This window comes from Phaseolus vulgaris, chromosome 1 (genome assembly GCF_000499845.2).
Source record: "Phaseolus vulgaris cultivar G19833 chromosome 1, P. vulgaris v2.0, whole genome shotgun sequence".
In the NCBI taxonomy this organism is placed as follows: Eukaryota; Viridiplantae; Streptophyta; class Magnoliopsida; order Fabales; family Fabaceae; genus Phaseolus; species Phaseolus vulgaris.
The window spans coordinates 17651115-17723203 of record NC_023759.2 but is presented as its reverse complement, the minus strand read 5'-3'; the positions used below and the strand labels follow the sequence as shown (position 1 = coordinate 17723203).

At 34.4% G+C, this 72089-nt stretch overlaps 5 protein-coding genes and 1 pseudogene across 6 annotated transcripts; 2 read left to right on the top strand and 4 right to left on the bottom strand.

The window, feature by feature from the left end:
* Positions 1-15228: 15228 nt before the first annotated feature.
* On the bottom strand, positions 15229-19008 carry LOC137815621 (uncharacterized). Its single transcript, XM_068618733.1, has 6 exons — positions 18672-19008; positions 17128-17604; positions 16725-16841; positions 16391-16617; positions 15641-15977; positions 15229-15551 (listed from the first exon to the last, which is right to left on the bottom strand). Exons 1-6 carry the CDS (start codon positions 19006-19008, stop codon positions 15229-15231), a joined length of 1818 nt encoding a protein of 605 aa, XP_068474834.1.
* A 1860-nt stretch (positions 19009-20868) lies between these two features.
* LOC137813702 (uncharacterized) lies at positions 20869-22495 on the bottom strand. The gene is made up of 3 exons (XM_068616085.1): positions 22280-22495; positions 22073-22189; positions 20869-21168 (listed from the first exon to the last, which is right to left on the bottom strand). The coding sequence occupies exons 1-3, from the start codon at positions 22478-22480 to the stop codon at positions 21118-21120; spliced, it is 369 nt and encodes a 122-aa protein (XP_068472186.1). The 5' UTR covers positions 22481-22495; the 3' UTR covers positions 20869-21117.
* A 184-nt stretch (positions 22496-22679) lies between these two features.
* On the top strand, positions 22680-37644 carry LOC137813701 (uncharacterized). The gene is made up of 15 exons (XM_068616084.1): positions 22680-22869; positions 22954-23068; positions 23154-23265; positions 25337-25381; positions 25485-25552; positions 25644-25698; positions 25805-25884; positions 25979-26062; positions 27343-27456; positions 34304-34422; positions 34518-34635; positions 34884-35017; positions 35104-35257; positions 35348-35427; positions 37302-37644. The coding sequence occupies exons 1-15, from the start codon at positions 22697-22699 to the stop codon at positions 37390-37392; spliced, it is 1542 nt and encodes a 513-aa protein (XP_068472185.1). The 5' UTR covers positions 22680-22696; the 3' UTR covers positions 37393-37644.
* LOC137813700 (chloride channel protein CLC-b-like) lies at positions 37605-42666 on the bottom strand. Of its 2 annotated transcripts, none has more exons than XM_068616082.1 (6): positions 41955-42666; positions 41598-41798; positions 41330-41507; positions 39731-40263; positions 38029-39187; positions 37605-37866 (listed from the first exon to the last, which is right to left on the bottom strand). In XM_068616082.1, the coding sequence occupies exons 1-6, from the start codon at positions 42149-42151 to the stop codon at positions 37759-37761; spliced, it is 2376 nt and encodes a 791-aa protein (XP_068472183.1). In that variant the 5' UTR covers positions 42152-42666; the 3' UTR covers positions 37605-37758. The 2 variants fall into 2 exon arrangements, with proteins under 2 accessions (XP_068472183.1, XP_068472184.1); XM_068616083.1 differs by having other exon boundaries at positions 41598-41817; positions 41955-42495.
* Positions 42667-64143: 21477 nt separating this feature from the next.
* Positions 64144-66721, top strand: LOC137813699 (uncharacterized protein At4g15970-like; annotated as a pseudogene).
* A 1168-nt stretch (positions 66722-67889) lies between these two features.
* Positions 67890-70093, bottom strand: LOC137813698 (small ribosomal subunit protein bS21c-like). The gene is made up of 2 exons (XM_068616081.1): positions 69660-70093; positions 67890-68165 (listed from the first exon to the last, which is right to left on the bottom strand). Exons 1-2 carry the CDS (start codon positions 70049-70051, stop codon positions 68045-68047), a joined length of 513 nt encoding a protein of 170 aa, XP_068472182.1. The 5' UTR covers positions 70052-70093; the 3' UTR covers positions 67890-68044.
* Between the last annotated feature and the right edge of the window lie 1996 nt (positions 70094-72089).

The window sequence follows — 72089 nt, the reverse complement described above, 5'->3', positions numbered from 1 at the left end:
TGGGTAGGGGAACGAAAGACTTATAAGGCCTAAACGACATTCCATTTGGGTTCTCAAACATTCTGAATGACTTGATTGAACATGCTGAATTCAAACACATATTGAATTTAAAAAATATTGACATAAATCATCATCATCATCTAATTATGACATTAATCGAGAGGCGGAGAACTGAAATGCACACCTTTCATAAGCCACTCGACAGACAACAATCACCTTAAAAGATGTTGTCATTCAACTTGGGCTTCCAATTAATGGGGAACTTGTTACAGGTGTTAGTACTGGTGACTTGGTATCTGCCTGTGAGGAATTGTTGGGATTTGTGGCACCAAAAACTATGGTTCAAGGAGGCACAGTCAAGATATCTTGGTTGAATAGTTCTTTTTGGGACTTGGCACATGATGCAACTGACAATATTATTGTGCAACATACACATATTGACATTAATTGGAAGTGGATTGAAGCTAGACACATCAGGCAGACGAGTTCATTTGATGTATCTATTTGTTACTGGCTCACTTTAATAATGTATCAAACTTTAGTTGGGGGTCAACTTTGTTGGTGCGTTTATATCGTGCAGTTGATCACGATATTAAATATAATAAAAAAAAATATCAGAGGGTGCATGTTACTATTATAATGCTAGGCATGAGATTGAATGACATGCTTTTCACCGACTATTGACTCATTGAGTGCTGAGGACATAACTGTCGGGGTTTGTTTTCCACTTGTGAAGAGGTTACTATTTATTTTCTTGTTCTTAATGTTGTATGTTTAAAAACTTCGTATTAATTATGACATGACAAACATTGATCGCAGGTGGTCTCAGAATTTGCATCGATTAAACACAAATGCGATAAGTGTGGGCCAAATCCGGAAAACACTAGATTAGCTACAACCGAAACAAGATATCCTTTCATCCTTTATCAACTAAATTATTTCCAAGTAATCAACAAATTAATAATGTTATTTTCTATTGTTGACAATTTTTATGGACTCCATATCGACAACCTCAAATTAGTGGTCTAATTATAATTGATGTGTCAGTTGTAAGTCGGATAGTTGTACCTTTAATCTGTTTTGCAACTGTCGAGTTTCATCAAGCAGACCGAGTAATGCGACAATTCAGGTATCGACAACACATTCCACATGACCCATGCAACCTCGATGAAGTGTACAAAGAAGACATGTGTGGGAGAACAGATAGGTACTTGCCACAGTATCACTGGAGGTGGATAACAAATTTGAACAATTGACAAAACCATTTAATTCAAGGAGTATCATTCCACAAAAACGACCATTTGTGTGATGATTCAACTTACATGCAATGGTACATCACTCATACTATTCGCTACGTCTCACCTATAAAGACCACGTTTGAAGACAATGTAAGTTCAATCATTTCATATTGTCATTTTTTTAAAAAGTACATTAATTATTTTTTAAACAACAATACAACATGTCACCCGATAGTTAACCACACCATTCCAAAGTTCACCCTCTTCATGTTGGGTAATGTTGCACAATTTGGACAAGTAAAATTTCAATCGACCCCCAATCAACCACCACAAATATTCAGCTTTATTGAGCACCACCGCAACATATTTGCCCAATTTCCCTACCATCAAGTGACATCAACTTACACCAATTTTGCATCGCAGAGAAATATTTTTTCTCCATGTCCATCACAAATATTTGGTACTTCAACAATGACACCACCTTTCCATTTCGTTTAGTTCCTACCATGCATTATTATCCGTCCACAATGCCTTCACTGGGGTTTGATATTCCATCTGACAACAATGAAGGAAAAAAATAATGACGATGATAGCCCACCTCCATCAAGACGTCCACAGAGACAAAAAAAAAAACCTCATGTGGGACAAGATCTTATAGATAGTTCACTCATTTTTAACATACATTTGTAAATTGTTTATTTTTTAAATTAGGTTGTCATGTTTGTGTGTTTTATTAAATTTTCATATTCTTTTTAAACATGTTTTTTTGTTAACGTTTTCAGTTTTAATTTTCTAATTAAAGTTTTCAATTTATTTTTAGCATTTTACATTTAGACTTTTACCAAATTAATTCTTTATCATTTAGTTTGATCATTTTCTTGAAATTATTTGTTTATATTATTAAAATATTATATCATTAATTTTTTTTAAAAATTAAAATAATTTTAATATATTAAAGATAAAAAAATTATATATTTTTTTAATTATATATAATAAAAAAATATTTTTTTAAAAACCCATTAACTCAATCATTCTTTAATTATATAATAATAAAGTATTTTATAAAATCCTATTCAGCCATTCTTTAATTATATATAATAAAAGGAATATTTTATAAAACTATTTTTTAACTATATATAATAAAAAATAATTTTAAAAGCGTCCACTTGCTATACGGATTCATTTCAAAATCGAAATAGTATATACGATTTTGCATATTTTTTAATTCTTCATATTCTTTTATTTTAATTAAAAGCGATTGGCTAAATACGATTTTAAACGGAACTCGTATATTATACGAGTTCTTTTATTTTTGAAAACTCGAATATACATTTTGGTGATTTCCTTATAATTAAATCGTATAATCCATATACTATTTATCCATTTTCATAAAAGAAAATCTGCTCATTTCCTAAATTTTCATTTTAAATTACACTACACAGGAAAAAAAAATCTAAATATTGTCTCTTGAAATGATATCCTATTACATCTATGTACTGAAGTTATTATAAAAGATAAATATAATTAAATATTAAAAATCAAGATTCTTTGTAGTTTTTAAAAAGGAATTATAACATAAAAAGTATTTTGGAGAAGAAACCAATAAACTTAGCAATAAGTTAAAAAGTAATTTTAAGTATGTATTTTTTATTCAATTTTTGATAATTGTGGAAGTGAAGAACCAAACACTTGGCGAATATTGCAGTTGAGACTCCTTAACTTTCTATGAAGGTTAATACAGAAAATTATGGTTTCAAACCATGAAAGTCATCGTACTACTCAAGATTTTATGGATTTAGATGTGGCAAAAATATTGGGTCGCAAATGTGAGAAAACTTACCCATTCATAATTGATAGTTGTTGTTTAACCATTAAATTAAAAAATTCATAAAAAAAAAATAAAAAATTCATAAAAAAAATTAAAAAATTCAGACGTCCAAAAAGATAGTAGGATAGATAAGGTTATATAATGTCAGGTTGTCTTTCAACGGGAAAATATAAAAAATATTCAAAACAGTAGATGATGGAGGACCATTCTCATTTCTAAGCCATCATACACTTGGCTAAAATCAGGAAATTGATGCAACAACTCTAAAGACTTACCCATATTTGCTCATCGAATAATAAAGACAAAAAATTGAGTTACTAATGTTAAGGGTAGGTATTTGGAAAGAATCTACATTTATCAAAGCTTGGTTCCAAAGTATTATTAATTATGATATAAAAGATAAAAGAGGTTAAGAATATTAAAAAAAAAAACTCAAATTTAAGAAAGCTAAGCTCAAGAGATTTGAAATTGTTACAACTTACGCCTAATAATTTTAAAAACTCAAAATTAAAAATTAAGGATTTTCAAGAAAGGAAGACACCAAAAAGAAGCACCTAAATATTAACACAAAAATTAAATTACTAAAAGAGAAAAAGTAAGGTGGAGGAGTGGGTTGCGTTGTCAAAATGTTGTTTGACTTCTAAAGGTAAAAATTGAGTTTTTTTTAAGAACATAGGTGGTTATGGAGTTTTTGTGGTTACCGAGAATCACGATCTAGGAGTGTGCTACGGATTGATAAATTCAGAAGTGAAAATGTGATTTTTGGATACGGTAGTCCGTAAGGAAATCATTTTCCATAATCAATTTGTTAATAAATTGTTGATTATCGGATAGCTGGATCCGAAAGCTTATTTTTTGTTATAGATTGATGGATCTGGAAGCTTACTGAACTCACCAATCCAGAAAATTTATGGATTTTTCAATCTGAAAGGCTTACGAATTTCCCAATCTAGAAGATTTACAGATTTTGGATTTTGGAATGCAAAAAAACAAATGCGAATTTCCAATTCCATAAAATTACCGAACTGCATTGTCTAAAATACTAGATATGAACTGCGAAAACGATAATCCAAAAATAAAGTGGAACTATGGATCCGAAAACCAAAAAAATATTACTTACCTTTTTCTCCGAACAGGAGACCACTCAACCACCACCAACTCGTCAAGACACCATCAACCACCACCCACAGAAACGTCTTCATGTGCCAAGAGATGGAGTCTGTGGGTGCAGTCTGTAGACAAAGGAAGAAGAAAGAGTAGTGGGGATCTTATGTACATTTTTAAAAATAATAGAGATACTTTTGTCTTTGCATAATATTATGGGGATGCAGGAAGAAAAACATAGAGGTGTAGGAAGAAAATTTCAAAAACAAATTTCAAGGCTCCATAGAAACCAAATATTTTTTTCTGGCCCAAATTAAAACTGCGGCAGCACATTAGTTTTTGTTGTCACGTTTTTTTCCAATTCAATTCGGGCCCCACACCAAGAATCTCAAATTGCCAATAACTTGTGACCAAATTCACACGTTTTTGCTTCAACAATTCTCACCAATCATAAATCAATCTAGCTTCAAAGTCATGGGCCCCACCATGTGAATACAATTTTATTCAAAGCTGCTAACTGAAATATGGACCCCACTTTGACTTAATTTGAACAAAATTTATTTCACGTAGCTAAACACTGTACACACCAATTAAATACAAAATTACAAATTTTGGTCTCTTATCGATTCTTGCGGGTCCCACGGTAACTTTTCCACTTGCTGTTATTTTGTTTTAATCAAACCGTGACTCTGCTGCTCATCAATTCAACAATGTCCATGCAAATCAATGCAGCTTAACAAATGGAATTCAAGTTTCAGCAATATATCAAATACAAAAAAAATATTGTTTTGAATAGAAAATCTGCAATCAAACAGACGCAGGTTGATTATAACATAAAAAGTATTTTGGAGAAGAAACCAATAAACTTCGCAATAAGTTAAAAATACTTTTAAGTAAGTATATTTATTCAATTTTGATAATTGTGGAGAGTGAAGACCACACACTTGGCCAAGAAGGAAGAACCTACTTCACAAGCTAGTAATGTTAACCTCATTCTGCTGCTGTAGAGGGTATGGAAAATATTGTAGTTGAGACTCCTCAACTTTCTATGAAGGTTATGACAGAAAATTATGGATTTAGATGTGGCAAAAAATATTGGCTCACAAATTGGAGAAATTTTTCCATTAACTAATAATAGTTGTCGTTTAACATTTAAATTAAAAAGATTGTAAGTAGATTATCTAACGAGGTAATATATCGTCTAAGATGATAATAGATTATCTAACGAGGTGATATATCGTCTAAGATGATAATATAGATAAGGTCACATGACCTTAAGTCGTCTCTCAACAAATCCAATAACAAATCTAGTGAAATCAGTATTCAAACTTATCTGTAATTAATGAAAATTAACAATAACAAAAAGACAATTATGATTGCTAAACAGGAAAATATAAAAAATGATTACAAAACAGTAGAAAACGTAGTTGACTCTCTAGTTTATTCAACACAAATTTCTCATAAATAAGTATAAATCAAATTCAACATAATCTTATCAACAAAACAAATGTTTACTCATATATTTAATATCTCATTAGTCTCAAGCGTATACTTGTAAAACATTTATCTTCTATCTTTCTAACTAAACAAATAAGAGATTAATTACAATTAAGAAAACTAACAAAAATATCTTATTAAAGAAAAAAAAGTAAATTCTGAACATGTTTTTGAAAACAACTCCTTTGAAAAAAAAAACTCAATTTCAAAGAACCTAATCTTGCCAATTGACTCAGCCACCGTTGACTCCAAAGACAGATGGTGACTCCTCCTATCTCCTAGTGGTTTCCGCTCTCTCCTTGGGTAGCTGAGAGTGGATCCGTTGAAACAGAGGGGACCCTACCTGTTGATTGCACTCCGACGATCAAGTCGGTACTGGGCTAGAAACAATAAGTATGTAAAGCAATTTCACTCTTAGAAACGACGTACCTTTCTAGGGTTCTTACCACCTTTTATATAGATTGTGATTAGGTCAACTTCCCTGTCCCACAAGGATCTTTCCTTAAATAGAATTAGGGTTTCTAGTGAGGCATTTTGTGACGCGTTGCACAAGCTTAGTGCCGTCGCGACACAAGACTTGTCTCTTCTGGAGTGCAATATCTCTAATAGTATGGCCGCCAAGGCACCAACTCATGTACTAGCGCTGCGGCGTCATCTGCTCTGTGGGTGTCCTAATTATTCACGTGCCATGCATGCAGTCTTTCCCTAGAAACCCTAACCCCTACGGGCCTTAGCGCCTCCAGGGAACACTTGCTTGTGCCGTACCCAAATGTACTATACACACCCCATGCATGATCCTCTCGTGATTTAGGTCTTTCTTATACCTAGGTGTTAACTCATACTATTTGTGGGTCCCAACTTACGTGGTCCATTATTACTGTCGGATCACCGAGGTCCGATGTCAACATCTGATGTCGACCTTTTCTTCAGTCGAGGTCCAAGGTCTGGCCAGTACACAAGTCCCCCAGGCTTGAGCTGTAACTTGTTTTAGCGAAGAGGCTAAGTGATCGTCCACGGCGACACACGTGGCGCTAGAGTGATGGGATGTGAACAGTGCACCGAAGTGACGTTTCACCATACCTTTTTAATCAGTGTACACGTATCAGGATCAACGACTAAGACTCGTTGCCGCTTGCGCTTCTTCGTACATGTTAGACCCCTCAAAACTCCTACGCTCCTTCACTATTTCATTACTTCTCCTAATCATTTCTCAAGAATTCCTTGCTCTCAAACGCTCTCTCTTCTTCCCCAACCACTTCAACCCTTCGAAACCTAATTACTCAAAGGTATGTTTTTTACTTTATGATTGCCCCTGCTTTATGATTCCGATGCTCATAACATGCCATAACTGTTCTGGGACTGTTTATATTTTCTGCACTTTATGATTCATGCTCTTCGTTTTCGCGTCTCTTTGCTTTATGAATTTCTAAAACGCTCAAACTCTCCTTTCTGAACTCTGCCTTTTTCTCTCTTTTTTCCTTCTCCTTCCATTAGCTTTTCTCCTCGAGATGGCTCAAACGAAAACCACTCCAAACCCTCCTCCTTCCATCAACTACCAAACTCTATACCGTTGGGCTCCTGACAGCCTTATAGCCAAAACTTCAAAAATCACCTCCTTTAAGGAGATAGAGGCGTATAAGGAGAGCGAGTCCAATGAAAAATTCTACAGGAAGGAGCACGACAGGTTCGTGAAGGTCCTGCCTTGCAGGGAAGGCGTACCTGTGTGCGCTGATGACCACGCAGACCCAAAAAAACCTTTCTTCTTCGCGTACACCACTATCTTCAAAAGGCTCAAGCTCCACTTGCCATTCACGGGGTTCGAGCGCGCGCTTCTCACCGAGGTCAACGTGGCCCCTGCCCAGCTACATCCCAACAACTGGGCATTCGTTAGGGCCTTCTCTATACTCTACAGCCACTTTGGCCATACGCCATCAATGGATGTCTTCCTGTACTTCTTCGAAGCCAAGAACCCAGGGAAGAAACTGTGGATGAGCTTCAACGGGGCCGCTGGAAGAGTCTTGTTGTCGCTCTTCCAACAATCGTATAAGGGCTTCAAAGGGAAGTTTTTCAAGATATGTTGTAGCAAGTTCGACCCTACCTTGTTGGACGGGTTTCCCCTCTATTGGGTGGAGAAACCATGGCTCAAAAAACCAAGGTGCCTTGAGGACTTGGCCCCGCAAGAGCATGAGGTATGCGAGTTCTTCTCCAACTCGGGGGCAGTGTTTAGCACCGTGGAGCAGATCAAACTCGAGCACAACCCTAAGGCTCTCAAGGGCTACATTGGTACCCTCCCTTTCTTCCTTTGTTTCTGTTTTATGTTTTACTCTTGACTTGTGTGCTTTGTGGGTTTGGACTCTTATATGTTGTTGTCTTCTTATGCAAGTATGGTGCTCAATGCTGAGAAAAGGAGGCAGCTAGCTGAAGTGGCCCTTCAATGCAAGGCTACTCCTGGCCCTTCTGATGTCGATGCCTCTACTCCAACTGCTTCTGGCCCAGGCCCCTCTGCACTAGCCTTTATAGATCAAAGGCAGAAGGGGGTGGCTGAGGTCACTGCCTCTGAAGATGAGGACACTTGCTCAGGCTTCTTCTTTAAGAGGAAGAGGAAGGTTGATGTTGCGGTGCCTGCGAACTCAGCTTCGGATGATCGTGCCCCATCCTTCAGGGAACACGCCCCAAGCGTCTCTTCCCCTCGCGACCTCGTGGTACAAGAAGGTGGGGGGAGAGTGCCTCTGGGGGCAATCATGGCGCGCCTCCTGCTGACCTGCCCGCCTTCCTCCAACGAGCCCTTTTGTCCTTCCAAGATCAGGAAAGGATGGAGAGCATGGATGAAGACCCCTTACAAGAGCACGCAACCAAGTGCCTCGGGGACTCTCTCATTGCATCTAGTCTTACCATGACTAAGATGCAGAAGATGAAGGAGGCAGCTAACCAAGACGCCCTTCAGATCAAGGAGCTCAAACACCGTGAAATTGCCATCTAATTGGAGGCGAAAAATCTTCGCAAATCTGAGATAGCAGTTAAGAAACTCCTTTTCGAGAAGTCTCAGGAAGCCCTAAGAGCCCATGCCAAAGTCTTGTCCCTCTGCACTGAAATTATTGGCTTGACAGAGAAGGCGGAAGAGTCGCAGGAGAAGATGGCTAGGCTCGAGGATAAGTCATCTCAACAAGAAGAGCGAGTGGCCAAACTAGAAGAGGAGCTAGCTGGCAAGGATGAACTCTTCAAATAGACTAAGGAGGAGCTCACCAATGACGCTGCTGACGCCTATGTTGCTGGGTTTGAGGATGTCATGGCCTAGGTTGCCTGCATGCACTTTGGGTGGATCTTTCTCAAACTGGCTTGTCCAAGAAAATTGCTGGTGGGCAGTTGGTCAATGCTAAGGAGTGACTCCTTCTGTTGTAATTATTTGGCTGCTTGATAAACAATGGTCACTTGTAAATACACACACACACATATATATGTGTGTGTGTGTTTCTTATATATATCTGCTTTCTCTTGAATTGCTCCTTTTTGTTATTAGCTGCTTTGCCTGTCTTGCTTAGTCTTGCAACGCTTTAAGGCCTTTCTAACGTAGGTAGCACGCTTCTTTACTGCTCGCTTGACCTTAACTCTTCGTCGTCTTAGGGTAGAGGCGGTGCTTACTCGAACTCTTACTTCGCCCTATCCTTTGTCAAGCAAAGGTAATGGAAATGTTGCTCTCAACCTTGGCTCATAAGGGCAAGGGAGATCTTTAACTAGGAACCATATTGTTCTCGACCTTGTCTTACAAGACAAGGGAGAGGTTCACTTAGTTGGTCTAGACCTTTCCACATAGGGGTAAAGGAGATATATAACTGGGAACCATACTAACCTTGCCTTATGAGACAAGGAAGAGGTTCTTATTTCTGACCTCACCCTAGCCATACAGAGGCAGGGGAGGATTTGAACTGGTAACTATTCTGTTCTCAACCTTGACGTTCCCACACAAGAGGGAGACTCACTAAGAACTATACTATTCCTAGTCTTGGTGTTTCTAACCCAAGGGAGATGTTTACTTTGCTTACTGACCTCATCCTTGTTGTATAGAGGCAAGAGAGGATTTTAACTGGGAACCATCTCTCTCGACCTGGCGTTCCACACAAGAGGGAGGCTCACTAAGAACCATATTGTTCCCAGTCTTGGTGTTTCTAACCCAAGGGAGAGGTTCGCTTTGCTGACCTCATCCTTGCCGTATAGAGGCAAGGGAGGATTTTAACTGGTGAACCATACTGTTCTCAGCCTTGGTGAACTCACACAAGAGGGAGGCTCAATAAGAACCATAGTATTCCTGATCTTGGCATATCTAACCAAGGGAAAGGTTCGCTTTGTTGACCTCGTCCTTGCCGTATAGAGGCAAGGGAGGATTTTAACTGGTGAACCATACTGTTCTCAGCCTTAGTGAACTCACACAAGAAGGAGCCTCACTAAGAACCATACTATTCCCGATCTTGGTGTATCTAACCAAGGGAGAAGTTCATTTTACTTCACTGTACAATTGCAAAACATATCTTTAACTGAATAACTGAAATTTTATTGGGTGACCTCATTAAAAAACCTTGATAAGGGAAAAAGAGTGTCCCTTAAGTCTGTGTACAATGAAGTAACTTAACTGAAATAAAACTTAAGGTTGGTTGCGTTCCACGTACGAGGAATCGCTCCACCTTCTAAGGTCTTAAGCCTGTATGCTCCATTCCCAAGGGCCTCTGTCACACGGAAGGGACCAATCCACTTGGGAGACAACTTGTTTTCTAGTTGGTATGGGTGGGCCTTTCGCATCACCAGGTCGGCGACCTGGAACTACCGAGGTCTCAACTTGGAGTTGTATTTGTTCTCCACCCTGCTCTTCATGGCTTCAACCCTGATTCTTGCTTCCTCCCTGACTTCATCCAGCAGATCCAGGTTCACCTTTCTCTCTTTATTGGACTCTTCGGCCACGAAGTTATGAAAGCGTGGTGAACTCTTCTAAATCTCTACAGGAATCATCGCGTCCGAACCATACACCAAACTAAAAGGTGTTTCCTTGGTGGTGGACTGAGGAGTGGTGTGGTAAGCGCACACGATTCTAGGGACTTCTTCTGCCCAGGTTCCCTTGGCCTTCTCTAGTATTCTCTTTAGACCTTTGAGCATAACTCTATTGGCAGACTCGACCTGCCCATTTATCTTGGGGTGTTCGACTGACGCGAACACCTACTTTATCCCCAACTTTGTGCACAGTTTGCCCAAATATTGATTAGCAAACTGGGTGCCATTATCAGACACCAAGCGTTTTGGTATTCCAAAACAGCATACCATGTTCTTCCATACGAAGTGCTGGATCTTGTGGGCTGTGATTTGCGCCACTGACTCGGCCTCTATCCACTTCGTAAAGTACTCAATGGCAACCACAAGGTACTGTTGGGTCTATTAGTGTCTAAGTTCAAGAGGGGAGGGGTGAATTGAAGTTATAAAATTTTCGCAAACTCAAACTGTTTTACAGTTTGTCAGAGGAAAAAGAACATATTAATTTTAGAATGAACAGATTGATTCTTCAAAACACTTTAACACAAACAAAACATATCCAGATTACGATTGAGATCAAACAGTGAAAGATAGCAAAATCAGATTGGTTCACTTTTAACAGTTTTGAAGAACATAGAATATGCCAGAAGAACAATAAAAAATATTCAACACAAGGCTTCAAAGACAATGAATCTTTATCAAGGATTTAATGAAGAAAACTATTCGTCCTTAAACCAATTACAAACTTATATTCAAGAGCTTTGTTTATGATTGAAGAACTTTTCCAGATCAAGAAGAACAATTTTTATTAAGCCCAGAATTAACAAATTTAATTTCAAGTAAACAGATTTCGTTCTTGACAGATTAAACAAAAAACCAGAAACGAGTTCAGGGATGAGAAGATTTATGCAAGCACGCTTTATACTGGTTCACTTATAAAGAGCTACATCCAGTTTCACCTCACTCCAAGGTGAAATACACTAAAAACCAATTCCAAACAATTACAACACAACAGTTCTTGAAACCTACAAGAACAATACAACCCAAAGCTGAAAACCCCTATTTCGGCACACCTTGCACTCCAAGAAACCATATCAAAGAGGGATTAACACTTACACCTTTTACAACAAAGAATAAAGGAAAGATAACACCTGAAAGAAGATGCAAGAACTCAAAACCAGTAGTTCAATTGCTGCAGAACTACACCAACACCTTCATCTCGATCAAGGTTTTCCTAGAACGAGCACATTTAAAGATCACTTTGGAAAACCTTTCAAAAACTCTTTTCAATCCTTCTTCTCACTCAGAACATGTTTAATCTCTGTTAAAACCGTGATTTCTCAATAACCTTTCATGTGAGAAAGACCTTTCAATTTATAGAAAACAGTTTCTAACAACTTTTCAAAAACCAATTAAAAAGTTGTTATAAAAACAATAGGTTGATTTAAAAACAAACAGATTGTTTTTAAGGAAAACTGCCAGCTCAGCTTAACTGAAATAACTAACTGAACTGCATTTTGGGTGCCCTAACCAACTTTCGAAAAACCTTTCAGCAGGCCAAAAATAAACCTATTCTTTTATAGAGAAACAAATTTATTTTTTTGCAGTATCCTGATTTTTGAGAAAACTGTAAAAAGCTTTTTGAAAACCATTTGATCACTTTATGTGCTTGATCTTACTACCTTGATTAGGTATCTAGGATAGGTCATGTAGCAAAAGGCAACCTTAAACACACACTAGCCTAAATACAAGATCATCTGAAACACATTACAATCTTCAAAGCAAACTAGCTATTTTCTACATTAAACACACACTAAGACTAGGTGCAGAAGAAACTTCATCCATCTTCAACAGGTACTTCATTTGACGCACCGCTAAAGGGTGGTCCTAAAATATCGATCCCCCATATATGAAACAACCATGGGCTATGAACCGATCGTAACTCCTCTGGGGCGCATTGTGCCAGTCAGCGTGTCTTTGGCACTGCTCGCATCGCTGTGCGTGCCTCGTGCAATCTTCCCTCATGGTTGACCAGTAGTACCCTACGTGAATGGCTTTCAACAAGAGAGTTCGGCCGCCGATGTTACTCTCACATATCCCTTCATGGAGTTCTTTCATGATGCGCGTGCATTGTTCGCCACTTACGCAGGTCAAGATAGGATGGGTATACCCATGTCTAAACAAATTCCCATCCACAAGGGTATACCTGCTTGAATTTTTCTTGATTATTCTGTCCTCTGTGGACTCCAGCAGGAGTATCCCGTCCGCCAAGTAGTGTCTATAGGGTGTCATGCAGGTTTCGCCTTCTTCAACTAGGCAAACGTGCAATGACTCTCCCCCTGCTAAGGTGTATGTGCTTATTCTGGGCGTCTTCAATGTGTCTTGGGTCAACGACCGATGACTCCTCTTAACGCCCTCCAAGGTGCTTATCTGTTGGACCTTTGTTGTGTGAGTTGTGATGGTTCGAAGCATCCTCAGGGTCTCCTGTATGACTGTCCTCTGTCTATGGGTATACCCATGTTTGAACAAATTCCCATCCACAAGGGTAAATCTGCTCGAATTTTGGAAAAAAAAAACTCGATTTCAAAGAACATGTTCTCACCGGTTGACTCAGCCGCCGTTGAATCCAAAGGCAGATGGTGGCTCCTCCTATCTCCTGGTGGTTTCCGCTCTCTCCTTGGGTAGCTTAGAGTGGCTCCGTTGAAACAAAGAGGGCCTCACCTATTGATTGCACTCTGACGATCAAGTCAGTACTGGGCTAGAAACAATAAGTATGTAAAGCAATTTCAGTCTTAGAAACGGCGTACCTTTCTAGGGTTCTTACCACCCTTTATATAGGTTGTGATTAGGTCAACTTCCCTGTCCCACAAGGATCTTTCCTTAAGTGGAATTAGGGTTTCTGGTGAGGCATCTTGTGACGTGTTGCACAAGCTTAGCGCAACCGCAACACAAGACTTGCCTCTTCTGGAGTGCAATAACTCTAACAGTATGGCCGCCAAGGCACCAATTCATGTACCAGCGCTGCGACGTCATCTGCTCTGTGGTGCCTTAATTATTCATGTGTCATGCATGCAGTCTTTCCCTAGTAACCCTAACCCTTACGGGCCTTAGTGCCTCTAGGAAACACTTGCTTGTGTCGTACCCGAATGTACTATACACACCCCATGCATGATCCTCTAGTGATTTAGGTCTTTCTTATATCTGGGCGTTAACTCATGTTAACTCATACTATTTGTGGGGCCCAACTTACGTGGCCCATTATTACTATCAGATCACCGAGGTCCGATGTCAACGTCTGATGTCGACCTCTTCTTTAGCCGAGGTTCGAGGTCTGGCCAGTACAGAACCAATCATGGTGAAGAAGATTGTTGATAATATGTTCACGCCTTTTTATCCTTTTAAAGATCATTTTTGCAATAAAGTAGTGAAGGGCCAACCTAGCATGCTTGACTTGGGATTGTATGGTTGGTCCGCCATTTTTCAAAGGATTTTGCTATGATGGATGAGTTCGAATGAGACCTTAATACATATCACAATTAAAAATTCTCAAAGATTTTGCTATGATAGATGAGTTCAAAAGAGACCTTAATATATATTACAATTAAAAATTCTCAACAAAGTTTCAAAACAAAACAAAGTAATTAAGCCACAAAATAATAATAGTATATAAGTCTTTAATTCAGTCTAATAAGCGGCCAAATGACAGTACAAGTTTATAACTTAGTTTTAAATTCTCCAAGAACACAACATAAATCAAATCAATCATTTATTCCTCTTCGTTTCAATAAAATGCTAATACTATGTTATAAGTTACAAATACATAAAATAAACAAAATAATTAATTAAACAAGTTGGCAAGCAAACCCACCATCTTTGCCTGGGCACATTGGTGGATTATGCAAAACAAGCATAAACGGGCTGAATTCCCCACCTTCTCCCATTATTTCAATAATAGGCTGACATGCTGACAGAAGAAGAACGGGATCTAGGATTCCTTTGCTAAGGCCACCGAAGATAAGAGCTGAAGGGGAAATTCAATCGGGATTTCCGAACAGAGAAGAGAAACAAAATATAGAAGGGAAGAATATAGAGGTAAGAGAATGTGTGTATTATTGCTGATTTTAAAATTCTTTGATTATAATAGGTTTTATTTATAGGCAACGAAGCGGTGAAAGCGGTGAGTCACCGCACTGCTCACTTACATATAAAATTCACTTTATATGTAACAATACCCCTCCCATGAATACATTCTTGTCCTCAAGAATGAAATGAAGGGTATTTTCTTTTGAATTCATAGTAAAACTCCCATGTAGCATCTTCTGGAAAGTCATTCTTCCATTTCACAAGCACTTTGGTGGCTGCCATTCCCCTTCTTTTTATAGTCAAACTATCCAATATGGCTTCGGGCTATTTCTCCTACAACCTTTCCTTAGCTTGATAAGGCAACTCAGTAGAAACTATTGTATTTCCCACATACTTTTTTAGTTGAGATACGTGGAACACATTATGAATTTTTGAGTTTACAGAAAGTTCTAATTTGTAGGCAACTTATCCCACCTTGTCCAGAATTCGATAAGACCCAAAATATTTGGGGCTTAGTTTGGCATTAGGCCTAAAACTCACTGAGATTTGTCTGTAGGACTGCAACTTCACATAAACTTTATCACCAATCTCATATTTCCTTTCAGATATGTGCCTATCAGCCACTTGCTTCATTCTTTCTTGTGCCCTTTTCAAATGGAATTTGATTACTTTTAGCATTTCCTCCCTTTTTGCAAGACTTTTGTCCAACAGTTCAATATTAGATTCCCCAGGCAAATATGGCAAATGTATAGGGGGAGTTGTCCATACATAATCTCGTATGGTGTAGCCTTAGTAGCAGTATGATATGTTGTATTATACCACCACTCAGCCAGGGGTAGCCATTTCACCCAATTTTTTGGTGATTTAGCACACATACACCTCAAATAAGTCCCAAGACAACGATTCATTACTTCCATCTGTCCATCAGTTTGTGGATGGTAACTTGTAGACAACTGGATCTTAACCCCTTGCACCACCATCAGTTCTTGCCAAAATTGGCTCACAAAAACAGAATCTCTGTCACTAGTTATAGTATTTGGGAACCCATGCAATTTAAACACATTTTCTAAAAAAGATTGTGCTACTTCTTTTGCTGAGTAAGGATGAGATAAAGTCATAAAGTGAGCGACCTTGCTCATTTTGTCCATAACCACAAAAATCACTTGTTTGCCATAGGAATTAGGCAATCCTTCAATGAAATCCATAGTAATATGCTGCCAAATATTTCCAGGAATGGGCAAAGGCTGTAATAAACTTGGACTCACAACTATATCACTTTTATTTTGTTGGCATGTTGTGCAACGTTGTATAAAATGTTTTATATCTCCATTCAACCTTTTCCAGGAAACAACTGCTTTAACTCTCTTTATTGTTGCATTAACTCTCGAATGTGACTCTAATTGAAGAGTAATAAGGCTTTCACATTATCCAGTCTAGAAAGGGTATCAACTACAACATTGTCTTGCCCTTTTTTGTACTTTATTGAGAAGTCAAATTCCATCAATTTCACTAACCATTTTTGCTGAAAATTAGTTGTGCATCTCTGGTCTAGGATGTATTTTAGGCTGCAATGATATGTTTTGATAATAAAATGCCTATTTAATAGGTAATGCCTCCACCTCTGTACCGCAAAGACTACTCCCAATAATTCTTTTTCATAAGTTGAATAAGACTGTTGTTGCTTATTAAAAGCTTTGCTAATATAAGCAATAATATGACTTTCATGCAGTAAAACTGCCCCAATTCCGTATCCAGAAGCATTTACCTTGATAACAAATTTTTGTGAGAAGTTTGGAAGTGTCAGAACTGGTGTGCTACTCATTAATGTTTTCAGCTTGTTAAAAGCTTGTACAACTATGTCAGTTCATGTAAAATTGTCTCTTAACATATCAGTTAAGGGTTTAGTGATGACTCCATAGCCTTTAACAAATCGCCTATAATAACCAGCTAGCCCCAAAAACCCCTCAACTGCTTTAGGGTATGAGGTAAAGGCCAGTTGACAATGACTGCAATTTTATTAGGATCAGTAGAAACATCTTTCCCCGATATGATATGTCCCAAGTATTCCACACTATCCACTGCAAAATAACACTTAGATCTTTTAGCAAATAAAGAATTGAGTCTAAGGGTTACCAGGACTTGTCGCAGTTGTTGGAGATGTTCCTTCAAATTCTTACTATAAATGAGAATATGATCGAAGAAAACCAATAAAAGTTTCCTCAAAAATTGTTGAAATATTGTGTTCATGAGTCCCTAAAAAGTAGAAGGTGCATTCGTGAGGCTGAAGGGCATTAACAAGTATTCATAATGTCTTGAGTGTGTTCTGAATGCTGTTTTCCATATATCTGTAGGGTCCATTCTGACTTGATTGTACCCTCAAGTCAATTTTCGAAAAGATTGTGGAGCCTTTAAGTTCATCTAACAAATCATCAACTAAGGGAATAAGAAACTTGTTTTTCACTGTACCCTTATTTAACTCCCTGTAGTCCACGCATAACCGCCATGATCTATCTTTCTTTCCCACCAGAACTACTGGACTCGCACAGGGGCTACTGCTGTTTTGAATGATTCCAGACTTCAAATATTCCTGTATAAGCTTGTCAATAATGTCTTTTTGATTTTTAGCATACCTATATGCTCTCCTATTTAACGGGTCTACGCCTTGACTGGAGGTTATTTGGTGATCATGTCCTGTTCTGAATGGAGGTAAGTGAGTGAGTTCTTGAAACACATCTTGAAACTCATCCAGTAACTCTTCTATTTCAAGAGGTAATCTTGAGTGGACCACATGGGCGTGGGCATGGGTTGTTAAAGACTGTAATAAAGTTCCCGTTTCATCCCCTACTTGCATCAACAAGAGGTGCACTTCATCGACTAATGTTTTACAAAACTGATGTTGTTTAACAATTTTGACCTTATTTGTTGTCGCTCCTCTTAACACATGTCTCCTTCCGTGGACTTTAAAATCCATAGTAAGTTTATTAAAGTTCCAGATGATATCGCTTAGTTGTATGAGCCATTCTATGCCTAATACCAAGTCGCAACACCCCAAGGGGAGTAACAACATATATGCTGTAAAAGTTGTATGTTGAATAGTCCACTTGAAATTCTTGACCATAGAATAAATTGAGATTTTAGATCCATCCACCACCACAACATTCAAAGGCTGCATTTGTTCAATTGTACACCCATAGTTTTTAACAACTTGAACATCCAAGAAATTATGGGTACTACCACTGTCAATCAAAATGTGCGTTGGTTTTTTCTGATAATATCTCATAATTCTCATGGTTCAAAATCCTTACCCCCGTTAAAGCATTAACAGAAATTTGTGGTTCAGCCTACTGTGTTGGCTCCCTCTCCTCATCGATAATGTCCTCAACGGTAATGTCACCATGGAATAAGGTTCATCACAAAAATAGCATAGTCCTTTCGCTCTCCTCCCTGACATGTATGGCGGTGTAAGGTTTCTTTGAAATTTGGGCTTGGTATGTGAATTTGGTTGAGACCCCATTTGAGGCGTCGATGCAGGACCCAATACTCCTCTTTGATTCTTGTTAGAATTAAAGTTAGGATTAACAACCTCATACATCCTTGCAAGGGCAAAAGCCCGACTTACAGTTGGAGGCTGAAACATTCTGACAATCATTTGTACATCTTTCTTGAGACCACCAAGAAAACAACTTAAAACATAAGTATCGGAAAGATTCAATCTTGTAATAACTAAATCAAATTCTTCATGATACTCAGTCACAAAATGCCTTTGTTACACTCTCATGAGTTATGCCATAGGATCATCACATATATTGCCAAATTGCTCGATCAATCGTTTAGTAAAATCAGACCACGACAATAAAGAAGAATGGGAAAAGTCTTGGTTAAAGTCGTGTGCCACTGCAAAGTTTTACCTTCCAAATGAACAATAGTCAATTTCACTTTAATTTCATCTAGGGTATTATCAATCAAGAAGTAATTGTCGCATTGATGGATCCAAGGAATGACATTGTCTCCATTAAATCTAGGAAAGTCGATTCTGGCCAAGCGGGTACCGCAAACGTATGAAGAAGAATGACTTCCTGACTCTGGTGACATATTGAATCTTTTGGCATCAATACTTTGTTTCACCAAATCTTGGATGGTTTCTTTCAAACACGTACCTAATTCAATAAACCGAGAATCCATGCGTGTTGACAAACGTTCTTCCATGTCTTTCATGGCTTGAGCAAAACGTGTAGCATCGGCCATAGTCACAAGTCCTCCAGAAGAGCAAGCTGATACCAATTGATAGAAGAAGAACGAGATCTAGGATTCATTTGCTAAGGCCACCGAAGATAAGAGCTGAAGGGGAAACCCAATCGGGATTTCCGAACAGAGAAGAGAAACAAAATATAGAAGGTAAGAATATAGAGGTAAGAGAATGTGTGTATTATTGCTGATTTTAAAATTCTTTGATTACAATAGGTTTTATTTATAGGCAACGAACCGGTTAAAGCGGTGAGTCACCGCACCGCTCACTTGCATATAAAACTCACTTTATATGTAACACATGCATTGTTATTCCTAGTCCGAACAAAAAAACCAAGTTGGAGGACTTTCTAATTATTATACAAAGAATACAAATTTTCTAATTTTGATCAGTAAGCTTTCAAACGAAATTGATTTCACCATAAAAGGATTTATGTAACTTGAGTTGCGATCTATTATAGACGTTTATAGCATCTGAAATCCGGTTCCCTAAACATATGCAACCTTTACACAAGTTGTTGATGAAGGATCAGTTTCAAAAGGCAGGGAATTTCTAGATAAGTATATGCAAGTGGCAAAGAAAAACCCATATGGCCAAATTCATAGGGACACAGAAAATTCATAGTTACAAAATTGAATCCAGGGCGCAATTGCACACTGCAAAAATTCTCAGCAAATCTTTTTTTTCAACGAATACTGCAAGTGAATTAAGACACTACTCAATATCTGCATCTAGAACATAAGTTTGTGAGGTTCATCAAAGTGCAGAGCTTGGGTGGGGCTGCAATGGAATTAAAAAAGTAGCAGTTCTCAAGTAGTCTTCTTCACGCATTGTTTTCCAATTCAAAAGTAACTTTGGTGAAAGATAGCAGCATAATTGACCAGTACTTTTAGAAGCACTCATGGTTGTCATGGATATTTAGAAACAAAGCATCAACATTTGATGGCATTTTGTCTCGAAAAGATATTAGCTTTTGTTCCTCAACCAAATTATGAAGAGTAGAAAGTCAGAATATTCTAAAAATAAAAACCAACTATTGTACTATCCACTTTCCAAGCCAAATCCTTTCCCCAACATTTTAAGAATTAACAGGTAAATGGAAACGCAATACACTGGCTTTTTGTTTTTAATTTTTTTTTGAACTCTATTAACTTAAAGACTGATTCAGTTTTTCGCCTACTTGTAGATCAAGTGTAACAATTTAACAATCAATTATGTACGTATCAGTGCGTATTTTTATCAAGCATTTAAAATATAAGGATCAATCTACATTACAAGTATAACTTAAACGAACACAATCCTTGTACCTTCAAAGTGGGTAACAAGGACTATAACACGAACGAATTTGATGAGTTTGGATCTCTTCGGACTTATTGTGCAAGTTTGAGTTCAAACTCTTGTTGATTCCCTCTCTCCCATCCCGATGTGCGATCCACGTCCGACTGTTACAAGTTGCATGTTAACATTGGACAATGTTGACCGTTACCTTGATTAACATTACCCCTCTTCTTGCCTTGCACACCCTTTATATGCTAGTGTGTGGCCTTGTAGGTCAAGCTTGCTTATTCCATAAATCCATGTCTCTCCTCTCCTCTAAAAGCACATCTTCACACTTACTCTTCTCTTATCATGTGTTATTTTTCTTGTGTTGTTGCTAGTTCTATGATACTCGACATATCACTCAAGAAACTTTTGTTGTACCTAGAAGGGTTTCCGCAACATACCGCAAATGAGTCTTTGAGGAGAGTGCTCAACCACACCTCAACTAGAATGGTGATAATCCATTGGAACTATAACATCTGATACTAATAATTTGATTCTGTTTTGTTTAGATCCTTTTATTATATGAGAAAAAGAAATTATAATCAGTGAAGAACAATGCAAAAATAATGAGGGAAAGAGTAATGTTGTTACCCTACACAAAAGAAAGTAAATGGTCCACATATTTTTTTCCTTATTCCTAAGTGCAAGGATGTAGAATACACAGGGAGTTCAAATCTCAATAAGTACTGAAACCTCATGCTTTCTCGTTTGACTTTACGCATCTTCAGATATTGCAAAAGTTTCTATTCTGTCATACTTCATAGTTTATATGTTAATCACTCCAATCAACCACTTCCATCAAGTTGTCCAAGAGAAAGGAGGTGTGCCATGTATTGCTGTAAGAAGCCAAACACGTCATTTGTTAATTACATAAACACTGTATAGATCCAATAGAAATGGAACAATGTAACAAAATTAAACAAACACAGAAGCATGGTTGAAATTTTATGCTGTTAGGTTTTATCCAAAAAAAATAAAATAACAGTATTCTATTGAGGTTTGATAAATTAATTGGTCATAGCTTTCAGGAAGAGCAATTATGAAAAATATCTGTATCAGTTCGCCCATATCTGTTACTGCTTGATTATACAAGAGAACATGGAGAAAAACTCCTCCGGCCAAATGAAGGTCAGTCTACTTTGACTGAGAAAGTCATAATCCTGGGCATTAATACTTTGATATGAGAAATACAAGGATATTGTGTCTATCATCCTCCCTTTCTGGAAACCAGATTTGTCCTAACCAAGGTTTTAATTGCAGTCATAGTTCTATTGCAAATTGAAACTGCGGTCACAAATACTCCCAAAACCTTGATGTTGCAGTCAAAACTGTTATCAAATATCATTTTTAAAGCCTTGCCCCTAACCTATAACAGGTAAAAACTTCAGGATCTTCTAATATTCTCACATGCAGAAATTATCATATATCAGAAGCAAGTTTTTATGCAATTTTTCAAACAATTTCCTATCACAGACCTCCCTATCATTCAAGAGAAGACCACTATATGTCACTCACAAATAAGAAATCATTCCACTAGAAGACCACTATATGTCACTCACAAATCAGAAATCATTCCACTGTCCACCACTCACAAAGGGGAAGAACAATCCTATCCAATAGTTTCTCCCAACATTTATTTAAAAAAGCAAATCCCCAATTCACAAAGATTCTTCCTTGCAGCAGCATTGATGCAAAAGTTAAAGCACTTTGGCACAATAGGCATTCATGTATGCATCATACCGCATGATAAGCATATGGCGACTTCCCTTGACGGTCGAAATGTTTGGCCATGATGCAGAACTCAAACGGACCCCAGTCCTCAGCTTCGAAGCAGTTTCCAAGTGCAGCTTTGTACAACTGAAACAAAATTCAAACACCAAAATCGCACTTTCGGTAAAAATAAAATTCTCCAATTTCAAATTGATTGCATTATGCAAAAGAAAATACCTTGGTAGTGTCCGTTAAAAGCTCGGTACCAGCGGGGTAGGACGCGTAGAATTGATCGGCTCTAGAGTAACCAGCTCTTGTTGTATTGCTGACGTAAGCGTAGCTTATGAGCGTAGCGAAGCAGTAGAACCCAGTATACGATACTAATCTTCTGAACTTCTGAATCTTCACTATCTCTCTCAACTCCTCGTACAACCTCATCGCGATCACAAGTTTGTTATTCTCTGAAACAACCAAGGCAAATAATCAAACACATGGTGCGCGGAAGCTTGGGGATTCTATTGGGCCTCACCTTCAAGCCCAGTTACTCGGCTCCGGCCCACTTCCTGTAAAGCATCAAGATATTTTCGGAACTATAAGTTTAAATATAATTTTTAATTTTATTATCCATTCCCGCGTTGTTCCCCAAGCCAGAAAATGACCCTCCGTCTCGTGGCAGCACCACCGTCGTTCTCTCTCTTCACCTGCCGCGCCACCGCTTCCACCGCTTCCACCGCCCTCCCTCCGCCGACGCCGACGCCAACGCCAGCTTCTTCAACTCCACCGTCCCTGCCGTTAACGTGTGCACTTCACTGCCCGCACTTCCAATCGTACGGTCCTCAGTTACTCAATCTCATTTCATATTTTCCGTTTTAAAACTGCAATTTATTTATTTATATTATTGTTTTTCTCAGGTGTTCGGGGTGCACGCACGAGTTCAACCTCCACCGTCCGGTTATATTGGACGACGCCACCGATTTCTTTCGGAAACACGGCGTCTCCGACTTCACATTTGACACGTGTAAACTGGTTGGTTTTCTTCGGAATTCATAATGTCTTTTTAGTTTCTCTCTTTAAAAAAAATATTTTTAATTTAGTTTTGTTTTTGTTGTAGTGGGGTTGGAGGTGCCGTGCGAAATTGGCCGTGCGTGGCTCTTCAACGGAGCCTCTTATTGGGCTCTACGAGGAGGGTACTCATAACATAGTTGACATTCCACAATGCAAAGGTCCATAGTTCTTATATCTATTTAGTTATTCCATAGTGCAAAAAAACATAATTCATATGGCGTCTGGCCTCGTATAAGTAAGAAACCTAAGAAGCTATTTTACTCTAGTTTAAATGTTAGTTAATTTCATTTGATTTTCTCAATCTTATTAAAAAATGAACTTTCATTTTCTAAATTATCTTTCTTGCTAATCCATAACAGAACAGTGCATAGTTTATACTCAATTTACACTCAAATATAAGTTAAAATGGAAAACAAACTAATTTACACTCAAATATAAGTTAAAATGGAAAACAAACTAATTTACACTAATTAAAATTGTTAATTAACTTCACCTAAGTCTGATTTAAAAAGCGAACTTTCAATTTCTAAATTATCTTTCGTGCTAACTGATGGAAGATTTCAAATTATTGTTTCAAATGAAAATATTCTTTCTTTATTTTGAAAGCCATGTGATTGATGTTGCGTGAGTTAAAGGAGTTATTTGAAATTAGTTAATGGTTATTTGGATAATGATTTCATTAAAAAGGATGGAATCAATTAAAATTGACTTATATTTTGGAGCACCTTACTAAGAGACTATATGTATATTGTTATTCTTTGAGTGCCTTCACAAGATTCGATTCCATTTAGTCCAGATTTTCAAATGGAATAGAACATAAAATGAGTTTAAAACAAAATGGTACCTTTTAATTCCCATTGTTTGGTGTACTGACAAGATATGATTTTCTTATCCTATTGTCTTTTCTATCGTATTGGTTGAACGAATTTTTTCTACTTAGGTAGAGTTTAGTTAGAAGACAACATGATGAGATAGTTATAGTTGACTTCTCTCTCGCTCTCTCACTACCCACCCTCACTTCTATCATTGTCACCACCATTGTAGTTGTTGCCACTACCACCAACACCCTTGTTGTTGTCACCTCCCTCACCCGTGCCACTGTTGTTGCCACCACCCTTATATACATTGCTTTTACCATCATCATCATAATCATCATCATCTTTGTTGTAGCAACCATCATTTTCACTATCACCATTAGTTTCATCACCATCACCATGGTTACTTTAGCAATTATCACTACTCCATTGCTTCACCTCCATGTCATCATGATAGGAACTTGGTATTATAGGGTGCCCAAATCCCACATCGAGTCGTATGGGATGTGCGATGGAGTATTTACGTTTTTTAGTTCTGCCCCCTTAATAGATAGCTTTTGAGGGTGGGTTCTCCAAGTGCTTGGGTACTTATTACTTGGTATTAGAATTGGTTGTCAATTCCTCGAAAAGGACTACCTATGAAGGGTTTTGACCTGGGAGAGAGTTGAGTGAAGTGTCATCAGTCGACTAAGTCTTATAGAGTGAGAGTTGTTTGAGATATCAACTATTGGATGCTCAATGGAGTGTTTAAGTGTTTGGTTACCCTACTTAATAGTATTACCTTTGAGGGTGGGTTTCCTAAGTGATTGTGTACTTATCACATCTCTATTGCAGCAACTATCGCTACACCATCACGACTACCAGTTGCTACTTCTGTCATCGTCATTATCACCACCACCACAACCACCTTTATTGTTGCCACAACAACTACAACCTCCTCCACCATTGTTATCATTACTAGGAGTTTTGCCATTGTTGTTATGACTCCCACAACAACTATGTTATTATTACCATTGTTACCTCCACTCTCAACGTCACCACCATTAATGTTGCTATAATCTTGTTACTGATATTGTTGTAATTGTCACCGTTGTTGCCACCACTATCTCCTCTACCACTTCCATTATCACCATCACCACCAACACCATTATATAGGACTACTGCTTCTTATCCTGCACTTATATTATACTATTATGTTCTTATCTTACTCTTCTATTCTATCCTAAAATTGTTGGAAATAATGTTGATAGATAAAAAATTTTGGTCAAATTTGGTCTCTAGCATTTGTTATTTCTTTGGTTGTGTTTTGTGAGTGTAAAAGTAGTTTGCTTTCCTATTTATTTTTAATTGTTCTCCTTGGTTGAGGTGGAATTATGTCAATTAAGCCACTATATATATTGTCTTCTGCTTGCAGCTCATCATCCTAATATTAATGCTGCTGTGGAACTGCTTCGACAGGGTATTTCCCTGTTTTGTTATTACCACTATGTTTATTTTATTTAACTCTTCAATTTATTCATATAATTATGTTTTATGTGCTTTACCTCAATATCATCATCTAGGTATTACTGAATTAGGAGTTGGGCCATACATTGAGGATGAAGGTACTGGTGATTTGCGATATGTCCAGGTGCATAACAATAGAGTAGTTGATGAATTCAGTCCATGGTTGTAGTTTTCTGCATTCATGAAATTAACCACTAGTAAATGGTTGTTTGCAGATGGCGGTGACGACGCATAATACATCTCTTCCTGCAGCTGAAAGATATATGAATGGTTACTTCTTAGTTTCTATAACTCATTCATTATGCCAAGTTAATAGATATTTTTATTGTTAATGGAAATTAATAACAATTGCTTCATTTAATTTGTATGATTTAAGGAAAGGTTCAGATTACATTGGTTTGGAATTCTAGAAATGAAAATTCACCTGGTTCTGACAAACTGAATGCATTGGCAAATGTGAGCTTGTTGCTTCCTTTCTTTTTGCTTTTATAAGTTATCCTGCCTCTTCCCTTTTAATAATAGAAAGTGATAGTCCATATGATTGATACAGTTTCTATGGAAAAATGGTGGGCCACGGAGCAGGGTTCATTTAATTCACTCTGTGTGGGCCAACTTTCAGACTTCTACTAACAATGTAAGTTCAAATTATTCTTATAAAACAAATAAATGGTTTATATGTCTTTATAATGGAAACTAGTGTGCTGCCTGTGGTACAGGGAAGGTAGATGTTGTAGTTGCAGTAGGGAAGGAAGGAGGGTCCATATATAGTTCATGAACTGCTTCGTAACACTTATCATTTGATGCTGAAAATTTAAATTACAGATATTGTTGATTCCTAATGGTTATATCTTTGTATTTTTGGGGAACAAAGTACTGCTTTGCAAGTTTTCCCTTAACATTTCATGGTGGGCAAAAATATCACTTGCAAGCAGAGTCTTAAATATTACTTCTGTGGTTGTATATGTTGACTTTGAACTTAGGTTGCCTTAAGAAAATGATATCATATGAATCGGCAATCTTTGGAATGATTTGGATATTGCTTACTCTGGATGATGAAAATTCTGATGTGTATTTGGTAAAGCATTTCATCTAGATTATAGATGAAATTTTGATAAAATTATTTCATCTGTGTGCAAGACAGCATTTTTAATAGCTTTTCACTTATTTCAATAAGCTACTCATTAGTGTTTCAAAATAATCTCCCAGATGAAACTTATATTTTACCATCTTACCTCTTAAAATAGAAATAGAAATAGAAACCTCAATGTCCAAACTCTGTTTACTACAATTATTGGATTATTCTTTTACTGCTACACTTTTTTGGATTATTGATTTAATGTTATAGTTGTTTATTATTGTTTTAATTATTCTTTTTTTTAATAAAATATTTATTTTGTATTCAGAAATGATAACTATTTTAATTTATAATGAAGAATAAATTTTTACACAAATATTTCTTGAAATTTAATTTATATAAAAAATTAGATTATAAAAAATTAAAAATATAAATTTGTTATTATTGCAAATATGTAATTACCTAATATTAAGATTTGATTCAATAATTAATCATGTTCTTATTTTCCATTTTACTACTTTCAAGTATGTCATCAACTAGTTTTATCAAAAATTTTAGCCTTGCATTTCAGCTTTAGCTGTCTTTTGAGATTTCAGTTTCCTTTTCAGCTAATTTACCAAACATAACCTGTATTTGAGGGGAAATCTTTAGATTATGGAATTTAGAAACTTTATTTTCCATTTCAGTTCTTAAATAAAATAACTCTTTTTATCCAGGGTTCCTTGTATTCCAATCATGTTAACTTTTCTTGACAACTTATGATTACTTCATCATGAATAGTGCTGGGCATAATTTTTCTAAAAAAATCATACCTCTGAATTTCTTACTTGATGGCTCAGATAATTTTTGGGAATAGATGGAGACATCTTCTTGGAGAAAGAGATTTTTGGGAACATGTTGGTGGAATTGATGTATCCTTGGCACCTTCTTGTTTTGGCCAGGCAAACACACGGGTAAAGATTTTTAATTTAGTGGATCTTCATAATTTATACGGAATACTGCATATAATCCATCTTTTTGAACTAGTTACTATTGAAGCTTGTACACTGGATACATTTATTGTGTAAATAAATTAATCTTTATATATACATGCATATTTTTGGTATTGGCGTATCAAGATATATTTCCATATATCTAAACACTGTTATGTTTGGCATGTGTTACAGAGCAAGCCTTGGTGAAAAAGTAAGGTTGTTGCCTTGTGACATTATAGGTTCAAATCTTGGAAGCAACATGTGCAGGGTAGACTGTGTATCTATCCTCCCCAAAATCCATTAGGTGTACCGCCTTGCACTCTAACTCACCTTTTGATGCTTAGGATGTGTTTAAACAATTTCTTTTAGGATAGTTAAAAACATGTTTCGTTACTAGTGTCAGCCAATTTTCTTTCCAAGAACGTTATATTTAGGTCTCACCGTCTCATCTTAGTGTGTCAATGTGGGTATTATGATTTTCATGAGTGAGATGTGTGTTGGACACAGCAGGTTGTGTTTCTAGTGCTTGTACTTCGTAAGTAGTGAACTGAAAGGAAAATCACAAAATAAAAAACCTGGATTAAAAAATCCCTTAACAAAATCACCGGAAAGTTGTTGATGTAATCCTAGCTTGCATGACTTTGTATCTTTTGTTTTATATTTTTGGGGTGCGGAATTTGGTGGCTAAAATGAGTGAAAGAAACTGTGAACTATTGGTGTATGGAGATAATGAAGCTTAAGAGAGGTTAGGCCAACTCCTAAGAGGTCCATGCTAAAACACTTACAAATAAGGCTAGCAAAGAGTGAGCTAAGAGACTAATTGAGGCTGAAATTTGGCATCAATTCAATAGTCTATTCAAAACTCACTTACAAGAGGGCTAGCACTTGTATTTATAGTTGTATGGGTAGCCAAGGTGCAAACTTTAACTCTAAAAACTCTCCACTCATAGAAGGACAAGTGACTCTCTCTAATTGGAGCAAATCCTCTCAAATTAGAGGTTGACAAGTATCCTCCTCTAATTGGAGAGAATCCTCTCCATTCCCATGAAGACAAATGGTCTTTTAGCATTGGTGGGGATCCTCGCCATTGAGGGGATGACATGTGGACCTTCATGCCTTCCTTGCCATTCCATGCTTTCTATTTGCACTTTAGTAATTTATATGTGCACCCTATATGGTCTAGAGTTGCATTTTGTCCAAGGAGGCCCAATTGTAACAGTGGAAAGAAATAGATGAAATATATTTCTGAAATATCTTACAAATGTGATTACAGTCTCTATTTATAGACTGTTTTACAACCTAATTAAAGAAAGAAATAATAGGCAATGAAAGCCAGAAATAATGAGTGTTTAAAGCTGTACAAATCAAGTCACTAACAAATCTGTCCTAAAAAATATAAAATGGAATCTGCACTTAATTATAACATAATTCTCCTGATTATGCAACACTCTCCCTCAAGTTGGTGAATGTATATCTATCATTCCCAACTTGCAAGTAAGATCTTCGAATTGTTTTGTGGGAAGTCCCTTAGTAAACATATCTGCCAATTTGAGTCTTGAAGGGATGTACTCAGTGGCTATAAGACCATCATCCAACTTCTCTTTAATAAAGTGTCGGTCTATCTCTACGTGCTTTGTTCGATCATGTTGAACTGGATTGTGTGCAATACTGATAGCGGACTTATTATCACATGCCAAACCCATAGGAGCTTCATATTTTATTTTTAGGTCATCAAGTATGATCTTCATCCATAAGAGTTCACACACCCCTTGAGCCATGGCTCTAAATTCTGCCTCTGCACTTGATCTTGCAACTACATTTTGCTTCTTGCTCCTCCATGTCACCAGATTTCCACCCAAGAACATGCAGTAGCCTGTGGTGGATCTCCTATCAACAATCGATCCTGCATAGTCAGCATCAGTATATACTTTCATGGATAAGTTTTCCCCCTTTTTGAATAGCAATCCTTTTCCTGGAGAGGCTTTTAAGTACTGAATAATTTTATCTACTGCCTGCAAGTGTCTTTCTCTTGGATCATGCATAAATTGACTAACCACACTAACTGCATAGGCTATATCTGGCCTAGTGTGTGAAAGATAAATGAGTTTTCCCACAAGTCTTTGATATTGTATCTTCTCCACTTTTGGGTTTTCCTCATCATTCCCAATCCTATGATTTTGCTCTATTGGCACTCCAGTGGGCTTACAACCCAACTTACCAATCTCTTTGAGAAGATCAAGGATGTATTTCCTTTGAGAAATAAAGATGCCCTGTCTCGAGTAAGCAACCTCTATCCCAAGGAAGTACTTCAGCTTCCCAAGATCCTTCATTTCAAATTGAGCAGCTAGTCTCTCCCTCAAATTTTGTTTTTCAATCTCATCATCACCTGTAATAATCATATCATCTACATAGACCAAAAGTAGAGTGAGTTTACCATTCTGAGAATGTTTTATAAACAGAGTATGGTCACCTTGGCTTTGTCGGTACCCCAAAGATACCATAGCTTGAGTAAACCTTCCAAACGAAGCACGAGGTGATTGTTTAAGACCATATAGGGTCTTCTTAAGTCTGCACGCCTTATTCCCTTCATTAACAATACCATAACCAGGTGGAATCTCCATGTATACTTCTTCCTCCAAGCTTCCATGCAAGAAGGCATTTTTAACATCAAATTGATGCATTGCCCAACCAAAGTGTGCTGCCAGGGAGAGAATAATCCTGACGGTATTCATTTTTGCCACTGGAGCAAAAGTCTCCTCATAATCGATCCCAAAGGTTTGAGTGTACCCTTTTGCAACCAACCTTGCTTTATACCGATCCAGTGTGCCATCAGACTTATACTTAACTGTGTATATCCACCTACAACCCACTGCTTTCTTATCTTTTGGTCTCTCTACAATCTCCCAAGTCTCATTCCTTTCTAACGCGCTCATTTCTTCATTCATGGCTCGAATCTAGTTCTCATCTTTTAAGGCTTCTTGTACCGATGTAGGGATTTTGATAGAATCAATAGCTGAAAGAAAACTCTGGTGCTGCATAGAAAGTTTTTCTGTAGACACAAATTGGGATATAGGATATTTGTCACAAGATCTTTTTTCTTTTCTCAAGGCAATAGGTAAATCATTTAGGTTAGGTTCAAAAGCAGTATTTAAGGTGTCCTCAAGAGTCTCACTGGTATGAGTTCTTACCTCCGGTTCAGACAATTGAAGTTGCTGTTCGACCAGGACGGGTTCTTGTTGCCTTCGCTGATATTGTTTTCCAAAATATTTGTCTTCATTATTCTTCTCTGGTAATGATGTTGGTGCAGGGTCTTTGTCATCCTCCCTAAGAATGAAATCCTGCAACAAAGGAAAAGGTGGCAACTCAAGGTCCTCAGCTTCTTGAATACTCTCCCCCTGAAGTTGAGAACTAGGAAAGAAAGACTCTGTCTCATGGAAGGTGACATCTTTGGAAATATAAACTTTACGACTTTGAGGATGATAACATTTGTACCCCTTTTTGTTGGGGGCATAACCGATGAAGACACATTTGATGGCACGAGGATCTAACTTACCCCGATAAGGACTATGAACATGGACAAAAGCAGGACAACCAAAGACACGATTCTGAAGACTATTCAACATGGGAATAGAAGGATAGAATATGGTCATAACCTGAATAGGAGTAACACCCTCTAGAACCCGAGAGGGTAATCTATTAATCAAATAAGTGGCAGTCAGGACTGCTTCCCCCCAGTAAGATCTAGGAACAGATGTTTGGAAAAGTAAAGCTCGAGTAACCTCAAGGAGATGACGATTTTTCCTTTCAGCAACCCCATTTTGTTGAGGAGTGTCCACACAGGTTAATTCATGAACAACTCCATTTTCCTCAAGAAACTTGGAAAGGTTTTGGTTCACATATTCTCTTCCATTATCAGAACGCAATCTCTTAATTGGACTTTCAAATTGTGTTTGAATCATTCTGTAAAACTTTACAAACAAGTGAAAAACTTCAGACTTATCTTTCATGAGGAATATCCAAGTAACCCGAGTACAATCATCAATAAATGAAACAAACCATTTTGCACCCGAGATATTAGGAATAGGTGAAGGGCCCGATACATCTGAATGAATAAGATCAAAAGGTTTAGAACTTTTATTACCATTGGGAGGAAAAGTTGTCCGATGGTGTTTAGCAAACTGACAAACATCACAATGAAATGACTCAGCAGACACTTTTGTAAATAAAACAGGAAATAAGGACTTTAGGGTACTTAATGGAGGATGACCAAGACGTCTGTGTTGAAGCCATATCTGAGAGGATGACCAAGATTCACGACCTTGCTGAAGATTAGAAGTGTGTGCCTGTAGTCTAGCACCCTTTTTACTTTCTTCATGCTGTAAATAATATAACCCGCCCTGCTCTTTAGCAATTCCAATAGTGTTCCCCGTGGCAAGATCCTGAAAAACACAATGGGAAGGGAAAAATACCACTGCACAATTTAAATCTTGGGTAATCTTTTGAATAGACAAGAGGTTATTGGATAGTTTGGCAACGTGAAGCACATTTTTTAAAGGAAATGAAGGTTGAAGGTGAATGTTACCACGACCATTAATGGGGGTAGTGGAACCATTAGCAACAGTAATATATGGCTTACCGGATAAAGTAGTGTAGGATGAAAAAGAAGAGGAATGAGGTGTCATAGGCGGTTTCCGGCGAGCAGTGGCAGTTCCGGCGAGCGGTGCAGTTTCCGGCGAGCGAGGGCAGTGGTGGTCGGCGGTGGTTAATGGCAGTGGCAGTAACGGTCAATGGTGCAAGGTGGTGGTGGTGGTCAATGGAGAAAGGATAAGGAAAATAGAAAGTTGCAGCAATGAAGGCTGTCCAAAAAAAAAAATTGCAGCAATGAAGGTTATCAAGGAAAATGATTACAGCAATGAAGGCTGTCAAGGAAAATGATTACAGCAATGAAGGCTGTCAAGGAATATGATTACAGCAATGAAGGCTAAAAAAAAAATTGCGGAAGCAGAGTCTCCTAGATCAGGAGCTCTGATACCAAGTGGAAAGAAATAGATGAAATATATTTCTTAGATATCTTACAAATGTGATTACAGTCTCTATTTATAGACTTTTTTACAACCTAATTAAAGAAAGAAATAATAGGCAATGAAAGCCAGAAATAATGAGTGTTTAAAGCTGTACAAATCAAGTCACTAACAAATCTGTCCTAATAAATATAAAATGGAATCTGCACTTAATTATAACATAATTCTCCTGATTATGCAACAGTAACTCTAGCTGGACTCTTTCTTTTTCTATTTACATCCTACTCTAATTGGCTCAATACATGGCCCATGAAAATTGGCCCAAAACATGGCCTAAATACAAGCCAAAAATAAAACCTATACTACTCTATACAATATTTATAAAACTAGAGAAAAATGGAAGAGCACACAACAATTAATTCTCCTTGAGATGAGAGTCTTCCCAGGTCCTTCTTCTGCTTCCATACGTCCTTCCATGTGGTCCTCCATCAGTTGTCAAGTCTGACAGTTGCTAGAGAAGTTGTCATATAAGTCTAATAGTTACTGGGAAATTTGTCAGAAAAGTGGCTGGAAGAATCACTGGAGTTCTGATAGCCTTTGGAAAGGGTGACAGTAGCTGGAAAAGTCAGAAAATGTCAACAGCCCAGTCAAATTTAGTGTGGAAGAGGCAAAGTGATGCAAACCAGACTTGGTTCCATTCTTTTGTTTTTGATTTGTCTTTGGATGGAGATGCAAGATGACTTGTGGAAGCTGTGAAGAACTGAAATTCTAGTGGAAGAATGAAATGAAAACAGTGGTTTAAGAAATCTAGAAGAGGTGGTGAGGCCAACTTCTAGAGGTGCTTAGGTTAGTCACACTAAGATGTGCTAACATGGAGTGAACTTTGACAAGTAGAAACGTCTCAAAATTTGGACAGCAATTCTATACTCAATTCAAAGTAAAATACATGAGCTGAACACATTTATTTATATTGCTGTTCAGCCCAAAAGAGAGCCAAAATTCAAAAATTCAAATTAAAAAATAAACCCTAGATTTAGAAGAGCCTATGAGAGAATGCCATGTGGTGAGTCACACTCTCCATGCTCTCCCATGTGAAAGTGTGGGCCTTCTTTGTATGTGCAGCTGATTGGTGTGCTACTTTGCTCCTCCAAGACCAGCCTAGGGTTTCCTTTGGGCCAATGGAAGCCCAATTGAAACCCTAGGTAAGTTTAAAACCCTAATCCTAGCCCTAGTTTATCCTCGGTCAAAATACAAGACCAAAAATCCTACTCTACTTGACCCAAATACAGGGCCCAATTTATTTAACATTTTTAAACTCAAATAAATCCTATTCTACTCTATATATTTATACAAACTAAAGTTTGATCCAATATTATGAGAGTTTAACCATGCTGAGCTTAGTAGTGTTACACTCTTCATGTAGTATGCTATCCAATCTCTAGTTGTTCTTCTGTGGAATGGAGAATTTTTTGGATATATTTTGTGCATGCTTTCTTCTTAAGAGTTGTCCTCTTTATTGGACCTACAACAGATAGATAAAAACCCAATTAGGTTCATTTGGCCAATAAGTCCCTAAACAAGCTCTAGGTCTTCAATCTTCTTATTTTATGATGTTGTGGCTGGATGGATTTCCATCACAAAACCTCCTAGATAGAAGAGTTTGATATCATGTGAGGAAATGTGAGAGGAAATTTGTTGAATGTGCTATTACCATGTAGAATATATCCAGTGTTGTTGTATAATTGAGGGTTACTGTGTAAGGATTGATTTGATACGCCTCTTGTCTTGCTTCCTCATTCTTCCAGGCTTTTGATACCTTGCTGCGGAAGTTACAGAGATATGTTCCATATGAATCAGCTGTTGCTGATTTGTATGCTGGAGCTGGGGTCATCGGGTTGTCATTAGCTGCCACTAGAAAGTGCAGGCAAGATCTGGATAATTATTCTGAACATCTAAAATGTTGATTTCTAACTTCGTGTGCATAATTGATTTGGAGGTTTAATGCTAGCTGTTTGACAGATCTGTCAAATGCATTGAGATAAACAAAGAGTCAAAGGCATCTTTTGAGAAGACCATTGAACGTTTACCTTCCACTGTTGACAGCAGTATTACTTGGCATCATGCAGATGCTTCAAAAGTTAGTACTGAATATCTGAAGCATCACTATATTCTTTGTTTTTTTACTTCCAATTATTTTGTTTTCTGATTCACATAACTAAAATTACTACAGCTTAAATTTTGGCATGCATGGATATTTATCAACATATGTGAAAATTTTATATGTCCATGAGGGAAATCATAGTGTTTTTTTTTAGATCTAGAAACGGATATATCCTTGTCATGTGTTATTTTGAACTGATTGTATGAAAAATTTGCAAGTAACAGGAGCCTTTTTTATGGCTTGTGGGATCAGATGTTGTTATCATTGATCCTCCTAGAAAAGGATTAGACGCATCTCTTATTGATGCATTGAAAAATATATCATCAGTCGAGCGCAAAGCGTTGTCATCTTCTGAAAGGTTCTAATTTTGTGAACCTATCTTGTTTGGTCAGTACGAAAATATTTCCCCGGGCAAGTTTCTGATTTAGTGCAAGTTAACTGCAGCTCAAACTCATCCCAGGAAGAGAAAAGACCATGGGTTTTACGTGCTAAAGAAGCTTCAGTCCAGATTGGAAGCAAACCACTACCAGCTAACATCCCTCAATCAGTGCCACAAACCCTTATTTATATAAGTTGTGGATGGGAAAGTTTTAAAGAGGTGTATGACCATTCTTAGTGTTTTATCGTCGTGCTTTTACTTATCTCTAACTTCAGTTTTCTTGATGTTAATTTTAAAATTTGTTGACAGGACTGCAAGTCATTGTTGTCTAGCAAGGCATGGTATTTGGAAAAGGCTCATGGATTTAATTTCTTTCCTGGTACCCAGAGGTATTTATGTTTTTCTTTCATTTCTTAATTATTTATAAGTTTTAGTATTTACTAATTATCATATTTTCTGTTATTCTTGCATAAAATCTAAATAGAGTCAATAAATTTCCATTTCAACTTTTTATCCATCTAGAACATAAAAACTTATATAGTTTTTATCCACTTCGACTTCTTATATTTATAATGATTCAGTAAACTATGAATCATGTACACATACATTATGGTTATGTTTTGATGAATTTTTCATATACGCTTCCAGGAGAAGAAAATAGGAAAAATATGAAATAAATTTTTCTGTAAGTTAGAGTTAGCTCATGCATAAGCTTATTTGGTATAGCTTTCTCATATTAGCTCATCCAAAATTAGATTTTTAACTTATGGATAAGCTACTTTTAGATTATGGAGAATTTTATTTTCTTTTCCTAAAAGTGCTTATTAAGAAGTTTATTCAAATAGGTTCTATGTCGTATCGATCTCATCATTGCTAATCCTTTCTAGTTTTTGAGTGGAATGTCACAGACTATTGTACAACTCATGAATGTTGTTTTTCATTTTATATTATTTTGGGGGCGGGGTGGTTGATATTCAGGTAATCAAGTTAGGCCTACAAAACATGGTAACTAATAGCTTGTTTGGTGTAGTTTAATTTGAGAAAAATAATGCCTTCTTTTTCACAATATCCTTTAGGAAGTTGAAAAAAAAAAGCAATTATTTCTCCAAAATAAACTAAAAAAAACATATACTAAATCGGAAATGGAAATATTGTTTAACACCCAGGAAATTTAAAATTGCATTTATATTTGAACTTGGGTATTTCTTACAGTACTCAGCATCCCTACCCAACCCTTTACAGTCTCCTCCCATGTCCTGGGAAGTGTGATACTGGTGCAGCAAAACGCAAAACCCACCCAGCTTCCTATAGTGGGCCCTTATTTTATTTTCGTTGTTCTGTTTTCTTTATGACCTTGCCTAGTAGGCTTTGTTTACTGCAATCCTGTCCGATATTTATACTGTTCCTTCACAAGGAACTAGGCCAATGAAAATTTCTGTTAATTTATCTTGATGTTCTTCTTGCTTTTACTTTACTTTTTCTTTTCTTTTCTAGAATAGTGGAAGTTATATAAAGGAGAAAGGGCTACAACCTGGTCACTGTCAATAGAGTGAAAACTGTTGTGGACAATGCATCTCAAAGGGACTGATAATGTTAAGAGTTCCAAGTTGAATAGGATTAACTACTTGATATGATACTTAAGCCTCAAGGTTCTCCACCTAATGTACTATTTTTTTGGTTGGGGCTACGGAAAGGATACTTATAGGCAAAAGGCAAACTGAATATTTCTAATAGATGAGTGAAGCTGAGAAAAAAAGACTACCATGGAGTCAGTGTTAATAGAGTGAAAACTTCTGTGGTCATTGGGCCTTAAAAGGGGTGACAATTTTAGTAGTCTATCATAGAGTCGGATAAAATACTTCACACGGTACATTAGCTTTGAGATTCTCCCACTTGATATAGTAGTCTTTTGGGTTGGTTCTCCCTTCTGCTTTAGTCCTAGTTTCAGACATGGCATATGTGCTTTATGTCAGTTCTCTAAAATTAGAGCATGATTCCAGGAGAGAGTAATTATGCCATCTCTATTAAATGCTTTCTGCGTATATAATCCATGACATGATATCTACTTTAAATATGTTCCACTCTTCCCCTTGGATATTTTTCCCCATGAAGTAAATTTATTTTATAAACCTTTTTTCTCTGCAGAACTAAATTAAGGTTATTTTGTGTAATTGGTCGTATGATCGTACACAGCATATCATCCTGCCCCACTCTTCCCCGAAAGTAAAAAAATATTAACTTTTAATTTGCACATTTGTTGCAGCATTGAAGTTCTAGCAGTGTTCAAGAGGCCTCAGAAAAAGAAATCAGGAAAGAAAAAGAAAAAACACTTGCAAAGAGCTGTGAAACATTAACTTGGACATGGTTCGATATACATACAGGTTTTCGTGTACACCAGCAAATTATGTGTAATTTTGCATGGAAGAAAGGAAATGGCAAGTTTTGTAGCAGTCTAGAGTGGAGAAAGTTTAGCATTGCCATCTGCGGTGCGGGGACTGGGGAAGTCGTTTGTATCAGGGAAAAGGGAATTGTGTTTCATCGTTTGATTAATTGTGTTGAAAGAATATTAAAATTTGAATATAGTTTCACATTGCTTTTGTATCTTATTCAACATGCTTTTGATCTAAGTAATACAAAATTGAGGAATAACTGTGGAATTAAGAAACCAACTTGCCCCAAGGGTGCTGCTTGACCATTCAATCTCAATTACTAGGAAAGCTTCAATTCCTCTTTCCTCTGCTCTTAGATTTTGCCAGGTGAGGAAAGACTGTCGAAATGTTGTGTGCCAGCAGATCTTGCCTGGTCAAGATCCCAATTACTGGGGATACCTGTGACGAAATGACATCATTTGGTTAGTCATAATTAAATGCTACAAGAGTTTTAAAAAAAATTAAAAATGAACAATGAATTTTTTTTATCTCCCTGAAATATTAACATATCTATTTCGTGTTTGAATGATGTTAATATTATCTGCTGCTTAATAAACTCACCCCGGATGCTTGATACTTGGGTACTACTAACAGATGACGAAGTCCAACTTGCCTGAAGAGAATCATTGCTTTTGCTACTGACATGCTCTCTAGCACTGTAAAGGGAGTTGTATTGGTGAGAGGATGTAGATCAACAAACATCTCCATTTCCTCGCTGGTCACAGCCACCCCTTCAATACTTCCTTCTCTCTCAGCCAGCTCTACCCAGGTAAATTTCTGTCTCACTTCCCAGTCCTCTGTTCTCCTTCTTTCTTTAAAGAACCACTTCTTCTTTAGTGCTTGGATGAGATGTGCTCTAAGAACTAGTCCATGCAGTTCTGTTGCTCCATTGGCTTGTCCTACTACTGGTGGTACTACTACCCCATCATCCATAACAGGGAAGCCATTATGCGTAGTGTTTTTCAAGACATCTACTATTTTAGCTACCTTTTCTATTCCGTGGAGGGTAACCACTGATGGCTTCACATCAACAAGTTCTCCCACAGTGAGATTTCTCATCCATGGCTCGGGATTTGCATCCATGAAAGGGAGGCCTTTCAAGTGCAGTATAATCTCATAGATACTTGGGTTGAAACTGTCTCCCACAGTTTTGGCTATTAGGAGAACAATCATTGTTATTGGTAGTAGGAGAAGATTATTGGTGAGTTCAAGAAAGATCACACAAAGGGATACCGTCATTCTCATGGAACCAGCCATGAGGGAGGCTGCACCGAGTACGGCAAACAGCCCTTGGTCAATGTTTGTAGAAGACCCCATATAGATGCCAAGAAGGCGGCCATAACCTGAGCCCATAAGAATAATTGGGAGGAAAAGCCCAGATGGCACTGCAATTCCAAAAGTAATTAGTCCTAATATGCAATATAATACAAAGAAAATTAGGAGGGACAAGGGTTGATATTCTTGAGGGGTGTTGGTTGAGAATATGTTTCGAACAGCATCATCATTAGTGGTAAGCAGCAGAGTAGCAAGATCGTTATAGAAGCCAGGTGGACAGTTGAATTGTTTGAAATTTCCGGACCGTCCATTTGTAGGGCATGCTGACTCTCGAATCGAAGAATCACATGGGGTACATTTTCCTAAGAATGGGAGACCATATTGGCATACGGATGTGAAGAGTGCAACTGCAAGACTGAGGAGGAGTTTATGTATCTTTCCTTTCCTGCAACAGTTAAAGGTAGGCATTACCTTAGTAAGAGTGTAATCCGCATTGAATCAGTTTTCGATGTGTTGGCATTTGGCATTGCTTTATTATAGAGCATGAATCCGGGATACACTTTGGGATGTAATTCTATTATATACCCTCAAGTGAGGGTGCATCAATGCATCTTTTATCTGTTACTATTGGATCTGAATAAAATAAATAGACGTTATTTATTTTGTTCAAATCCTATGGTTATGTATCCTATCTTAAAGGGTGCATTGTAGAATTCCTCATAGTTTGGGATCATGCTGCAAGTTTAATTCATTAGATGCTAGGATTGATTGATTTTGATATTGTCTATATATTTTTGGCCTTAGCAGCTGAACACACATCTTGATAACCTCATTGGGCAACTACTGGCACACATTTTCATTGGACGATGCATTTGTGATCAGTATAGAACATTAAAACATGATATTTTTTCCTGTCACTGTTATTATGTGTTTTTAAAAGTTAAGTATGTGCAATATGTTGAGACTAGGGTTGGATATCATTGCTTACTGATTTATGAGATTGTAGAGTCTGAGGATCTTGTGTAGCAGATGATTGTAAAGGCTTCCCAATATCCCGCCTATGATACCAATTACTACGACGATGACAATATCCATAAAATGGTACCTGACTGTGACATTGCTTACATCAAACATAATCAAACCTCCTTCACCAAAAAGGCCACATTTTCCAGAATGGCAGAGTTCAATGAAGGCCCTGAGAACCACCACCACCACAGCTGTGCTAAAAAAAGTTCTCCAGAGTAGAGCACTTCTCCACCAGGTTGCCACCTCTTCAAGAGCAAAGAGAACTCCACCCACTGGAGCCCGGAAAGCTGCACAAACTCCCGAAGATGAACCACAGGTGATAAGATCCCGACGGTCACGATCATTGTTAAAATATCGAAGCCAACGCCATTTGATCCTGTAATTGTCGGGGCCTCCCTGGCCTAGCAAGGAAGCAATGCAGCTTCCTATATGTACCAACGGTCCTTCTTTTCCTAAATCTAGTCCCGCAGAGACAGCTCCAATGCTTCCAATTATCTACAAGAACCAATGCATGGGATGTGATATGGATAAGAATTGAAAATAACATTGATCAGCTAATAGAGATATGATGCAAAAAGGAACTAATAATTTGTGTACAAAGTGCTGATGTTAAATGTGAACACCATTTCCATTGTAGGCACGATACGATGGTCGTGAATTTTACCAATAACAAGACTTCTAAACTTGGTCAGGGTTGTGTTTGGGAAACAATTATTTTTCAATTCAACAATTTTGTTGCTTCTGTGTTTTATGCACCGGTTTTTGGTGTCTCTGAAACGACAATTCAATCGCACTGTAACTCAGTTATAGCATCCTAATGTACTATTTAGCTGAGGAGTATAACTATTTTAATGGAATAGATTTAGTATCCAAATCTGTTTTATAGAAATTAATTAGATAAGGATTCCGGTTGCAATGCAGTAAACAACACTGGATGAGAATTGGTATCTACATTTTAATTGGTGGCTCGCTGTAACCATTTCTCTACAATAATATTCTTGCATAAATTTCATTACATAATAAGAATATATCTTACATCAAAATTTGAACTCTAATAAACTATGCGCTTAAATTTTAAATTCTCAGCTTATTATATTAAAAATTGGTCTTGTTCATCATATCTGTTATTATTTGTCTTTTAAGACTAATAAATAATAAATATTTAAACAAATATATTGAAATAACAAATAGAGAGACATAAAATACAAGCATTTCCTGAACCATTATTCTAGTAGTCATTGTATAAAATATAACAACAAAATTAATTAAAAAAAAAACTGAATTTAAATTTATCGTATATAAAAAATGTCAATTTTATCTACATTCAATGGGTTAAACAGATATAATTTACACTAATTTAAATCAGATCGAAAAATATAATGAATTTAGTCCAATTAAATGGATCTAAATTTGAAATCAAATAAATTTTATCGAATTTATATCGGATATAGATTAGATTAAAAAAATGAATTCATGCCCACCCTCATCCCTAAGCAACCCTTATAAACTGGTTTGTGGAGAGTTTAATGAGAAACGAAGAGTTTGATGCAATCAATCTTACCTTGACAATCAATGTTGTAGCACCAAACATGTTGGGAGTATCAACACCATTAAGATAAGCTTTGATTTCAGGAATTCCAGGTCCTGCTGCTGTGGGTGCAAAACACACACACAGAATAGCAGCAACAAAGGTCAAAATGAAATTCATGCCCGTGAAATATAGGAAACCTGTCAAGTACCTGTCCCATGCACATTGACTCTGTCATACACTAACTCAACACATTGTCTATAGTTAAAATATCTATAAATCATGACATGCTTGTTCTCACCTTTCTTTGTGGATGTAACTAAGAACAGCCAGAAGCTTATACCCAGAAATATTCTCAACAGCAAGATTAATGAGAGTAGCTATAATACCAGTGAGAAGTCCAACAAGGAATGCTAGTAACCATTTCAAGAATATGTACTGCAACACTTGAACTCTTGATCTGCTTCTCCAGTCATGCTTGAAAAGATCATTCTCATTTATCCTGCATACCAAAGTCTTTTCTGATTAACACCAACAAAAAATGAAACAGAAGAAAGTTTAGTATCTGACAGTATTTGGAACAGTTATCTCTGAAAGAAGATACTTGTGGAGAAGAACAAAACAAAACATTGCTTTCACTGTGGTAATGCCTTCTTACTCATAATCCAAGCTTTCTATGTAGGAGACTTTTTCTCCAACCAGAGCAAGAGGGTTGGAAGACAGTGTTCGATTCCTCTTGAGCAGTGGCTCATTCAGTGGATTGCCTTCTGGGTCTATTTCTTCTTCTCTTTGAACTTCTTCCATCTTGTGGTTGATTTTGGTGCTTTCTCCAAACTCCCTCGAATCTTCCCCCATTGGAACAAACACAGATGTGTTGAGGTAGAGAACTTTTTATAAGGGTCTCAAGTTGCTGAAGTTTGTGTTTGTTTTGGATTAGAATAAGCTGAGACACCTCACCTGTTATCTTTTAAGTCTACTTGTTCTTTGGTACTGCTAATTATTTTTTCTCTCCACAACTGTTTTATCTACTTGATTCCATCCCTTTATGAGATCATCACTCTGAAAAGTCACACGGTTCATAGAAATGATATTCAAGAGGAAATTTAGGGAAAGTAAAATGTCTTTTCAAGTGAGAGTAGCTTCTCCTAAATTTAATCTTTTTGTTAAAAAAGTTATAATATATACGTATCCTCAACCAACTCTACATATTTGTTAAGCAAGGTGTTACCTTATATAAATCACAGATTCTAGGCTAAAGACAATGGTTGGGACCAGCGACAGTGAAATACAATTGTTCTTTGCGATGAATGGATAGTGATGCATATGCCTTTGTTCAAGTCTTTATTATTATGATTATGGATGTGCTATTCAAAAATAAACTAGTTTAGCCAAATGGGTGCTTCCAACTTGCCCTCTGATGTGTGAATTTGATGGCTACATTCATACTTTTTCACCATTTTTATCCATAAGCTTTTGTTCCTTTTTCCAAGGATTCCATTCCAACAATCAAACTAAAACAAATTCAAGATTCCACCCCCTTGCAATTATTTTATACCTACCTTTCACCATTCAATATTATACACAAACCTGATCTATATATTAAGGATGGAACTAATGTATCCGAAAAATGGAACTTTAAATTCCACTAATATTGTAAGATCTTGTTGGTAACTAACTTCTTCAAATATGAGATTTCTTGGCTGAACTCTCATTATCTAATTTGACTAAATTTTTACTTGATTTATTATTGCTACTATTGTTTTACAAACACATAAACAATGGCTGGCTTTGCAATTCACAAATGATGTGATAAATGATAAGGGATCAGAACAAATTGAGAGCTTTTCCACTTTATTCTTGGGGTGGGGGTGGATCTAGCTCGTTAAAGTACTATCTTACAAAAAGATTATGTGGTTTTGTACTTTTGGTTTTGTTTAAAATCTAATACATATGCATCTATCATATAAACAAATAATTGAAAAACTATCTTTATACTCTTCAAAAAAGCAAAAGTGCATGTCATTAAGAGAAAATTATTAAAATTAAATAAAAACTAATTTTAGAGACAAAAATAATTAGTTAATAGATTGACTAAATTAAATATTATCTTAGAGATTACAAAGATTATTGGTATCTAAAGTAGTCTCTATGATTAATAAATATGATTTCTAAGTTGATATTTAATTAGTTAATAAAGTTTTAGTTACCGACTTTATAATCTAAAGTAGTTGGTAGCTAGTTAAATACCAATTTAAAAATTATTTATTAATAATAAAAATTATTTTAGATACCAATAATTCACTTATTATCTAAAATAGTATCTAATATAATCAATCTAATAATTAATTGTTTTTTCTCTCTAATTAACAAAACCATGGCAAACAAGTTGGAGAAAAGTATATTTTTGTCTATTAATAGTTGGTGGTAATTTGTATTCTTAGCTTTTATATATTTAGATAAAAGTCTTGCTATTATTCAATTCAAAATGAAATTGATAAGTATGCAATAATAATAATAATAATCAATCGTAATGTCATAATTAGTTAGAAAACTATATAAACACATTCTTTTTGAAATTATAATATTAGATGCAATGCAGAACATATACCGAAAAACATAGACTCTACACCAAAAGAGATGCAATGCAACACACTTTAATTTGTTTAATGCCAAAGGTATTTCTTTTTAGCTCACCATGACAAAAATACATTAAAAACTAATTATTCTAGAATAGTCAAGTATGAAGTAAAAAGTGATTATATCTCTTGATTGTTATGAAAAAGAGTTAATCATGTTAAAAAGATCGTCTCTATAATTTTTTGAGAAATTCAATTATAAAAATATTTTTTTACACACTAATGTATAAATAATTATAAGATAAATTTTGTTTGGATTGATCAAACATATTATGAATGAAATTTTCAAAATAAATATAAAATAATTAAGCAAGATATCATTAAAGGCAAAAAAATATTTCTCCAGAGTAGTTTAATTAAGTAACAAACTAAACAATAATAATTAATCATGAAAATAAAGGACCAAGAATTCAAGCCTCAAAAGACTATAAAATTAGTTCAATTGATTTTTACAAATGAAATTTCAGCTTATTATCTCATCATGTGAAACACGAGAATATATATATATATATATATATATATATATATATATATATATATATATTTTGTGTTTTTTTGTGTGTGTATGATTGAGTGTGTGAAGCTATTCGTATGGACGTGAACTCTGAATTGTTTCATTTTTAACACTAACTAATTGTTTGAGTATTTTATGTTTTAATTATAAAATATTATTTTAAACTAACTGATGAATTAAAAGTGTTTTGATAAAACCAGTTGTTAATCTAAGTGATAGTTTAAAGATGGTATGACGACATTATTATAAGAGAAAATATTAAAATAAGAAAAAGGAACTTATGATATAAAATATTTGCATGCTATTAAAATAAATTATTTATTAAATAAACTCTTATCTCACCAGAAGCAGTTTGAGAAGATAATTGTTGAGTAAGAAATGAAATAATTTATTTTCTTATTTAAATTTGAATGTTGATTCTGAAATTTTAAACTTTAATTTTTCAAAATTAATAATGATGTACTAAAAAAAACACCTAGAAGGGATAAGGATAAATATGAGAGGCATTGTGATGTGCCACGTGGCTCTTTTAATGATTCAGATGGCCATTGAGCCCTTCCAAAGGGCAACTTACAACCACATCACACATCTCTCTCTATTATTAATAGTAATCAATTTACATTCCTTTCTTCTTCATACTTCACCAATCAAAATTCTTCTAATATATATATTCTCTAAAATCAATTTCTTTGGATCCATCTCTAAAATGCTTGTAATACTAATTTTTTAAGTAATTGTGAAAATATTAATATTATAAAAAGTTTAAAAATAGTAAAAGGATTCGCTTATGTATTTAATTATTCAGGGTGAATTTTAATTTGCTAAATTTGAATAACTAGATCTAAAATTCATTTATCTTGCAATTGAATTCTTAATGTGAATAATAAAGAGATTAATAAAGAGGTCTAGTTAGATAAATAATGTTTACATAGGTTTTTCTTTTCAAAAAAAGGTTTATTGGTAAAATATCTAAATTTTATTATTCATTTTTTTTTATCTTTATTTAACTATCACCATTCTTATTTTGTTTTTTCAAAAGTTAGCAGTTGGTTAAATATTTTATGAATTGTTATGAATGAGATAAAAAATTGAGAAAAAATAATGATGAAATATATAAATTAAATTCAATGATAAAAATGAGATAATAATTGGGTGTGTGATGTGCATTGATTTGGGTTTGTTTGTCTTGTTGCGCACGTGCGAAGCATGAGTGGCAGTGGTATGAGATCCACAGACACCTAAGTCCTTGGGGCCCACTCATTGCTGAACTCCCACAACAATTATTCATTTTATGGCGTATTTTTTAATACATTTTTTTACTTTTAAAAGAGAAATTAAGTGAATTATATTTTCGAAAAAAATTAATTCTTATAAATAGTCAGTATAAAGACTTGCACTCTATTTATCATTTAAAAATCAGTTTTGTTATTATGACAGTAAAAAGGTTTATATTTTTCTTCCTCTTATTCAAATTTTCTTATTAATATTAAACATTTTATTTACAAAAGGAAAAACTATATTTAAAAACAAAATGTAGACGCTTTTTAGAAAATAAATTGAGTGTGTTCCTTTTAATACTTATTGTTTTTCCCTTTATTTTTTTTATATAACATTAATATAAAATAGTTTTTTTACTTTACTTATGACTAATCTTTCCCTAAATACTAGACTGATTATTTTTTTTTTCTTACAAGGCTATTTAAGATAATCTAAATTATAGGTCATTCAAATAATATGTTGATTTTCTCATCATAGGAAGAACTTCAAAACATTGAATCTCATTGATTACACTTTTGTGAAATAAGTTGATCAAATAAGTGATTTTATAAAATAATTTATTTAAAAAATACTTATTATAAATTTAAACAATTTGACCATCATCTTGAAAACCATTATAAACAAATAGAAACTAATTTTGAATTAAATATATTAGGGTTGGGAATGTTGTGTTCTTGAGAAGCATTATCGAAACATTCCGTGTAGAAGATTGTTGCGTATGCATGTAAGATTATTGGGTGAGAGGAAGAAAGACATAATTTGTGTGGTGGGACTAGGAATGATGATAATCAATCAGTGGCGACTCGAGATTGTTGTATATATTGCATTATGGCTTCCATTGCATGTGCTTTTTGTTTCTTTTCTCTATTATTATTATTTTTTCCATTCTTGTCATCAATTTTCCTTAGAAATAAATAAATATCAGTGTGGTTTGGCAGTCGTGATAAATGCTGCAGATTCAATTTGAGTTTTCTAATTTCAAATATTTATTTTAAGGAAGGTAGGAAATTTAAATTACTTAAAAATATTACATAAAAATTTAAAGGTTTATTAGATTTTAACATGACAGATAACATATAAGAGTAAGTTTCATTTTCACAACTGTTACAATAACATTTAAAAGCCACTTGTTATTTTATATATTGATAAATTTATGTCACATACATATAAAAATAACATAAAACTAAAATAAAAATAAAAAAATACGGGGAATTAGATTAAGTCCATGTAGGAAATATTTAAAAAAAATCATGTATGTGGTGGTGGTTTTAATACAACGGTTATTGAAAACTGACATAATTACCTGTATAATAGGACACCTTAATAAACTATCATATTTTCTATTCAAAATATGTCATTTTATAAACTATACCACTCTTCTGCCTCTCCAGTTCCCTCCGTAACACTCTTTTTCCTCCAAAAATTATTTTCCCCGTTTTTTCATTGTCTTTTTTTTCCAAAAAAAAATCCCAAAAAAATCGATTCTGTGAAACTTTCGTTCCTCAAACATTGTATTCTAAAACCCTTGAATCTGCTTTATTTCTTTGAACTCTCATTTTTTTTTAGTTCTTCGGAATCCTATTCTTCAAAACTTTCATTCCTCAAACATTGTATTAAAAAACCCTTGAATCCTCTCATTTCTTTGAACCCTTTCATTCCTTTGAGCTCTTTGGGATCCACAGTTCTGTTTATTTCTTCTCTTTCGAAAATATCACTTTTTCTTTTGAACCCTCACCCAGACCTTCATCCTTCTACACCCTATGTTCCCTTCACGAGTTTTCAAGATTTTAAAAACCTATCTATGCTTTTGCCTTCTAATCAAACCTTTTTTATCTCTTGAATCTGACACCAAATTAGAGTCCACGAGATTTCACGATGACCACATCTCTTGATACCACATGATGTGAGTTGATTTTAGGATTGTTCATTTTTTTTGTGACACTTTAGATTGAGATTTTAAGCAAGTATATGGTGAGAACTCTAAGAAGATCCCCACTGGACACGAACTTAACAAAGTGATTAAGTGAGTGTGAAGGTTCACTTCACAAGAGCAAAAGGAAAAGACAATTACAAGGTGAATATGATGCCAATAGGTGCGAAATTAAAGAACATGAAAAGGAAAGACAAATAAGAATTGTCAAATGGAAGAATGAAATAAAGCAAGAGTAAAAACAAAATGACAAATGGAAGAAGAGATGAAGGAAGGAGAAAGCTTATGTGATGGATTTGAGAAGTGAACACGCCACTTGGAGTGTGATTGGCCTCCAAGATAAGTGTTGCTAGCCACCACTTGAGAGCTCTCAATTACTCACAAGATAAGACCTAAATGCTAAGAGGAATCAAGCCTCAGTAACACCTCACACAATTTGTGCATAATAACTTTTCTTCTATTAATTTCAACATGTAAAATACAATGGGTAGACCTTTTATTTATAGGGGAAGGAGCCTTGAAAAACAAGCAAGAGGGGTAGGATGAGAAAAGGGAAAAAAAAGGTTGCCTTAGGGTTTGACTAAGTCAATCCCGCATCATAGGCTTGTCATTCTAGAAACTACGTCAAAATGTCTTCCTAATGGGCTAGGAACAAGCTAAAATGATACCTACACCCCCTATTATGCTAAAGACACTTTATTCTATCCTATCTTTGCTATTTGGAACCATAAAGTGAGCCCAATTTATTTACATGACTTTTTATCTTGTGGAAAAGACCAGAAGGAAGAACTTCTGATATTCTGGTTTATAGCTTCTTCTTCCGCTGATGCTTTCTCGAGGTTTGGTGGGGCCAAACTTTGTATACTGAGATGACTGACCTTTTTGTGAGGTGCTTGATGTGTCCTTAGTCATCTGCTAGTTGCTTTGGTTTGTATCATGCCCCCCAAGTTGGAAAGAATTCGTCCTCGAATTTGGAACTACTGCAAATAACATAGTTAGTTTGTTCCCAGAGAAGATATTTCTAAGTTTAGGATGTGAAACAAACTTATGTTCATGAAGCTTGGGGAGTTCACATGAGTGAATTCTAGATGCAGACCATGGTTGTAGAGAATGTTTAGGGAAGAGATGATTTGTTTGTGAAAATCCTCTTAGAAGTGGATAACCTTTAGGAGGTTTTTGAAGATCATCCCTAAACTTCTTTAACAAAGATGTCAACTATTTATAATTATTTGGGAATGAAAAAGAGAAGGAAGAAGTATACCTAGGAGGTGCACTGATTTTCGTAGGAGTCAACAAGATGAGACCCACTTTACTTTCCTCTTCATTTTTGTTTTCTTTTTTGGCTTTTGTTTTAATTTGGTCTTGATTTACTTCTTGTAACGTTGTGGTTCTTTTATTTGGACAATTGGCAGCTATGTTCCCAAAACCTAAACATTTAAAACATTTTGTGCTTGAAGATTTGGTGGGTGACTTAGGGGTAGAGGTAGAAGGATTGTGTTTAGAAACTTTTTGGTGAGAAGTGGTTTCTTTTGAAAGATTGGAAGGAGAAGTTTTTTGTAGAATTTTTGTTTGTATCCTTCCATGAAGATTTTTAGAAGTCATCATTATGAGTATTTTTGAAAGTTGTTTTCTTCAAAAGTTGTGATTCTACCTTGATGGCTAGGTGAACCACTTTCTTTAAAGAAGAGTACTCATATAATTTTACAATATCTTGAATTTCTCTCCTCAAACCACTTACAAACCTAGCTATCTTTGACTCTTCATTATCATGCATATTAATTTCAGTCAAAGTTGTTTCTAAGTCTTTAAAGTATTCATCTATCGTCCTAGGTCCTTGATGAAGTCGTTGGAGCTTCAACAAGAGTTGCTTCCTATAATGAGGAGGAACAAACCACGTGCATATACATGCTTTCAAATCATAGCAAGAGACCATGAATGACCTCTTGTTTAGCCCAATGTCCATAGTCTAAAAAAACTAGGGAAGCTAACCTAACCTTTTGGTCCTCAGTGACCTTATACACATTAAAGAGATGTTTAACCTTAGCTTTCCATTCTAAATACAAAGTAGGGTCATTGGACCCACTAAAACTAGGTAACTTTACAAAATCAAAAGAATGTTGTGGTTGTGGTTGGTGTTGATGGTGCTGTTTGTCAAAATTGTGCACTCACCAATCATGTTCTTGACTCCCATAGTGCTTGGAATATCTAGTTATTCTTGGCGGTTCCCATCTCCTTTCTTAAGATTGCCTCTCCTGAGCTTCCTCTAGCTTTTGCATTATTTTCACTAGTTGCTGCATTTTGTCTTCTTTGTGGGAAAAACTCCTTCGGGCATCCTCAAGCTCTCCCAAAAGACATTCCTTTTGAGGAGATTGTGGTTTAGAAGATTTCCCTAAAGATAAATGATACATAATTCACAAGTGAACAAACAATTAGTGAAATAGAAGTTAGAAAACACCCTCTCAAGTTTGCGTCACTTTTGGTGAAAAGAAATCAAAAGGTGAACACTCAAAGCACTCAAAAAGAATTTTATCCTCTCACAAAGGTCTTTCTTGAGGTTGAGAACTCTCAAATGAAAAAGGTAAAAGCCTTAAGCACTTGATCTTAAAGGAAACCACCACAAAACTTAAGGAAAAGAAATAAAAGACAAACAAGAAAAGCTTAAGCAAGAAAAGCTAAACCAAATTTGAGAAAGAGATTATGACAAAACTTGAAGATAGACAATCAAGAAAAAGGCACACAAAAAGGACTCAAAGATACTTACTAAATTTTTAACAATGAAAATTTTTCTTTAGAAATTGCTAAAGCAAAAGGATAAAAATTCAACAAAGGTTGAAATCAATTTTCCTATCAAGATGAATCCAAAATTTTGAAAATGTTTTTCTTTAAGAATCGATATCGCAAATTTTTGTTTTCACTTCTCCCTTTTTTTTATACTAGTTTTTTTTTTTTTTAAATTATGGAAATGAAATGTCCATAGTTTTAATCAGGCATATTTTCCAATAACTCCAATTTTCACAAAAACTTTGGAATTCACTATAATTGAACACTTGAAATCTTTTGTTTGGAACTTAAATCTACTTCTACTAAAACAAAGTTTCTAATTACTTCTTAAACTTTCAAAATTAAAAACAAAGTAAATAGAATAAAAAAATGAGTCCTAGAACACTAATAAACATATGACTCGGAGCAAAAGGCAAGAACACAAAAATAATAATCCAAAAGCGAAACAAAGCTATGGAAAAGTAAAAATGACCGAATGAAATTGCAAGAAAATAAAGGTCTGAAAATTTAAATTGTAAGAATGTAAAGACAAGAATTTAAAGGTACTTGAATGTAAAGAAAAAGAATTAACGATGCAAGAAAGTAAAGTGTCAATCAACTCTAAACAAGATAAGCTCAAAAACCAAAGCTTTAAATACCACATGATGTGAGTTGATTTTAGGATTGTTCATTTTTTTGGTGTGACACTTTACTTAGATTGAGATTTTAAGCAAGTATATGGTGAGAACTCTAAGAAGATCCCCACTGGACACGAACTTAACCAAGTGGTTAAGAAAGTGTGAAGGTTCACTTCACAAAAGCAAAATGAAAAGACAATTACAAGTTGAATTTGAATGAAGTAAAAAAACTCTGCACAAATTGTGTGAGCTCTTAGTGAAAGGCTTATGTCCTCTTAGGTTTGAGGTCTTATCTTGAGTGATTTGGGAAGCTCTCAAGTGGAGGCCAACACACTCATCTTGGAGCAAAACCACCCTCCAAGTGGCGTGACATTTCTCACCCATCACCATAAGTTTTCTCATTCTATTTCCTTCCATTTTCTCCATTCCATTTTATGTTTTTGTCTCTTAATTCTCTTATTTGTTGCTCTTGGGTTTCACTCATAATCATGAGTATGGTGCCTCATTTGGGAAGTCATGTCCACCATTGATGTTTACCTTGTGCCCATTTCAATTCTGCAATTACATCTCATCCTCACTATATCTTGTTTTTCATCTTTGCCTCTGTGAAGTGAACCTTCACACTTACTTAACCACTTGGTTAAGTTCGTGTCCAGTGGGAATCTTCCGTAGGTCCTCACCATAAATTTCTAAAATCCCAACCTTAAGTAAAAGTGTCACCATAAATGAAAACATCTAAAAATCAACTCACATCACAAGAGAAAGAAACATAGAAAGAAATGTTGATACCCGCCCAAAGATATGCAATAGGACACAATGTCATTACCTATATTCACCTTAAAAAAAACAAAAAACATTCCAAACCTAGGCTTAAAATTCCTTTACCCACTCTAGCTTAAAACCTTGCATTGTACAACGAAAACAAAAAGGAGAGTGCAGTAGGGCACCAACACAGAGAAATAAAAGGCAACCTAGTATGTGCAAGAGGAGATAGAGCTAGGTATCTAAAATCACCTAGGGAAGTTGTGTACACCTTGTTGGATATCTCAAAGTTATCAACTAAATGTGTTTGATGAATGAATAAAGCCTTAAAGAGAAGACTTCTTGTCTCATAAAGAGTCTAGGTACCTTAGTCTAGTATTTAGATGCGTTGATTTATCTTCTACTTCAAGTAAATGATGAAGGGTCCAAGCATAAAACATTTTTCAACTAGTTAAACTATTTTTAATTAACTAAAAAGTTTTTCAATCAATTAAAAAATGCTTTCAACGGGTTAAACTTTTTGTTTCTAAAATTGTTTTCAATTGATTATAATTCTTTCTACTTGAAAGGTACAATTTTTCAATTGGTTATTTGGTAAAACAATTGATTGAAATATTTCTGGTGAGTTTACCTCTGAAAACTATTTTGAGTTAGTTTTGTTTCAAACTTTTTAGTTTTAACTATTTTCTTTATTCAAAACTAGTTTGAAACTAAGTGTTTTCTAGAAAAATCAACTTCTTATTCCCTTTTTTCACCTGTTGTTTTCTTAACATAATTGTTTTAAATCTATAAAAAAGAAAGGTTTGATTTCTGAAAGGATATCTCTTCACTACTCACATACAATACTTGTTTTCAAACTTGAGAGAATTCTGAGTGAATATATTTTTGGAGAGAATTAGTCTTCGAGAGTTCTTGGTGCCCGTACTTTCATCACTTACTTAAGGTCAAGGATTCTTCAAAGTGTGTTGTGGATTTCGAGGTCCCCTTTTAAGTCTTCTGAATTAGCAGAAAGGTATTTTCATTCCTACTCTTACTATTTTGTAAATTTTGTAGTTTTGATTTTAAGATAGTGTTTCTTGGAAGTGTTGCATTGTTGTAATAGAGTTTTATAGGGTGTGTTTTGGCTTTTGTAGAGTTTAAGAATTGTTCTTGAATAGTCTTTTGTAAAAATATTTTTTTGTGATTTAGTGAAATCTATCTTAGTGTGATGTGGGACTAGATGTAGCTCAGTTTGAGTGAACCAGTATAAATCTTGGTGTAACTTAAGTTTTTTCTTTTACTGCAATTCATTTTTCTGCATAAAGTATGTCTACTCATGTGAAAAACAATATGTTATTTTACAAATTAACAATTTTTTTTTATTTGTTGGTTATGTTATTCATTTTTGATTGAACTGTTTTAAAACAATAAAGTTTTTTTTTATTGTGTATCTGAAATTTTGAAATAGGCTCTTGATGATTGAAATCTATTTTGTCATTGTTGAAATTAGAAATTTAATTTGTTAACTTGAATTTTAATCTGTTAATTTTCCTTACTGAGATTTGAACCATAATTTCAATCTACTCTTTTGAGATTCAGTCTATTGTTTCTAGGTAACTGTAATTGGAAACATAATCTACTTTTTTTTTCAAAAAATAATTTGATAATATTCTTCTTAAGTAAACATCTTGAAAAATTTTCTAATATTACAAAAGTAAAAATATTAATATGTTGTTTCTGAAAGTAATTTGTTGTTTTTCTATAATAGTATTATGTTAAGGAAAACTCAATCTGTTATTTCATAAAACAATTAGTTGTTTTTTCTGTCAGGATTGACTAAATTGTCTTTTGCGAAAATTTACCTAAGTTCAATTCTCCCCTTGATGTCAGTTGATTTTAGAATTGTATATTTTTATGGGTTGCACTTTGTTTATGGTTTTTTATTTTAAGCAGAATATGGTGAGAAACCCAATGAAGATTCTCACTGAACACGAACTTAACCAAGTGGTTATGTAAGTGTGAAGGTTTACTTCTAGAGGGCAAAGAGAAAACACACTTATATGGTGTTGATGATGAAGGGGTGCAAAATTAAAGAGTATATAAGGGAAGAAAGAAGATGGAAACCGAATATAAAAAGATGAAAGGAAAGAGAAGCTTAAGATGATGAAGGTGTGGTCACGCCACTTGGAGGGGGAGGAGACTCCAAGATGAGTGGTGAAGAGCCACCACTTGAGGTGTAGTGCACTCAAGATAATACTCAAATTCTAGGAGACTCGGCTCACTAAACACTCTAGGAGAGTTTCTTTTCTATTCAAAATTCAATGTGTAAAAATATATGAGGTAAGACACCCTTTATATAAGAGAGAGTAACTTGGGGAGCAAGAGCGAGAGGGGCAAAGGCGTCATTTGTGAGAAACCTTCTAGAAGGTAGGTCAAAGTGGAGTGCCTCCTAAGCTGACCTACATCTTCTAGAAACTAGGTTAAAGGGCGGTTTTGGAAAGGGTTTCTAGAAGCTAGGTTTTTGGTGGGTTTGGCACAAACCCAATATTATACTAAGTACACCCTATTCTAGCTTATTGTTCTATTGGGGCCCAAAGTGAGCCCAATTTCTTTACTTGATCTTGTCTTGTAAAAGATCAGAAGAAAAAACAACTGATATTCTGCTTCATGTCTGGTGTTTCTTTTGTTGAGGCTCTCCTGAAGTTTTGTGGGACACAATTTTGTATGATGAGATGACTGACCTAATTGTGAAGTGTCTATTGTGTCCTTGGTCATCTGCTTGTCAAGTTTGGTTGTATCATGTCTCACAAGTTGGAAAGAATTCAACCTCGTATTTAAAACTCATGCAGATAACATAGTTAGTTTGTTTACATGATAGATAGAAATATTTCTATATGTGAGTGGTGAAGCAAACTTATGTTCATTGAATTTTAGGAGTTTGGGTGGAATGGTCCTAGTTACCTGTAATGTTTGTAGAGAATGTGTGCGGTCAAAGGGAATTTGATGTGAAAAGATTCTTATAAGGTGTAAAGCTTTAGAAGGATTTTGAAAATTATTCTCACATTTCTGTAACAAATGTTGCATGTAATTAGAGCTATGAGTAGATAAACAAGATAAGGAAGGAGAGTACCAAAGTGAGTAGGCAATATTTATTTTTGGACGGATCATCATTACGGTTTTCACCATGTTTGGTGAGGTGATGAGCCTCGTCTTTTTCTTTTGTCATCTTTTTTAGATTTTCTTTTTTGTTTCATTTTTAGTTGGTCTTTATTTACCTCTTTTGGAGATAGAGGTTTAAATATGATCTTATGGCCTTAGAAGTGAAAATAAATCTTATTAGTTAGACCATCATGTAAAGTTTTCCTATCATATTGTCATGACCTTCCTAAAAGAATATGGGTTGCTTCCATTAGCACAATATCACGTAACACGTCATCTTTATATTTTCCAATTGAGAAAGATATGAAGACTTGTTTATTAACAATTAATTCGCCCTCTTCACTTACCCATTGCAATTTGTAGGGTTGTGTATGAGAAATGGTGGGTAATCCAAGTTTCTCCACCACTCTTGTTGATGTGATTCTCATCACTTGTACTTGTCACATTTGTACAACTACCCCCATCGATTATCAAGGTATGGAAAATATTTTCCCTTCGACTTTCATCAAAAGGTTTTTAAAGTTGCCCCAACACGCATCTTACTACTAACTAATCACCTTCACATGGTATTTCACACTCGTCCTCACAGCTCTAGATGATTGGGAACTATGGTCACTCACAACTATCCCCCCTTTAACCATCATTGTTCTTTTACTTGGGAAATTAGCAGAGTTGTGCCCAAAACCTATACATTTAAAGCATTTTTTACTTGAGGTTTTGGTGGGTGATTTAGTTGTAGAAGTAGAAGGTTTATCTTTAAAAATGTTATGATGTGGGGTGGTTTATTTTGAGAAATTGGAAGGAGAGTTTTGGTTTTGTATTTTGTGTTTATCCTTCCAAGATGATTTGTAAAAGTCATCATTATGAGTATTTTCAAAAGAAATTCTCTTCAAAACTTGTGATTCAACATTGATGGCTAGGTGAACTAATTTTTCCAAAGAAGTATACTCATATAATTCTACAACATCTTTCATTTCTCGCTATAATCCACTCACAAATCTAGCAATCTTTGACTCTTCACTGTCATGCATATTAATTTTAGTCAAAGTTACTTCTAAATCTTTGAAATAATTGTCTACACTCCTAGATCCTTGATGAAGCTGTTGGAGCTTCAACAAGAGTTCCTTCCTATAATGAGGAGGAACAAACCGTGCGCGTATGCATAACTTTAAATTGTGCCAAGAGACCATGTTTGACCTCTTGTTTAGTCCAATGTCCATTACAAGTTGATGCCACCATTGCATGGGGCATAATCCTCAAATTTTGGGAAAGCTAACTTAACCTTTTGGTCCTCTTCGACCCCATACACATTAAATATTTTTTATACTTTAGTTTTCGTCCTAGATATATACTTGGGTCATTATCCCCATTAAAACTAGGTAATTTAAAAAAAGGTAGAGTCTTCTTTGGTTTATGATGATGTGGGCGCCTAGCTTCAAAATTTTGCACTCTCCAATTTTCTTCTTCTTTTTGACTTCCATAGTGCATGTATTGTCTAGTAGCTCTTCTAGGCTCCCATCTTCGCTTTCGGTCTGTCTCTCTTGTGTATCCTCTAGCCTTTGCATCCTTTCAACTAATTGCCTCATGTATTCTTCCTTTTGCATCAAGCTCCTTTTGGTCTCCTCAAGTTCCACCAAAAGGTTTTCCTTTTGAGGAGAGGGTGGTTTGGAAGATTCCACTAAAGATAATTGATGCATAATTTTGCACAACAACACAAACAATTAGTTTAAACAAAAAATAATGCATGCACTCACGTGTATCACTCAAATATTTAGTAAAGGATGGAAAATGATTAAATTCACTCAAGAAGGTTTTTAAACTCCAAAGGGTCTACACTTGGTAGCACACTTCAAGTGAAAGAGGTCAAAGCTCTTATCACTTGCTCATACAAGGACTCCAACAAAGCTTTGAGAAAATTTAGAGACAAGAAAGAAAAGTTGAAAGAAAGAAAGCTAAAGAAAAATGGATTTAAGATGACAAAATTTAAAACAAGACAGACAAGACTCAAAGAAACTTACTTAAACTTTTAACTATGAAGTTTGATTTCCTTAAAAATTGTAAAATCAAGAAGGATAAAATTCCACAAGTATGAAAACAATTTGCCACATAAAAAAAGTCATCTTTTGCACTTTAAACTAGAAATGTGAATTGCATTCATATTGTTTTTGTCTTTGCTTTTGTTTTTATAGATTTAAAATGTCCATATTCTTGTCATGCATATTTTTGATTCACTTTCAATTTTCGAAAATGTTTGGTATTCAATTCATATGATCACTTGAATTCTTTATTTGAAACTAAATCAACTACCACTTAAATAAATTCTAATTGCTTTTAGCTCTTCACATTAAAGTTAAAATAAGCATAATGAATGTAAAGATTCCTAGAATACTAATAACATAAGACTCAAGCAAAATATGTAAGGTAAAAAAATTGACACAAATAATTCAAAAGCAGAATTTAAATTGCTTAATGAATAAAAGTGGAATTGTAAATGACAAAGAATTTAAAGACTGAATTGAAAGGTGTCGAATTGTAAAGCAGCATTGAAATGGGTGGAATAAAAGCATAATTGAAATTTGCTGAAATTTTAAAGCGGAAATCAACTCAAAGCAATTAAGCACAAGATAACCATGCTCTGAATACCACATGATGTGAGTTGATTTTAGAATTGCATATTTTTATGGGTTGCACATTGTTTATGATTTTAATTTAAAATATAATATGGTGAGAAACCCAAAGAAGATTCCCATTTGACATGAACTTAACGAAGTGGTTAAGTAAGTGTGAAGATTCACTTATAAAGGGCAAAAAGAAAACATAATTATATGGTGTTGATGACGAAAATGTGCAAAACTAAAGAGTATATAAGGGAAATAAAGAAGATGAAAACCGAATAGAAAAAGATGAACACGAGAACATAAAGGAATAGAAAATAAAAAGATGAAAGTGAATAGAAGCTTAGGATGATGAAGGTGTGGTCATGCCAATTGGAGGGGGAGGAGACTCCAAGATGAGTGGTGAAGAGTCGTCACTTGAGGTGTAGTGCACTCAAGATAAGACCTAAATTCTAGGAGACTTAGCTCACTAAACACTCTGAAAGAGTTTCTTTTCTATTCAAAATTCAATATTTAAAATACATGAGGCAAGACACCATTTATATAAGAGAGAGTGACTTGGAGAACAAGAGTGAGAGGGGTATGAGCGTCATTTGTGAGAAACCTTCTAGAAGGTAGGTCAAAGTGGAGTGTCTCCCAAGCTAGCCTACATCTTCTAGAAACTAGGTTAAGGGGCAATTTTGGAAAGGGTTTCTAGAAGCTAGGTTTTTTGTGCGTTTGGCACAAACCCAATATTTACTAAGTACAACTTATTCTAGCTTAATGTTCTAATTAGGGCTCAAAGTGAGTCCAATTCATTTACTTGATCTTGTCTTGTAAAAAGATCAAAAGAAAGAACATTTGATATTCTAGTTCATGTTTGGTTCTTCTTCTATTGAGGCTTTCCTGAGGTTTGGTGGGGTCTAGTCTTGTATGTTGAGATGACTGACCTAATTGTGAAGTGTTTGTTATGTCCTTGGTCATATGCTTGTCGAGTTGGGTTGTATCACCCCCTCCATAACTTAAACTCTTACTATTTCAATACACCTAACTTCATATTTCTTACCAAAACTGTTGGGAGCCCAACCAATAGTACTAGCAAAAAAGTAGACCAAATATGGTCCCCTAGGATAGGAACCACATCCTCATCTACCTACTTATGAAATTAGAATAATCCACATAACTACACACACAAAGTTATAAATATTCACCTAGGCTTATCACCATAATGTAGGATACACCTTACAAAAAGCATGCACTTAGAGTAATTATTTAATGCTCATAAGACATTGAACATGACATAAGAACTAGTCAGACAAAGAGAAAATAAAGTTAGGTAGTTTGTGCTTCATCCAGGTACATGCTTTTAATTGCGCCATATATAGAAGTTCATTAGCTTACATCCTCTTGCCTTTAAAGATAACATTATTCCTTTATTCCCAAATGCACTATACTATTGCAATCCACAAACTTTTCCATAACAGATTTTGCTTTAAGCTTAACTGATTTAGGTAAAATTGCAGAAACTGAGACATGATATTGTTATGATAAATAGTTATAACCCCTACCCAACTCTAACAAGCATTCCAAACCCAAGAAGTAATGTTGCATTACAAAAAAAGATGTGTAATTGTTTCCTTGTATTGCAAACAAAAAGGACAAATATTAGTACTTAATGTTACCCCTCTTCTTATTAGGTTTGATGTTGTTGCCACTTTCCCAAGTATTACCCTTCAGGACAAAGTTTGAGCATTAGGCATGACCTTGGTATTCCAAAGGGTCTGAAAGATGGAGGGTTTAACACATGTAACATTTGTCATTTTTCTTCTCCTTGGTTTTATTCGTTTTCTTCAATTTCCTACAAGTTTCCATCAATTTCTGGATACCCTTATCTCTTTTTAGGTCAAGCATGATTTTTGGAGGGAATAATTTTTTTCATAATATTTTATATGCAAATCATTGATAAAAATCTTTATTGTTAATAATTTTTTTTTTTCTGGTTCAAAGTTTAAATCATTTTAAATTAGAGTATTTAATAGTTGAGTTCATTTATTTATAGTGAGAAATCTATTTTATAAGTTTTAATTAGTAGTTTATTATCTTCTGAATTTTAACTAATATTATCTAATCTTTAAAGTTTGTATCTTTCTCAACTGATTTCAAGTACCACAAGTAAATATGCCTTTATTCTTGACTTAGATTTTGGATAATTTTATTGAATCTCTTTGTTAATTAATAGGTCTTATAAATGTCTTTAGATAACCTATATTTCCCTTTAATAAATGATCATGCTAACTACTGGTACACAGTCCCCAACCTCAAGTCAAGTAGGTGAAGAGGTTTACCTAGTGAAAAACTCAAAAATAAATTACGATGTAAGTTGTGCCTAATCGGTTTATGGTCATGCATGAAAACATTAGATCCTCCAATATGACATAAGTTGCTTAATCGGTTTATGGTTGTGTTTGATCTCAACGTTTTATCGATTACCCATATTCAAATTAGCATACATGCTAAGGCTTGGCAATTTCCAAAGTTAATAAAAATGAACTTACTTGTCTCACATAGGGTCTGACTTTAAGCAAATGTCAAAGAGCTAAGTTGGTACTGCGTGATAAGGTCAATATTTGTAGATACCACCTAATAAGATTGATCACCTAATAAGATCGGTTTTTGTAGATACTTCTTGATAACATCAGGTTTTGGTAGATATCGCCTAATAAGGTCGATTTTGTATATGCCACCTAATAAGGTCAGTTTTTGTAAATATCGCCTAATAAGGTCGATTTTTGTAGATACCTAGTGAGGTCGATTTTTGTACATATTGTCTGATAAGGTTAGTTTTTATAGACACTCTCTCATAATGTCGATTTTTGTAGATACCTCTTGATGATGTCGACTTTTGTAGATACAGCTTGATAAGACCAACTTTAGTAGATACCTTTTGATAAGATCGATTTGTATAGATGACACCTGATAAGGTCAACTTTTGTAAATACCACCTATTAAGGTCGGCTTTTGCAAATACTATCTCATAAGCTCAAGTTTTTAATGTTTCGATCGAGCGAGGGTCGAGGATGGACATAGTCATTAGTTTTATCAATCTAGTCGAGCTGGAAGTCGAGTTGAAACATAGTCAATAGTTTTATCAATCTAATCGAGTTGGAAGTTGAGCTGAACATAATCGAAAGTTTTATCAATCCAACCAAGCTGAAAGTCAAGTTGAACATAGTTAATGATTTTATCAATATAGTCGAGCTAGAAGTCGAGTTGAATATAGTTAGCGGTTTTATTAATCCAGCCAAACTGAAAGTTGATCCGAACCATTGGAGTGTGGTGCCCATGAATGTCCCGATGAACATTTTGCATCGTATAACATCTATCGCCTAATATTAACATTTGCACTTTTAAATGGCTCTCTAGATCTCCTAATCCTAAAAATGGTGTGATATGTAGTGAGGGGTACCTTTTCTTCCATGATCGTCCCAAAGAAAGGTTGTGGATTTGCTTATGCGTGTACTGGGAAAGGATTTGCCCACCACCTTTAGTGGTCATCTATCTACACACAACCTGTTGCAGTTCTTCATTGGCCTTTTTGTAACTCCTCATGGGCTCACGTGGATTCTTCCATTGAATGGTGTGACATCTTCATTTCTTTTTGTAGCCACTTGTGCTTGACACGAGCCTCTTCTCTTTATCGCTCTTGCTCAATGTGATCTTATTCCCGTAGTCGTTCTCGTTCAGCCTGAGCTTCTTATACTCATCGTTTGGCCTTTGTATTTTCATGTTGCATTTCTTGTATGGTATCCAAAATTTGTTACAGGGTAGGAACATGATCATCGTCTTCGGGTTGAACTTGTTGTTTTTTATTCCTCATTATGTTGCATACTTGTTCAAAGTTTAAATGACTTCAAACCAGAACATTCAAGTTGACAAAGTGAGAGACATATATTATAAGTCCTAATTAGTTGACTATTATCCTCTAAATTTTAACTAATATTATCTAATATTTAAAGTTTGTATTTATATTAACTATATTTTTTAAATACAACAAATAAATATAAATTTATTCTTAGTTAAAATTTTGGATAATTTATTAAATATCTCTATTAATGATTACTAGTTACTAAAACAAACTTAAGTTATATTTTTTATTTTAACATAATATCAAACCAAGTATCAATATATTAAACTAGGTTTATCCGATATTTTTTGGATATGGATTAGGATAGGCAATGGAAATAAGTCAATTGCATCCTACCTCACACTCACAATAATAATATTATTAAATTATGAATACTTTTTCATTTAATATTACTTAATTTATTATATAAAAATGAAAATATAATATTTATCATATTTTAAAATTTATGAAGACTGAAATCAAACTTTACTAAATTTTTTAGGAACTAAAATTCTAAATCGAACATTTAGTTTTTAGATAAATTAAAATATTTAAAAAAAAATTGTAGGGATGGAATAAATTTATGTGACATGAGAACCAGGTGAATTGATCACGATATATATTATGTGGCTGTCATGTCATCCAAAATCTCAATATATATTATGACAATGTAACGCTCACGTCAACAATATTATATCAATAACATTAGACGTCACGACAAAAAAAAAGGCACATATTATTAAATTTTAAATACCAAAAATAGATAAATTACATTTTTAGAAAAAAACTAAACTTTAATTTTAGAGAGTGAAAATCATATTTTTCCTAATATTGAATCATAATATTTAATGATAAATATGCGAGAGTGATGATTAGTTAAGTTAAAACATATTTAAATTAATTGACATGCCAAATTAAGTATATTGGTTATTTTTTAAAACTTTAATTGCAAATATTAATTTATAAATAAGTCATAATAAAATATTTTACTTTCATAAACACACCTCTCAGAAATTCTTTGTAGAGTTACTGAAATTTTGAATGAGAATAAGACTTATTTAATTTCAAAGAAATATTTTTAATAATGGTCTCCTTTCCTATTAAATTACCTATTTTTATATTAAGCATTTAATTTTATCTTTTTGATGGTGTATTTTTATATTAAATATTAAATTAGCATGTCATATGAAGTTGATAGGTTCTAGACTCGTTTATTTAGGTAATATATATTTTAATTAATGATCAGTTTTGACAAATCAATTATATATCTGGTTGAAACAACAGTAAAAAAAAGTACAAATAAGGTATTTCTTTTACACCCAAATAAATTTTTTCTTGCACCCCATCAATTTCAAAAAAGGTTATTTTATCCATTTTAAAAATAATTTTTGAATTATCTTTTTTAGAATGTTCCCTGGAACATATTTTTCAAAATTTATAAAAAATATTTCTGAAAAATATTTTTCAGAAGAGAATTTCCAGAATTATATTTTCAGAAGATATTATATACCTGAAATATGTTTTCCAAAATATGTTCTGAAAAAAACTTTTCAAAATAATGGCTAATTAGATGGGGTATTTTGATATTTTACTGGAGAAAGAAACACCCTACAAATAATATTGTTGGTACTGTAATTTATAGATAGATAGATGGGTAGATAGATGGTAGCTAATTGTGGGAACTATTTTAAAACGTTTTAATCATAAAACGGTGAGATTTTATGGAAGGTTTTCTAATCAATAAAATTAATATTTCTATTATGAATTCAATAAATATTTTTTTTAAATTAAAGAGAGTTATTTATATTAAAATCCTTCTTAATTTTAAATATTTATGTTTGTGAAATACATACTAAAGTATTATTTTTATTGATAAAAATTTCATGTAAATCATCCTCGACGTTACTAAAGACTAAATTAAAAGAGAGCTATAAAATGACATTGAAAAAAAATAATTATGATTAAATTCCTTTCGTTGACTAAATCCGACCTGTATTAATTGCATTATAAACTTTGTTCTCTTCATAAATGAATATTTATCCAAAATCAACCTGTATTATGTACGTTTTAAACCTTTTTCTCTTTCATAAATAACTACTTGTAGACTCATCAAATTATACCTTGTAGAGCTTTTATAAAGCACTATAAATAATAAATATTGAAGATAATAAAAACATAATTAAGTTATTCACATTTTAGTACATATAAAAAATATAAAATATGTCAAATTTAATTCAAATAAATCATGTATAAAATAATTTAGAATTGATATAAAATTGTGTATATACATGTTTTAAAGATGAGTAAAGATGTGGGCATTGTGGTGAGATTCTAGAGAGTGAGAAAGAAAATTGTTGTTTATTATGCAAAGGGGAAAGGGGATAGTGTATCTAGCAAAGAACTCTAAAGATCCTGATTTTGGTAATCCTATTTGTTAGGGGGTGGGGTCACCTAGTGAACAAAAGTTACCATAATAAAGCCAAATTTCAAAAGCATATCAGATTTCTCAAGTAGACCTGCAGTGGACAAAACTGTTTAATTGGATGCTTAAATATATTTATGAGCATTAATTTTAAACCTTTTCCTTTATTGTTGTTTCCTACTCAATTCATTCAACATGTCAATCCATTTCAGCATATATGATTTCTATAATGTGCTTTTCTCTAATTCTGCCTGTTAATGCAAACGCCTTTTCTCTCAACACATTCATTGGTTTCTTCTTCATAAACGTGAGACCAACTTTCAACATTACGTGAGGCCTAATGGCCATAAACCATCCATTTGCATTTGGAAGGATGAGAAATTCTGTGTATCTTTCTCTCTTAGCTTTCTTCATCATGCTGGTATGCCTCCTTCTATATCACTGCCCTGGATCACTTGAAAGGACTGTCAGAAAGGTCGTTCTGTTCAAGCATACATCAACTGTAAGTACTCCTTTAGCTTCTTCTTTTTCTGTCAATTGGCATCATTGCATAAATACATACACACAAAATACCACAACTTCTCCCCCAATAGGCATTGATGTTTTATTTGGTACCAATGGGTGTTTAATTTCTCTTATATAAAATTTCTGGGTTAATTTGTTTGAGAGAGATAACTTTACCATGTTAAAGGTGAAACAGTAGCAGAGTTACACTCGTGTATAATCCAAATTAAGAAAACGGTTTTCAAAAAAGTATAGTTTGTCTTCTCTTCTGCTCAAGTCAAGTGCTGCCGCGTTGCGCCATATTTGGGAAATTTATTGTTGTTGTATGAACCCACAGAATAACCAAAAAGACATGGTAAGGTTATCCCTTTCGTAGTTAGGGATTCTTATTCTATGTCCTGTGATTTGATTTATTAGTATATTTGTAGTATTATGGATTGAATGGTGATACAAAATAATTAATTCCATATTTTTTAAATTTATCATAAATATGTTTATCCACATTTTTTAAATATTATTATAAATTTATATCGTAATATTTTAATATGTATATAAAAGGACAATGCATCTAAAAGGAATAATTTTTTTGGAAAAAATAAAGAAAACATAGAAAGAGAAATGAGTGTTTATATTCATAAAAATGAAAAAAAAGAAATTGAGAAAAGGAAGGAAGGAAATGAGGTTGAACTTGGAATAAGTTATTTAAAAAATTGTAACTGGTAAAAAATTGTATACAACAAAAAAAATGGTGATGAGAAGATTCCTCATTATAGATTGATATAGATAAACATATAAGTTATAAACAATTTAATTCATAAGCATTTTTTCAGAATAAAAAATTAAATGGAAATATAAAAATACAGACATTGAATATATTTAATTTTATAAATAAAAAAATTAATTCAATAGAAATTTTCATACTGATAAATTGTAAATACAATTTGTGTTTGGTATTAGTTGAAGAGTTTAAGATATTATTAGTACGAATGAATGATTAAAAAAGTACTTTGAAAATTCATTTTTTAATTCAGTAAAAAACATTTAATTAGGATTCAAAAAGGAAAATGGTAGGTGAGTGGATTTGTTTTTACATTATAATGTAATTTTGTTGTTACACTATATTGGAGTGAAAGTTCTTTAATAGTGTAATGGTATGTAATTGAATGGAGGTGCAAGGCTGAACAATTGCTGCAATATCAATGAAAGCATACATTTAGTAGATTATGAACATATTTTAGAGTTTTCGGCTAATTTGGTATTACTTACTCACAGAATCAAGAATTAGATAATATGCTGAGGCGAGCTACCATGCCAGACAGAACTGTTATCCTAACCATGGTAGATGAATCAATGGCAAGTCCTGGATCTCTCCTTGAAATTTTACTACAAAGCTTCAAATCAGGTGAAGGGACCCAAAGGTTAGTGAATCACTTAGTGATCATAACCATGGACCTCCAAGCTTTTGAGTACTGCAGGTCCTTGCACCCCTATTGCATCCACCCTTCCATCTTTCCGCATCAGTTTGCCACCACCAAAACACAATCCAGTATGAGAACCCCGGCTTATATGTTATTCACTTGGACAAGAAGGGATGTCTTGTTTGAAGTGATTCGATTGGGTTACAACATAATTTTCACGGTAAGGCTTCTGACAAGCTTTTTGAAGAATACTAACAACCTAATCCTTTCTAACATTTTGTGTGAGGCTGACATAATTTCTCGAGTCTCAATAAATTTCAGCAAAGAGAAAAGAGTTAACATTCTTCAAGTTTGATGTAGAAAGTGATGGATGAATAGTTATTAATCTACTTGAATTGATTGTGACTTGAATTTTGCAGGATGCAGATGTACTGTGGCTTAGAAGTCCATTTATAAACTTAAATGCAGTTAATGAACTCACAATTTCATGTAATGTCTTAAGTGATGGACAAGGAGGAAGTTACCTGTATGATGAGGGAATCTTCTTCTTGAAAGCAAATGCCATTTCCTTCGAATTTTTCAAGTATTGGAAATTGACCAAGATTCTTTTTCCAAACGATCCCGCTGAAGAGTCCTTGTGTACAACAATAAAAGCAAGGCAAGCGGTAGCTGACTCGTACGGCTTTCGGATTCAGCTTGTCAATACAAGCTATTTTGGTGGGTTTTGTCAGCTAAATAAGGATATTTTCAAGGAGGTTTATACCATTCAAGCTAACTGTTGTGATGATCTCAAAAGCAAAGTTCATGACCTCAGGATTGTTCTAGATGATTGGATCCGCTTCAGAAAACGTGCATCAGGGGACAATGCTTTGGATAAAATGGCTTTGAGGTGGCCACAGAAGTGCTCCAGAAGAAATGATACTTAGAATCATATGCAGTTCTCAATTGTTTTAGAAAGAACTACTGTAAAAAGCTTCTCCTGATCCAAATCTTGAAGCATCAAAACAGGAATTTTCTGCTTCTCTTTTGGAGAAGCTCTTCAAATAATAACAACTTATAAAATAAAATAGCTTAAATATAGGACAATTGTGATTTAGACAAAAAAATTAGTTCAAAAAATTAAAAGTTAATCAAATGAACTTCTACTTTTATGAATTCCAGAAAGGCTAAGCTAGATACTACTTAAGTGAAAAGTTAAACATGTGCTTTTGTACTTTGTAGTTGTTGAGCCGGAGAAAGGAAAATATTACACTTGTAACATTTACCAGTGTATGTATGCAGACCATTTTCTTTGGCATTTCAGTGAAATAGATGTGATTAAATCTCCCTCCTTTTTTATCTTATCCGTGAAGTCTTGACTTGAGGTTATTTCAGAAATAGTGATCCTATTTTCCTCATTTTTTCTTCCCTCAAGATAAAAATCAGTTAACTTCAAACAATTGATCCTAACCATGAGTAAAACAAGTTGCTTACCTTCCAAGCAAAAAACACATTATTCTCTCTAAAAACAATATTTTGGCACCGCTTACATTGCTTCTTCATGACTAAGTTTTTCAGTTCGAGCTTGAATACCCTGTATCTAACTGTTCAGTCTTGTTCCAATGAGGTCAAGGATTTCAGTAACCTTATCAGAGACAAAAAAACCCTGGTCCTCAATAATTTAAATACATCTCCAGCTCAAATTGATGAAAAACCAAGCACAATAAAGACCACAGACACAAGAAAAAGCACAATGCTTAAGACAGAGAAGTTAACTACTGCAACAAACATCATTGGCAGTAATTGGTATGGATGCATATACTCCAAAGTTCATACTAAAGCAAACTTTGGCTTTTCTAACTAGTCCAATCTTTCTCACTTTGAAGATGCTATACTAAGAAATTCAAAACACAGAATATTTTAGTGTCCAGTGAATAGAAAGTTTTTATTGGCACAAATTTTCCTCGCATGCAATTTACATATTTTTCTTATCTGACAAGTAACTTTTGCCTCACTGGTAAAATTCTACATCATAGAGGGACTCTAGATTGATGCAAGAAGGGAGAATAAAACATAGACTGCAGCCAGATTTCAGAAAATCAATGCCAACACAAAATTTTGATGCACAAATGAATAAATAGCATACTTAAAATGAAATGTGAATTGAACATTACACTAACTGCGTCCAAGGAATTGATTTGACTTAACAGAACTCATGCATGAAAAGCCTTTCACAATAAAATGTGAAGAATCGTACAGAATGTAAGTAGATCATGTGGTTGAAATATATGGAGCATCTACTTCTGGAAGATCCCAGTTATCATCATCCTCCACCTTCTTGGCTGTTGCAACATCCGGCTTGTTTTGTGGTTGATATCTTGATTGAGGGCGCCTGAAAATAATGCAGGAAAATAGTAAATAATTTTTGTCAAGGCAACTATCTAACAGGAATGATACAACCTAATTTTGACAAATAATAATCTTTCTGAAGGGACCACCATGTGTCAGTGGTTTTGACACATCTTTTTATCACAGTCTAATTTTTCAATTTACGATAAATAAAGTGGGGGAAGTGGGGAACTTTTATACAAACATCCTATAACCTAGATTAATTGCAACCAAAATTCCATTACGACCATCTAATCTGCACTCCCCATGTGAAAATGTAGTCCAACTACCTGTACTGCTCACAACTCAAAAAAGGAGACTATTTTCACACCAAGCACTATTTGACCCAACTTTCTTCTTGAACTTATCCTCTCCTTACACATTTATCTATATAAAATCGTCCGATGAAGATCAAAAGACTCATATTTTATCTTGCTCAATTAACTTAAAACTCATTCAAAATCTGAGCCATCTAGTCTTGTGTTGGTTGGTATAGCAACTATGGTGCTAACAATAGTTGACAGTTGTTGAGACAAAGATGATGTATAGTGGAGACAATGTATAAGGAAAGGTGGGATGGTGGCGATAATAGTAAGAGACATGGTGAAAGTGGTGGATATGTATGAGACATGGTGAAAGTGGTGGATATGTATGACAACAATGTTGGAGATCCCACATCGACTAGAGATTGAGACATTTCATTGTATATAAGTGGGTGCAAACCTCACCTCATGAGCCGACCGGTTTTATGGGGTTGAGTTAGGCTTAAAGCCCACTTCTTAACAAACAAGGACATTGATGATAAGGATGGTGATGATGAGTGTGGTTGTAATGAAGGTGGAGTAGTGTAGTAGGAGGAGGAAGGTTGACTATCTAATTCTGTTACTTTCTAACTCAGCTTCCCCTACAGGATGGATAAGAGGAGGCACACTAGTACACTACATAAGATAGACAATAGGATAAGAGGAACTCTGTACACTAAATAATTTATTAAAGCATGAGAGGATAATCATATCCTATCCTACTATATTCTAGCCACTTAACGGGTTTATCCGCAACTAGTTGGCCTTTTAATAACACATTAATCCAACATAAAACATATCAAACAGAACTAATGATAGAATTATCATTTTTGTCCTGACAGTGTAAGGTGTTGTCATATGTCTTTAAGACTAACTACATTATACTGAAACTTAATCACTCATTATCATATTGATACCTGAAAATATGCTAATATTATAATTTAAGTCATAATTTTTTGAACTAAATGAATTATAAATTGAAGATATCTCGAGATGGCTAAACTCAGTTAATTATTGTAACTTTGGTACCAAAATAAGTTAATAGTATCACTTAATCACAGAATTTTCTGAATTTTGAACTAGTGTTACTGACTAATTTCAGAGTTAATTCGACATAACTGTATAATTGGTGATTAATTAAAAAAGTGAGATTAAAATGAAAAGAGAGTGTAAGCAGAAGCAGCGAAGGAACGAACCTCATTCTGCTTTTACGCTTAGCGGCTTCGCGGTTCTTGCGTTTCTTCTCCTCCTGCTTGTTCTCAAAGAAGCGTCTCCTCTTGCATTCTTGTATGACTCCGGCTTTCATGACCTCTCTCCGGAAGCGGTTGAGCAGCCTCTCCTCGGGCTCGTTCTCGTCAACCACCACCTGCACGTTGTACGCAGAGCGGAAGAAGAGCGTGTTTGCCTGCGCGTGAGAAGGGTTCATTATCACGTGGGAGGGCAGCTCCGGTGAGTGGTGATCTTGGTGTTGAGCACGGAGCTTGTGGCTTTGAAACGAAAAGCGCGTGACGGGAGGAGGGTGCAGTTGTGGCTGCTTGGGAGGGAGGAGAAAGGAGAGGAAGGAGGAGAAGGAGGATGAGGCTGCCATTGCGGTTGGTTGAAAATGTGATTTGGGAACATTGTGGACACTTTTTCAATTTTATTTTATCTCATCCAACAAATAATATATATAATAATCATAATAATAATGATAACATATAACAATATAAATAGAGAACTTTTTCTTTCTACATGTTTACCAATTTTATCTTTTAATATATTAAAATATGAAAGATTTAATAGTTATTTACTTTAAATTGAAAATTTGAATTTTAAAAAATTTTAAACAAATAAAGAACTCAATTTCTTACATTTTTATCCTTTAATAAATATATAATTTTTTTTAAAAATAAAAAACCACCTTCGCAATAAATAAAAAAATACATACAACAAAAATAAAAAAAATTAATAATTTTATAATTATTTTCAATAAAATATTTTTATAATTTAATAATATATTTTTATTTCAATAATTATTATAATAATAATATTTTTTGCCAAAAAGAAAAAATGTACCGTATTTAAATTATTCGTCATTTAATAAAAAATATTAAATAAATAATTGAATAAATTAAAAATTCTTTTAGAAATAACGGTTATATGTATAATAATTTTTACATTTTTAATATATATAATTTATCCTTAAAAAAATATATTCAATGTTATAATTTAATAAATAAATTTATGAATAAAAAATTATAGTTAACTTTAAATATATCTATGAACATTAATTTTTGTTTAGTATTTTATTTAAAAAAAACTTTACTTTTACAAAATTATAAGATTATTAGATCATGTTTTTATTTTGTATAATAAAATTTATAAATTTATATTATATATTAATTTAATAAAATAATAATATAATATATAGAAAAGAAAAGAAAATATATATTTTAAAATATTTAAAAATGTGAATATACAACACTACTTCCGTAGTGTGTATATATATATAGTCATTTTTCAATAAAATAATTTTATGTAGTATCAAATAATTTTTATTATTTAATAAAAATATAAACTGGTAACTTTGATAAATACATAAATTCATAATATTTATTTTAATATTTTTATGATATAAATAATATTTATATTATTTATTATAATAATTTTTTTTATAATATACAATATTATATTATTTAATTTGGGTTATATATTATTGATACAATAATCATATATTATATTAGAGTTATAATAATATTTAATAAACTATAATTTTATTAACTATATTAGTGTAAATAAATATGTTTATTTTCTTGTAATAATGAAAATGTTAATTATTCTAATAACTATTATAATAAAAATATTATTAAATTTATATTGAAATTAAAAGAAAATGTATTAAAAAATTATTTTTATAATATTATCATACATACAGTAAAAGCAGTTATATTTTTCCTTTACAGTAATTATTACTCATTATGGGTAGTATATCTTGTAAGTCCCCTTTTTTTATAAGAATTAAAAAAAATGAAAATAATTAAAAAATTTAATATAATTACTAAAATTTATCTTAATATAGAAATCAATATTTGAAATTTTAAAAAATAATTTAACAAAACATAGCAATTCCTAATTATTACACAATTGATTGAATCATTACTTAATGAATTGATAAATTATAAAATATTTCACAATTTATGTATTAAAAGATTAAGTATAAAATAGTTATTGAAAATAAAGTACAAAAATTAAATTAGGCAATTTGTAAGAATCATAATCTTTGGTGTTGTCGGCGATTGACCTAGATCAAATTCTGTAGGTGAATTTTGGGTCAACATTTTGTTGTTGCTGTTTTGAAATGCTTGAAATCTGTTTGAAATCCACAGTGGGTTGAGTTCCACCTGTTGATAAGACTTCGATGATCAAGTCAGTGAGAATATATAATTATGAATATAGTGTATGGAATAGCATTTACTTTTGTTCAGGGTCTTGAGACCCTTTTCTAGTACTCGGAGATCCTCCCTTTAGGAGTTAACAACCATAAAGATATTTTGTTAATATATCCCCTTTATTTTAGGGATGTTGACATAGCATTATCTCTAATGGTTTATTTTCGTCAGATTTAGAGTAAATATTTATGCCTAACT

Excerpts from the sequence above, each read along its gene's own strand:
- LOC137815621 (XM_068618733.1), bottom strand. The coding sequence starts at position 19,008 with ATGGCCGATGCTACACGTTTTGCTCAAGCCATGAAAGACATGGAAGAA. Across the intron at positions 16,842-17,127 it reads TGACTTGAGGGTACAATCAA|TGGATAGTGTGGAATACTTG; the intron begins GTCAGAATGGAC and ends GTTATTTTGCAG. Across the intron at positions 15,978-16,390 it reads TATTGGGAGTAGTCTTTGCG|CATATTACTATGGATTTCAT; the intron begins GTACAGAGGTGG and ends AATATTTGGCAG.
- LOC137813698 (XM_068616081.1), bottom strand. The coding sequence starts at position 70,051 with ATGGCAGCCTCATCCTCCTTCTCCTCCTTCCTCTCCTTTCTCCTCCCT. Across the intron at positions 68,166-69,659 it reads AAGCGTAAAAGCAGAATGAG|GCGCCCTCAATCAAGATATC; the intron begins GTTCGTTCCTTC and ends CATTATTTTCAG.
- LOC137813702 (XM_068616085.1), bottom strand. The coding sequence starts at position 22,480 with ATGAGGTTGTACGAGGAGTTGAGAGAGATAGTGAAGATTCAGAAGTTC. Across the intron at positions 22,190-22,279 it reads TTTTAACGGACACTACCAAG|TTGTACAAAGCTGCACTTGG; the intron begins GTATTTTCTTTT and ends ATTTTGTTTCAG. Across the intron at positions 21,169-22,072 it reads CGCCATATGCTTATCATGCG|CAATACATGGCACACCTCCT; the intron begins GTATGATGCATA and ends GGCTTCTTACAG.
- LOC137813701 (XM_068616084.1), top strand. The coding sequence starts at position 22,697 with ATGACCCTCCGTCTCGTGGCAGCACCACCGTCGTTCTCTCTCTTCACC. Across the intron at positions 22,870-22,953 it reads CACTGCCCGCACTTCCAATC|GTGTTCGGGGTGCACGCACG; the intron begins GTACGGTCCTCA and ends TGTTTTTCTCAG. Across the intron at positions 34,636-34,883 it reads ATCATGCAGATGCTTCAAAA|GAGCCTTTTTTATGGCTTGT; the intron begins GTTAGTACTGAA and ends TGCAAGTAACAG.
- LOC137813700 (XM_068616082.1), bottom strand. The coding sequence starts at position 42,151 with ATGGGGGAAGATTCGAGGGAGTTTGGAGAAAGCACCAAAATCAACCAC. Across the intron at positions 41,508-41,597 it reads AGTTACATCCACAAAGAAAG|GTACTTGACAGGTTTCCTAT; the intron begins GTGAGAACAAGC and ends TGCATGGGACAG. Across the intron at positions 40,264-41,329 it reads CTACAACATTGATTGTCAAG|ATAATTGGAAGCATTGGAGC; the intron begins GTAAGATTGATT and ends TGGTTCTTGTAG.